This window comes from Garra rufa, chromosome 19 (assembly GCF_049309525.1).
Source record: "Garra rufa chromosome 19, GarRuf1.0, whole genome shotgun sequence".
In the NCBI taxonomy this organism is placed as follows: Eukaryota; Metazoa; Chordata; class Actinopteri; order Cypriniformes; family Cyprinidae; genus Garra; species Garra rufa.
Genome location: NC_133379.1, coordinates 20,087,796 through 20,142,255, shown reverse-complemented (window position 1 = coordinate 20,142,255; position 54,460 = coordinate 20,087,796). Strand labels below are relative to the sequence as shown.

At 39.0% G+C, this 54,460-nt stretch overlaps 4 protein-coding genes across 4 annotated transcripts; 2 read left to right on the top strand and 2 right to left on the bottom strand.

Moving 5' to 3' along the window:
* Window positions 1–4,545: 4,545 nt before the first annotated feature.
* Window positions 4,546–8,438, bottom strand: LOC141293175 (CAAX prenyl protease 2). Its single transcript, XM_073825245.1, has 8 exons — window positions 8,395–8,438; window positions 8,186–8,288; window positions 7,957–8,040; window positions 7,652–7,730; window positions 5,274–5,441; window positions 4,990–5,061; window positions 4,851–4,913; window positions 4,546–4,673 (listed from the first exon to the last, which is right to left on the bottom strand). The coding sequence occupies exons 1-8, from the start codon at window positions 8,436–8,438 to the stop codon at window positions 4,546–4,548; spliced, it is 741 nt and encodes a 246-aa protein (XP_073681346.1).
* Window positions 8,439–10,157: 1,719 nt separating this feature from the next.
* LOC141292280 (adenylosuccinate synthetase isozyme 2-like) lies at window positions 10,158–17,919 on the top strand. Its single transcript, XM_073824285.1, has 13 exons — window positions 10,158–10,393; window positions 10,682–10,784; window positions 10,942–11,010; window positions 13,203–13,253; window positions 13,401–13,467; window positions 13,573–13,680; window positions 13,929–14,010; window positions 14,100–14,226; window positions 14,340–14,494; window positions 14,587–14,711; window positions 15,084–15,181; window positions 15,319–15,468; window positions 17,189–17,919. Exons 1-13 carry the CDS (start codon window positions 10,175–10,177, stop codon window positions 17,239–17,241), a joined length of 1,407 nt encoding a protein of 468 aa, XP_073680386.1. The 5' UTR covers window positions 10,158–10,174; the 3' UTR covers window positions 17,242–17,919.
* Window positions 17,920–23,422: 5,503 nt separating this feature from the next.
* LOC141292439 (syntaxin-5-like) lies at window positions 23,423–38,857 on the top strand. The gene is made up of 10 exons (XM_073824453.1): window positions 23,423–23,632; window positions 24,384–24,454; window positions 27,144–27,199; window positions 27,285–27,355; window positions 27,438–27,554; window positions 27,639–27,695; window positions 27,787–27,868; window positions 27,951–28,048; window positions 28,153–28,274; window positions 37,761–38,857. The coding sequence occupies exons 1-10, from the start codon at window positions 23,423–23,425 to the stop codon at window positions 37,918–37,920; spliced, it is 1,044 nt and encodes a 347-aa protein (XP_073680554.1). The 3' UTR covers window positions 37,921–38,857.
* A 1,948-nt stretch (window positions 38,858–40,805) lies between these two features.
* Window positions 40,806–48,534, bottom strand: LOC141293081 (protein RD3-like). Its single transcript, XM_073825135.1, has 3 exons — window positions 48,314–48,534; window positions 47,880–48,175; window positions 40,806–41,518 (listed from the first exon to the last, which is right to left on the bottom strand). The coding sequence occupies exons 2-3, from the start codon at window positions 48,173–48,175 to the stop codon at window positions 41,188–41,190; spliced, it is 627 nt and encodes a 208-aa protein (XP_073681236.1). The 5' UTR covers window positions 48,314–48,534; the 3' UTR covers window positions 40,806–41,187.
* Between the last annotated feature and the right edge of the window lie 5,926 nt (window positions 48,535–54,460).

Genomic DNA, 54,460 nt, shown 5'->3' with positions numbered 1-54,460 from the left:
AACTGAGAGCATTAGCCGCGTTCCAGGCAACCCGTTACCCGTGTTTTTCCAAACTTCTACCCGTGAAAGTGCACTGGAAAGGCAGTCAAACCCGTGAATTCCCACCCCTGAACTCGTACTAGATCGACGTACTCCCAGTTCCAAGTTCTGACGTTACATAGCCCGTGAAACAACAATAAAGCCTCTGGGGTGCTGTGTTTATGCAAGTGGCACACGGTGGAAAATAGAGTTTAGGACAATATAACGTTGCAATCAAATTATTAATAATATAGCTAAAACTAATAAATGCTTAGCGTGACTTGCCTGGAACGCTACAAAGACCTGAGTCGTGGTTTGAAGACGTGATTTACGAGCTCAAAAACCTGCCTGGAACGCAGCATTAGTGTGTATCCTGTCACAAAATGTGGCGAAAAGTCCTACACAAGGGGAATAGTGTGATTAAGGTGTGTACATGTCTTCCATAATGCGACTAAAATAGGAATACTCCACCTGTCTTAATTCGATTTGTGTTTACTCCGATTATGACTTTAGTCGGATTAAATTAATCAAAAATCTCAGTTTACATGGTTGCTTCTTAATCAGAGTATTATCTTAATCGCGTTAAAATCGGAATATTGTTGTCCATGTAAACGTACTCAATGTCTTGCAAACTCTTCACCTTCATAATAAACACAACGGACAGTTAGAGGAAGCCCAACTGACACTTGCTCATGTGGGAGAAGGGGCAAGGAGATTTTGAGGCAAGCAAAGAGTTTGAGCAGTGTGAAATGGAAAATGAATGAAAAGATGATCAGATATTCCATATTTCGCCTGCTAAATTGCTACAAAAGAGACCAATAAAGAGAAAAACAGTCTGGAATGGGAGAATGAGTCTTGATGTCAAAACTCTCATTATTTCCATGATCTCTGGCTGCCTAGCTGGAGGCTGCAACCCACTGACCTCAACCAGACTCCAATATTCTTACAATCTAATTATTAAAACAATATGTTCTTCCAATGCAAAGGCTTAATATGCTTAACACGTCTGCCATTATTATACTGCATGTTATTGCACCATGAGGTTCAGTTCAGTTCGGAACAGTCAGTCGTTTTTCTTCCTATGTTGGTGGATACTGATAGCTGCTCGAGGTTATTAGAAAAACAGAACATCTTCTATAAAAAATGGCGAATAAATCACCGTTGCACAAAATAAACCAATATTTGGTTTCAGAATACACCAACTAACACCATATTTCACCAGCACTGATGGTTTTGTCATTGACACTGCCAGTGGAAAACCATATATACGCATGAGGCCAATGAAACACATATGTGAATATATAACGGGAGAATGGTGAACGCATTAACAATCGCCACGGGTTCCGGGAGCCAAAATATCCTGGGAATGCTTCAAAGTTTCAAAACACAATGGCTGCCCTCGGAATAGCATTAGGCCTCCAACCGCAAAAAGTCAGCCGGTGCTCCTGAGGGTGACAGTTAATTCATCATGGAAAATCCTAGAGTTGTGGATTTCTGGTGAAGCTTTTCTGTTGAATCACTTTAGAGCCTGACTTTATTTTTTCTGAATATATGAATATATGCTACAACATAACGCTTAAGTAAACTCTCTTGGCTACTGAATTCCTTCAGTCCTTCACACCTGAGGGTCAATGTAGATGAAGCAGAGGTCAACAGTTTTGTTTGGAGAACAGTAATAAAGCTCAGACAGCTCTGCCGCGTCCCTCTGCGCCTCTCTTGTTACGGCTCTCAGATACTCTGCGTTTGCTTTCCACCAGGCCTCAGGAGGACCCTGGAATTAAAGTTTCCTGGAGCCTCAGTCTACCTCAGCAGAGCAGAACAGTTCGGAGCACTCCAAGCACACCGAGGAGAAAAAGAGCTGGCGATTTTCATTGCTCTGCTGACACGTCCTCAAAGTTTCAGATGCAAAATCTGTGTTTGTTTTTTGTGGAAATCCTTTTGCTGAATGTCGAACGGTGTGTTGTATTGATTGGCAATTATTACTGGAAGACTGACAGCTGCTGATGCCCAACACATGGTTTGAAATCAAATACCCTTAAAGCCCAGCATTCCACAGAAATGTGTGTTTGGCAGGAGCTGGCATGTGGAAGATTTCTTTCTTCTTGACCTGACGTTGTATGGCAAAAAACACAAGAGATATTGTTTTTGAACTTGCCGGAAATGTTTTGCACGAGTTCATTTATCATTGGAGATCACTATCATGCCTGTTAGCTGGAAGATGCACATTGCTAATTACTTCCCATAGGTCCAAACTCCAAGGTTATTTTATAGCGCATAAATGAGGAGCGTTCACGGGAGAGCAATGTACTGGGTGTTCCAGGGATTTCCAACTGTTTGTATCTGTTTGTTTAGTTATCTACATGTCTCTGTGGATATGTTCTCCATTGAACTGGTCCTCATCACCATAACTGAACTATGAAAATAGAAACAGAGACAGCAAACCATATAAAGCACACTCATGACAGCATTAATGTTTTATCCATTATATCAGGCTGCATTCACATGATCATCCAAGATGTTCATGTCTTTCTTTCTTTAGTCAAAAAGAAATTAAAGTTTTTGAGGAAAACATTCAAGGATTTTTCTCCGTATAGTGGACTTCAATAGGGATGAAGGTCAAAATTGCAGTTTCAGTGCAGGTTGAAAGGGCTCTACACGATTCCAGCCGAGGAATAAGGGTCTTATTTAGCAACACAATCTGTCATTTTCTAAAAATGTAAAAATGCATAAACTTTTTAACCACAACTGCATTTAAGTCCAATATATGGAGAAAAATCTTGGAATGCTTCCTCAAAAATCTTGGATGACATGGGGTCATCTTTTGTAACATTATAAATGTAAATTTATTTGATAAATTTATTGCATCTTTGCTGAATAAAATTATTACTTTCTTACAGTTGAAGTTAAAAGACACCTGTCCTGAACAGTTAAACTGCCTGCTGTTTTTCAGAAAAATCTTTTAGGTCCCACAAATGCTTTGATTTTTCAGCATTTTTGTGTATTTGAACCCCTTCCAACAGAGACTGTTTTTGAGATCCATCTTTTCACACCGAGGACAACTGAGGGACTCATATGTAACTATTACAGAAGGTTCAAATGCTCACTGATGCCTCAGAAGGAAAAACAATGTATTAAGAGCTGGGGGTGTAAACTTTTAAACAGAATGAAGATGTTCCTTTTTTATTATTTTGCTTAAATATCTTTTTTTTTTTTTCATTTAGTAGTGCCCTTTAGAAGTTACAATTACATGTTTCTCAGAAGACAAAATAAGTAAAAATTAACCCCTGGCTCTTAATTCATCATGTTTCCTTCTGGAGCTTTGGTCAGCGTTTGAAACTTCTGTAATAATTGCATATGAGTCCCTCAGTTGTCCTCAGTGTGAAAAGATGGATCTCAAAATCATACAGTCATTGTTGGAAAGGGTTCAAATACACAAAAATGCTGGAAAACCAAAGAATTTGTGGGACCTGAAGAATTTTTTCAGAAGAACAGCAGGCAGTTTAACTTTTCAGGACAAACTGTAAAAAGTTGTCACCAGTTTCAACTTAAAAACATATGTTCAGCAGCTGCCTTAACATTTCAAGTTAAATCAACATAAAACTACAAGTAATTTCAACTCATAAGTTAAATCAACTTAAAAGTAAAGTCATTTTAACAAATGTTATTGTCGTGAGTTGAAGTAACTTAAAGTTTTAAGTTGATTTAACTTTACATTTTAAGGCAGCTGCTGAACTTAAGTTTTTAAGTTGAAACTAGTGAAATCTTTTTACAGTGAGGGACTTGTGAACGACTATCACTAAACAAAAAAAAAACAGCTGTGGATCATTCAGGTAACAACACAGTATTAAAAATCAAGTGTATGTAAACTCTTTATAAATTCAAGTATTATTTTCTCTTGTGGACTATATGTAAATATATTTTATGTGATATATCTTTTTCAGGTCAGTACTAAAATAATTAATAAAAATAACATGCATTTTGTATGATCCCTCTTATTTTGGTAAAATAATTAACATTTTGCAGATTCCGCAAGGTGTATGTAAACTTTTGACTTCAACTGTAATGCTACCCAAAAATCCTTCATTTTAAAACAAGACAGAGCAAGCTGCTCATCTAATATTAGTATTAAATCTCGCATAGCATCTCATCTGCTGCACACATCAGCATCTGCTTTTAATTTAACAACATGACAGCTGATAACTTTAACTGAATGAAAGAGAAATATGGGGTGTAATGAAAAAATAAAACATTCGAATAAGCCACTGAGCTACACGCCGGTTTGAAAGCTCTTACCACAAAAAGGCAAGGAAATGAAACATGACAGTCATTTACTCATCATCTAGGCTGATGAATGTGCGGGATGTGTCGAGTCTTTTGCATGAAGGTAACATGCTTCATTTACTGTCTTTCATGCTCTTTCCCCAGTCATGTTTTTTTAAGCCTTTGTGGTACATTTCAATCCAGGCACCGTGAAGACGTGTCATGCGCAGGCAGAGCGAGGTGTAAGCAGTAGACTGCAGATGGGTGTCAAGCCATAAAAAGCAGGGTCTGTGAAGGGGAAGAAGAAGATGAGGAAGAGCAGAACACCAAGTCAATGGCAGGAAAACCCATGTGGTTGCAAAATGAGTGGCATAGCACAGGTCCCACCAGATGACCTGGGTCATTGAGGATTGAAATTTTAGGTGAGACACAAAATAGACAACATTGTTTTTTTTTTTTTTTTGCTTTTTTGAACACAATAAAAGTCCACACTAAATTTAAACAATTGACAGTAACAATACTGACTTAATACAATAGACAACATTGTTTTTATAAATGTCAATAATACTCACCTGTCCTTATGAATATGAAGGCTGTGTATGCTCCAAAAATGTAAGTATAAGTAAACTGGAAAGCTGCAAGATAATATTTAATTACATCTTGGCTAAAGTAAGACAACATGCCAGATGTATGACTTTTAAATGCATTTACCTGCACAGATTAGGATCTCAAACACAGTGTCTTGTCCAAAGCGAAGCTGTTCAATGATATGATGAAAATGGGCTGTGTGGGACAGAAAGCACACAGTAAAGTCATCAAAATAAGTCATGGAAAACCAACATTCCCTGACACGCTGAGCTTTAAAACATCTCTGAACAATACCTCTTTAAAAAAAACATACACAGTATTGGCCTATTCACTGCTTATGATCAGAGCTCTACAGCGCCATCTGCTGAAAAGACAACATTATAGCCTAATATTGGACTTTAACATACCCACACCAAAGAAGAATGGGCCGATGAAGATGGCAGCAGTGGGACTGGTGCATGGCACAAATATGGGAATCATGCAAGCACGAAAAACAAACTCCTCTGTTGCTGGAGCCACCACCTGGTTCCTCAACCATCGCAATTCTTTCACACATTTGCTCCAAGATCGAGAATCTGCTCAGTCATTAAGATCACAGTACTACATTGGGATGAAAGGTAATGAACAAATTGGGGCAGCCGTGGCCTAATGGTGAGGGAGTTGGGCTTGTAACCTGAAGGTTGCTGGTTTGATTCCCAGGAATTGATTTGATTCAGGAATTGAAGGTGGATGTGAATGAACAGCGCTCTTTCCACCTTCATGACTGAAGTGCCCTTGAGCAAGGCACTGAACCCCCAGTGGCTGCCCACTGCTCTGGTGTGTGTGTGTGTGTGTGTGTGTGTGTGTTCACTTCTCACTGCTGTGTGTGTGCACTTGTATGGGTTAAATGCAGAGGGCCAATTTCGAGTATGGGTCACCATACTAGACAATACGTCTCAACTTATATATATATATATATATATATATATATATATATATATATGCAGTGCTTTAAGAAAGTAGTATTCAACTTTGCAAATTTATTAAAATAAAAAAACAGAAATAAGTACATTGCATAAATATTAATACCCTTATATCCTATTAATACACCTTTACAGCCTATTTCTTTTTGCAACAAGCTTATCTGAATTGGGCAATTATCTGCCATACTTCTTCTCACCTCTCAAACTCCATCAGCTTGGATGGGGGCCGACAGACATTTTCAGGTTTCTCCAGAAATATTTGATTGGGTTCAAGCCCGGGACATTCACAGAGTTGTCTATAAGCTACTCTTGCTGTGTGCTTAGAGTCATTGTCATGTTGGAAAGTGAACCTTCTGAGCAGTCTGAGGTTGAGAATGCTCTGGCCTGGATTCCTCCAAACATGATGCTTGGAATTGAGGTTCATCAGACCAGAGAGTCTTCTTTCTCACAATCTGAGTTATTTAGGTGCTTTGTTGAAAATTCCAAGTGTGTTTTCATGTGTCTTCCCTGAGTAGAGGATTGAGTTTGGCCATACCGCCATAAAGCCCAGATCGGTGGAGTATTGCAGTGATGTTTGTCCTTCTGTAAGTTTCTTCTGTCTCCACATATGATCATGGAGCTCAACTAAAGTGACCATGAGGTTCTTGGTCACCACTCTAACCATAAATTGCTCAGTTTGGCCAAAAGTCCAGCTCCAGGAAGTGTCCTAGTTGTTCCAAACTAGTTCCTTTATGGATAATGGAGACTACATGCGTCTGGGAACCTTATATTTTTTCTGAACTCTTCCCCAGATGTGTGGCTTGACGCAATCCTGTCTCTGAGCTTTATAGGCAGTCCTTTTGGCCTCAATGCTTGGTTTTGCTATGATATGCATTTTCAGCTGTTAGACCTTTTATTGAAAGGTGTGTGCCTTTCCAAATCATACTCATTCAAATTAATTTGCCACAGGTTAACTTCACTTGAAGTGTAGTAATATCTACAAGCGATATGAAAGCTCCTGAGCTTCAGTTTAAAGTGTCTCAGAAAAGGGCATGAATACTTATGCAATTAAATCATTTAAATTTTTTATTTCTAATAAATTTGCTTAAGTTGTTACAAAGCTGTTTTTCGCTTTGTCATTATGGTGTATGGAGTGTAGATTGATGTGGGGGGGGGGGGGGGTAATTTAAAGCAGTTTGTCATAAGGCTGCAACATAACAAAACGTGAAAAAAGTGAAGGGTTATACATAAATTCGCAAGGCACTATCTGTATATGTGACCCCGGACCACAAAACCAGTCATAAAAAGTCATAAAATTACCTTTTTTTTCGTTATAATTTGAGAGCTTTCCACTGATGTATGGTTTGTTAGGATAGGACAATATTTCGCTAAAATACAACTATTGGATAATCTGCAATCTGAGGGTGCAAAAAAATCTAAATATTGAGAAAATCACATTTAAGTTGTCCAAATGAACATCTTAGCAATGTATATTACTAATCAAAAAATACATTTTAATATATTTATGGTAAGAAATTTACAAAATATCTTCATGGAACATGATCTCCATATAATATCCTAATCCTGATTTTTGGCATGAAATAAAAATCCATAATTTTAACCCATACAATGTATTTTTGGCTATTGCTACAAATATACCCGTGCATCTTACGACTGGTTGGGTGGTCAAGAATCATATACATAAATAAATGTATATATTACACTCCTTCTATTTGAATATATTTAAAAAACATTTATTCCTGTAATGGCAAATCTGAATTTTCAGCATAATTATTCCAGTCTAATATGCTGGTATTGTGAAATACATATTTGTTCATACTAACTCAAGCCTGCTTTGACATCATGAAAAAGTCCTCTTGGGCTCTCAACTGCCAGCTGCGTTAGAGGTCCTAGAAAAAGTACCTGTGCTCAAAAAAAAAAGAGAGCGAGAAAAACTGTTCTGGTTTAATGCTTGCTTAAGGGCACAATTATTATTGGATAGTATTGTTTTGTTTGGACACCTAGTAAAGATAATAAGGTATACATTTAGATTTACAGGCCTGGTTTGTAACCATCAGACTACAGGTTATTGTACATGTTTATCCACAAGAAATAGAGAGGAAAACAAGAGAAGACTGCAAAAACATACCATAGTAAGTGTCAGCGGCAGCAGAGCGGCAGGCACAAAACCCTCTAGACGAATACCCAGTAGTGCCCACAATGGTGGACTTGGCTGTAACAAGTCCAAAGATACATCATATTACATTAAATAAAATGTATATAGATAAATAATAATGTATTAAATAAATAAATACTCTTAAACCTTGATAAAGTATCTGAATGCCTGAAAAGTATACGTGTATGAGGCCCAAACTCACCCTGCCTTTCACTGACTTGGTCCATGTCAACACAACCAGTGGTGAAACAGCTGACACGCACAAAACACTGGTAAAATGCCTTTTTATTGTGTTTGGGTGATCCCTAAAGGACAATTGATACATTATACATTATACACTGCAACTGAACTGTTATCTTACGTTAGATAAATAATAAGCACAGTGCTTTGCAGACACAGCTTCATCACTACCTGGGTAAGTTTCCCCTCCATACATACAAACTCCCAACATACATTCAGGCAAGCAGTAAGCAACACACAACAGATATCCAACACTCATCTTCAAAGGTCTCTGAAAGGGTTTGGACTGATAACATTGTCCGTTATTGCAAAGAAACATGCTGCTGTGTGAAAAGAAGATAATGAGCTTAAGCTGCTTAACGTTACAGTTCATGACGTAGCCTCCGTCGTCAAGCCTGAGCAGTGTATTATTATTCAAGCCAAGCATTGTAAGGTTTTATGTCTAGATTATGTCTTCTCCTGGAAAACTATTCTTTATTTTAATGTTATATGTATGCGATAGGGACAACGCACATCAATAAATGGTCAAATTACCACCTTAAAAAAGTAAAATAATGAATCTATACATAATACATACGTACTCCAAAATTCATATGTGACCTTGGACCACAAAACCATTCTTAAGTAGCACAGGTATATTTGTAGCAATAGTCAAAAATACATTAAACAGGTTGAAATCATAGATTTTTCTTTTATGCTAAAAATGTTCCATGAAGATATTTTGATATTTTCCTACTGTAAATATATACAAACTTAACTTTTAATTAATAACATGCATTGCTAGGAACTTTATTTGGACAGATTTTTGAATAGTTGTATCTTGACCAAATATTGTCCTATCCTAACAAACCATACATCAATGGAAAGATTATTTATTAAACCTCAATTTAAAAAACTGATCTTTATGACTGGTTTCGTGGTTCTGGGTCACATATAAACAACTGAATGATTTAAAAATGCTTTAATAGTTAGTTTAATTGCACTTTTGACTTATTAAATGCACTTCCCCCATGTTTTGAAATTTAGCCTTTAGGCCTATATTTGGCTATTTTAAAGAAGCTTCGAGAGTGAAGGAGTTCACTTTATTTTATTTAAGTAAATATTCAGACTAGATCGCAAAGAGGTTAACAGCTGTTACAGTTGAGCAAAAATGAATGTCAATATTAACAACAATTACATGAACACAGTGTTTACAAGCAAAGGCCAACAGTAGTGAAGTATTTTTACTTTACTCAAGTTTATCAGAGTGTTTTTCTTTGGAAAACTTTACTTCACATTCCAAAGCATAATGTCATACTTTTTACTGCACTACATTTCATAAATAAAAGTTGTTTGTTTTACCTTTAATACTTAAAACATTAAAAATGTAGTGCTTTCTTGTACTCAAGTAAATCTTTGAATTACTTTTACTTGAGTAAAAGTAAGAACATAATAGATTTCTAAAGTAATTAAGTATGAAATGATATTTAATATAAAACGTAATGCCATAAAACGTTGTGAAGTAAAGTTTTCTAAAGAAAAACACACTTGAAAAGTACTTTTACAGCAGAGTAGAAATACTTCACTACGGTCCGCCTCTGTTTACAAGTACTAAAATAAAATAAAATGTTATGAACGCAACAAGACTTTTATTTATATTCACCCACAACATCTACCCGCCAAAATACCCCGGTGAAGTGAGATATAATAAGCGTCTAAAACGGACAAAATCACCTACTTGTGAAAAATATATTTAATTGACCTCCATTTTAACAGTAAGTCTCACTCCCTCCGAATTATTTTTACAAGCATGCATGTTCATTGTGCAGTTTTGACGTCCATGTGTTTGCAAACCCCACCGTCTCTTTTGTTTCTTTTTGGCTGCCGGACTTTTATTTTGGCGGCCGATTTCGCGCGTAACCACGTTGGAGTAGTGTAGCCGCGTTCACGTTGTTCTTCACACACTTTCAGCATGGCTGCGGATAGCACAATGTCTAATGGTCAGGAAACGGCCTCTTTGAACGGTGAGCCCGCGCTCAAGCGCTCCAGGGACAGCGTGGACTCGCTGCGGATCCCGCAGGAGCCCCAGAATAAAGTGACCGTCGTGTTGGGAGCTCAGTGGGGCGATGAGGGGAAGGGGAAAGTGGTCGACCTCTTGGCAATGGACGCCGACATTGTATGCAGATGCCAGGTGGGTATCCAACCGTTCTTCTCGCTTATAATTGTGTGTTTGTGAGAGTTTGCGGAAGCAAATGTCTGTACCGCCAGAGGCTTGCTGTTCGTAGACTCTTGTGTTGAGGTGAATGCGGAAGCAATCACGTGCAGAAGTCGCATCACAAATCTCACAAAGAGGCAAAAACAAAGTTTTCTTTATTCTTTAGTCATCGCCACTTGTTGACAGGACAAGGGATGTAACGTTTCCTGCGGCTAGATTTTTATCTTATCGCGATACTTGCTCATAACAGTTGTGTGTTATCAGGGAGGAAATAACGCGGGACACACAGTGGTGGTGGATTCAGTGGAGTATGACTTTCACCTGCTGCCTAGCGGCGTGCTCAACAAAAAGGCAACATCGTTTATTGGTATGTTTTTATTTGACCATTTCAAAGTATGTATTTATAACTCTTCATTCAAACTGGCAGTCTTTTCTCATTGTATTGATCTCATTGTTTGGTATGGGATGTTCAACCGTTGACATCCTGCTGTGTTTACTGAGCGCCTTTTTGTGCTTCCCTACAGGAAATGGTGTTGTGATACACCTGCCAGGACTTTTTGAGGAGGCTGAGAAGAACTCACAAAAAGGCAATGGTAAGTGATGTGTTTATGGAGTAAAATACAAAATGTTGATGTCAATGTGATATTATTTGTGTAGAATTAGCGTGACCTCTAATATTCATTTAAGATACACTAACGTTACCAGTCAAAAGTTTTTGAAGGGTAAGATTTGTAATGTTTTTAAAGAACTCTGTTTAAATTTTGAATATATTTTAAAATGTAACTTATTTCTGTGATCAAAACTAAATTTTCAGCATCATTACTTGTCTTCAGTGTCACATGATCCTTCAGGAATCATTCTAATATGCTGTTTAAGGTACATTTATTATTATTGTTATTATTATGATGAATATTTAAAACAGTTAAGTATGCCCCCCCCCCCACCAGAGTTCCTTGATGAATAAAAAAAGATCCAACGATAAGCATTTATCTGAAATAAAAAGCTTGTGTAACATTATACACTATAAATCGATCAGAAGTGATGCTAAAGACATTTATAATGTTATAAAAGATTTCTGTGTAGGATAAATGCTGTTCTTCTGAACTTTCTATTTATCAAAGAACCCTGGAAAAATTATACTAATGTAATAATAGTAATGATTTTTGAGCAGCAAATCAGAATATTAGAATTATTTCTAAAGGATCATGTGACTGGAGTAATGATGCTAAAAATTAAGCTTTGAAATCACAGGAATAAATTACATTTGGAAATGTATTCGAATAGAAAGCAGTTGTTTTAAATAATAGAAATATTTCAAAATTGTACAGTTTCTTTTCTGTACTTTTAGGTCAAATAAATGCAGGCTTGGTGAGCAGAAGTCTCAACTAAAACATTAAATTTTTTGGCAATTTTTGATGATGTTCTGTATATTTCTCAATGCATTTTCTTTCAAAAAAATTAAAAAGGTGTGTTTTTTTGTTGACTTGGTCTGGATAAAACAGCTGTTGTAAAGTACATGCAAATCATTTACCGCAAAATCAACACATTTTAAAAAAAAAATAATAATCTAGACTTGGTGAGCACTTTTCTCTACTAAATGAACATATACAGAACATTAAAAAAAACGTATTTTCTTAAAGGTACAACTGTACCAAAATAAAATATGAAAAATATGCAAAAAGAGCATTGTACCTGAAACTCAGACATTCCTTCACATACACTACCAGCTTGATTTCAAAGCTGAATTTTTAGCATTATTACTCCAGTCACATGATCCTTCAGAAATCATTCTAATATTCTGATTTGCTGCTTCAGAAAGATTTATTAATATTATGCTGTAAATAGCAGAGTAGATTTTTTTTTTTTGATGAATAGAAAGTTCATAAGAACAGCATTTGATCTGAACTAAAATCTTTTGTACCATTATAAAAGTCTTCATCATCATTTTTGATCAATTTAAAGCATCCTTGCTAAATAAAAGTTATAATTTTAAAAATTTCCTTTCCCCCAAAAAAGAAAGAAAAATGTACTGACTTCAGGCTTTTATAGTGTATAATGTTAAACAGCTTTTTATTTCAGTTAAATACTGAACTTTGGGTCTTTCTATTGATCAAAGAATCCTGGATATAATAAATACTCAACTCTTAAATATTGATGATGATAATAATAATAATAAAGTGTTTCTTGAACAGCAAATCAGCATATTATTTCTGAAGGATCATGTGACACTGAAGACTGGAGTAATGATGCTTTGATCTCAGAAATAAATTACATTTTAACTATATATTTACATAGAAAACAATTATTTTAAATGGTAAAAATATTTCACAATATTACTGCTTTTGCTGTATTTTGGTCCAAATAAATGCAGGCTTGGTGAGCAGAAGGGATTCTTCAAAACCATTTAAATTTTTAACCCCTGGTTTAACAGACAAGGCTTAAGCCTAGTCCTAGATATATAATGTAAACTGAGCTGTTTCAACTGAAATAACTTTGCACTGACTGATCTTAACATGTATCAGTGCCTTTGTTTTACCTCAAGATGCACACCAGTAATGTTTTTTTTTCTATCTACATTTATAAAAATTGCTTAAATGTTGTAAATAATCTATGTCCTAATCCTGGTTTAGTCTAAACCCTGTCTGTTAAACCGGGCCTTACTGTTAAAAAAACTTTTGACTGATAGTGTATATGAAAACCAATATACATAAATTTATTTCTTTGATACATGAGGTATTTGGGTTTTCTGTTAATGATTTCTTTTGCTTTTGATTGTTTAATTTAGGACTTCAAGGATGGGAGGAACGACTGAAGATATCTGACCGGGCACATATTGGTACGGTTCTGTTTTGACTTCATCAGAGTCATTTTGGTTTATTCCTGATGACATTGACTATGTTTGGCATTGTCTCAGACAAATAAAAATACCAAGAAACTGATATCTATGCCATTGGAATTAGAGCTCTTCTCATTTTCTGTGTAGTGTTCAATTTCCATCAAGCCGTTGATGGGATACAGGAGCAGCTCAGACAGCAGCAGGCAGGGAAGAAGTGAGTTTTCTTTTTTTATACTTACACAAGCTTATTTATAAAAACTTAATTTGTAGATCATGTTCTGGAAGGTTAATTTTGAGTTCACCTTCCTTTGCCTTACAGTTTGGGCACGACTAAGAAGGGCATTGGACCTGCATATTCCTCCAAAGCCGCACGTAATGGACTGAGAGTGTGTGATCTGGTTTCAGACTTTTCAGTCTTTGAGGAAAAGTAAGTATATTTCAGAAAACTACATAAGAAATAAGCATATCTGCTTTTGTTTGAATGTCTTTCTCTGTGAAATTTAAAAATTGCATTTTTATACAATCCTAATTGTTGATTGTTTGCTTTGAGATTGTAACTTTAATTATTAATTTCATTTAATTCACATTATAGTTTCATGTCAACAAATCAATGCCTAAATTATGAGACTGACCTTAATGGCAGAAAATTAAATACATGTAAATATCTCTCCACAGGTTTCGGGTGCTGGCTGGTCATTTTCAGACCACGTATCCTAACCTTAATATTGATGTTGATGCTGAGCTTGAGCAACTGAAGGTGATTAGCATCTTCGCATCTTTCAATATCCTCTGTGAATCTTCTCTTTCATGAACTTGCAAGTAATATTTTGTCCGTTTCACCCTCAGGGTTTTGCTGAGAGGTTACGTCCTTTAGTAACTGATGGGGTTTATTTCATGCACACAGCCCTCAATGGACCAAGCAAGAAGATTCTAGTGGAAGGAGCCAACGCTGCCTTACTGGATATCGATTTCGGTATGAACAGCAATCTTGCATAAAAAGGGAGATCCACTGGTGGTGTGCTTTGGGATTATGGACAGTGGAAATACGTGAATGATACAAATGTCTAATGTTTCCATCTCTCTCAGGGACCTACCCCTTTGTGACCTCATCAAACTGCACTGTCGGAGGCGTTTGCACAGGTCTTGGAGTCCCACCATCTCACGTCGGCCGTGTGTATGGAGTGGTGAAGGCCTACACCACCAGGGTGGGAGTGGGGGCGTTCCCTACTGAGCAAGATAATGTGAGTGTGTCAGTGAGTCAGTTGCAACTAGTGACATTCCCTCACATTTATTATATTTGAAAAGTGTTAATGTTCTTCCTGATGTTTTCTAGGAGACTGGTGATCTGCTTCAGAGCAGAGGGAGGGAATTTGGCGTCACAACAGGCAGGCGGCGTCGCTGTGGATGGCTGGACCTGGTGTTGGTTCGCTATGCCCACATGGTTAATGGTTTTTCAGCGTGAGTTGTTTGACACACTAAAACTTTTTTTTTTTTTTTATTTTTTTTTTTGGAGTGTGAGCATAGCTGCTTTTTTCCCCAAAAAAATCTATATAAAAAAAAGTAAAGTAGAAGAGTAATATTGTAAAATATTTAGTATTTAAATGTTTTAACATGTAAATAACAAATTATAGTAATATGCTGACTTGGTGCTCAAGAATATTTCTTCTTGATGTTGACAGCAGTTGTCAGAGAATTGGAAAATGAGAAAAAAAAGCTCTAATTCCAATGGAATAGATGTCAGTTTTTCAAGTGAATTTTCTGCATTAACATGCTTTTTTGACTACACTATTAGTAAGCTTTTATTAATACTTTTCCTTCTGTTATTTTTAGCATTGCTCTGACCAAGCTGGACATTCTTGACACATTGCCAGAAATCAAGATTGGCATAGCCTACACTGTTGATGAAAAGCCTCTTCCCAGTTTTCCTGGTGAGTTGACTGTATATGTTACATATTTTTGTTAGATTTCTCACACATTACAATGACATTCATGCACAAGTAGTATGGTAACATAGTAAATATAGACCTTTACTGATAATGGAGCGTTATTATATTGTATTTTTCAGCAAACATGGACGTCCTCACAAAGGTTCAAGTGACCTATGAGACATTCCCTGGCTGGTGTTGTAGCACTGAGGGAGTCCGCAGTTTTGATGAGCTGCCTTCACAGGCACAAGCTTACATTCGCTTTATCGAGAATTTCCTGCAGGTGCCAGGTAAAAATACACTTACTGTATAAATCACTTATGTATGCAATAACAAAAATGTAACTTACTGACATGCTTAGACCAAGGTTCATTAAAGGTCATTGAAGTGCTTACAATACTTGAATTTGATGTTTAAAAAAAAATCAACACATTTTTTCCCCTTATTGTAGTTAATGTCATAAAACTAGTAAGCTAATCTAGTAGTAGTACTGATAATGTTATGTAAACATGGCAGAAGATGCAAAAAGAGGATCAGATGAACTGATTTATTCAAACTTGTGACTTTGATCATTTATTTCAAGTGATACACTAGCAAAATCCAGATCAAATTAAAAGCCATTCATTTTCAGATTTCTACATTGTTTGTAATGCTTTTAAAAAGCATATGGGTGAAATTGAGATTTTTGAAACTCCAAATCAGTTAAACCATTGTGTCACAAAATGATTCCCTGTATCGCAAATCATTTGTTTTAAATCGGGACTTCAAATTGTGCATTGCAAATTATTTGATTTAGTTAGGAGTGGGTTCGCAAATCTTTTGCTTTAGATTGGAACTTTAGAGTGTGGATCATGAATCATTTGACATAGAATGGAACATTGAAGTGTGGATTAAGAATCATTTGATTTGGATCGGAACTTCAGAGGCTGGATCAAGAATCATTTGATTCAGATCGGAAATTTGGAGCAGGTTTTGTGAATCTTTCACTTTAGATCAGAACTTCAGAGCATGGATCGAGAATCATTTCATTTCGATCAGAACTTTGGAGCAGGTTTGTGAATCTTTTGCTTTAGATCGGAACTTCAAAGCTTGAATTGTCAATCATTTCATTTAGATCGGAACTTTGGAGCAGGTTCGAAAATTGTTTGCTTTAGATTGGAACTTCAGAGGGTGGATCATGAATCATTTGATTCAGATCGGAACTTTGGAGCAGGTTTGTCAATCTTTTGTTTAAGATTGGAACTTCAGAGCACGGATCGAGGATCATTTCATTTAGATCAGAACTTTGGAACAGGTTTGCCAGTCTTTTACTGTAGATCGGAACTTCGGTGCGTGGATTGTGAATCATATGATTTAGATTGGATTTTCGGAGTGTGGATCCCAACCCATTTCATTTCTAATAGTTCAGAACTTTGGAGCAGGTTTGCAAATCTTTTGCTTTAGGTCAGAACTTCGGAGCACAGATCCTGAATCATTTGATTCAGATCATGACTTTGGTGCGTGTGCGCAAATCATTTTATTCAGTTTAGGCTTCAGAGTAACTTTGGTGAACCATTTGTTTCAGATCAGGATATTGAAGTGATTTCGTCAATCTTTTTTCTAATTTATTTTTTCTTTTTTCCCTAAATCGTAGAAAATATCAAACAAAAGGCAGTACAGTTATAAAAACAAAAAGAAAAAAATACACAAATACAAATCCCTTAAAAAAATTAACCATGGTTTTACTATAGTGAAATTGTAGTATACGTTGTGATACTTGAGTAGTAATACTTCACATGTGCTTCACTTTATTATTGCCATTTTGTTTTAAAAGTATATATTTATTTATCTTTTTTTAGAATTTAAAAGAGAAGACATTTGTTAGATAAGTGAGATCTCAGATTGAAAATAAAAAACAGTAGTGCTTAAAGTCCTTGAAAGTTCTGGAATTTAATTTTACATTATCTGTACAAACCCTTTTGGAAATGTCAAAATGGTAATTAGATTTTTTTTCTCTCTCTCTCTTTTCAGTGAAGTGGGTCGGAGTTGGCAAGTCAAGAGAAAGCATGATAAAGCTGTTCTGATAAGGCCAACGCTAAAGGCTGAACTTGATGGTCTGCCAGAACATCTATCATCATGACCGTTGGAGGACCAGAACTTTCTTTTATGCATCAGCGCTGAGAATAAGACTTAACTGTGGGTTTAGAATCCACTGAATGTCCCACTCAAAGTGAACACCAGCATTGCATATACAGACTCGCTTTCCTGCATTTGTAAATTCTTGCCTCTTACCAACTTGTTCCAAAGCACATCCCAGACCTCCTCAGAACATACCTCTGTCAATCACTAGTAGTTGGCTGAAGTCTGATTAATTGAGGGGGTGGCATTTTACTCTTTCATAAAATCAAACTTTGCACTCAAATTAACCATCTCATTGCTATTAGACGCATAAAACCAAACTGATTTTTAAGATTGTCATGTACTGTTTATTTTTTTTATGTAATCCATTGTGAGGGGGGTGAGAGCTAAATCTTGTCTTTTTAATTAAGTGTTTGTGTATACTCTTAAGACATGGATTAAAATACCAAAAGGGACCGTCAGTTTTTGATATTGGGGAGAGAAAAAAGGCATTATTAATTGTCAGCAATTAGTGCACTCAGACGCAGATCTTGAATCTATGAATGACAGTTACATACATACAGATATACATTGCATTCCACCTAGTGCACAACTCATTTGCTGCTGTTTTTTTTGTTTTGTTTTTTTTTTGTTTTGTTTTTGAAGAATAAAGTGCAAAACAAATGATGGTTTTAAGTGAATGTTTGTGTGAATACGTTTTTTACTATATTATGAATGGTAGGTGGATACAAAATTATTCCTATACACTACCAGAAATCTTTCCTCAAGAGCAAATCAGCATGTTAGAATGATTTCTGAAGGATCATGTGAAGACTAATGGGTAGTAATGATGCTGACATAAATTACATTTTAAAATATAATCAAATAGAAAGCAGTTATTTTAAATAGTAATATTTACTCATTTTAGTTTTGCTCTACCTTAGATCAAATAAATGCAGGCTTGGTGAGCAGAAGAGACTTATTTAAAAATCACGAATTTAGGGGTGATGTCATATTAAGTTCTTAAGTAAAAAGGTGACATAAATTCAGATTGCAAAATATTTTATTTTATTTTGCAATCTGTCATGAGAATACGGTGAGTAACAGTTAAACCGGAAAATAGGATTCAAATGAACAGTGCTATTTGAATTTTCATCAGTCTAACATTTGTCTCTCAAAGCAACAGTTATTCGACAATGATGCAAGTTTTTCTGTGTGTGCTGTGTCTCGTCCTGTACCACCAGGCATTTGGAATGGATATTCAGGTATAATTATTCTTTAACATATATAAATTAGGAACCTATTTGATATATTAATTTCAGTTTGTGCTTTTCCATTGTGACTAAATTCCAACTGACTATGTTTTCTGTTAGCCTAGTTTTTCTTTCTAGTACGGTAATTGTTAAGTGGCAGTAAAACTATTAATACTATTAATAATAGATGCAGTTATGTTATTTCGTTTGTGTAACGTAGTTACGTGTGTAGGCGTTGTAAACATAGAGTACGTGTTTGGGTGAAAGTTATAATGACGTAGGATGATGGAGTACGTGCTCATATCTGTTAGTGTAATTATAACAAGACAGGAGAGATGTAACCTCTCACATCTAATTTACCTGTTGGTTATTCTGAAACTAATGATGTAGCAATAGAAAAACAGTTGAAATTAATGAATCACTAATAAATAAACCTCGAAATTACCCAGATGTCTCTAACCCCACAGAATCCCCACAACCAATATATCGATCAGAAATCTGTTCAAGGTATTCTCTCTCTTTCTTTCTTTCTCTTTTTATGAGTACTATTCACATGAAGCAAGTTGAATAGACTTTACGATAGATATTACGTGTCTTTTTTATATTGTGTTCGTTTTTGTTTTGGTTTTAGCATTTAAGCTCTATGTCAGCACCTTATGCAAACCACGTGAGATTTTAGTTAAAGTTGAGGATGAATTCCCTGAGGTGACACAGAAAGTTGTCCCCTCATGCGTGCCTCTGCAGCGTTGTGGCGGCTGCTGCTCTGATGAGGCTATGCTGTGTGTGAGTGTGAGCACATACACCACTTTGATGCAGGTATGGCAATGGAATTGATTCAGTTCATCATCACATGTTCCTACTGTTATTTTTATTTACTTTATTATTTTTACCCCCAACAAAATTACAGTTCAAGAAGTTCACCACGAATGCGCATGGGGAGGTAGTTCCTGAAATTATTGAACTGCCGTTTGTTGAAGACAGCCAGTGTCAGTGCAGGTAATGCGCAGGTTTATGACTTAAAGGAGTAGTTCACTTTCAGAACAAAAATTTACAGATAATGTACTCACCCCCTTGTCATCCAAGATGTTCATGTCTTTTTTTCTTCAGTCGTAAAGAAATGATGTTTTTTAAGGAAAACATTTCAGGATTTCCCTCCAAACAATGGACTTCTATGGTGCCCTGAGTTTGAACTTCCAAAATGCAGCTTCAAAGGGCTCTAAACGATCACAGCCGAGGAAAAAAGGGTCTTATCTAGCAAAACGATGTTATTTTCTAAAAAATTACAATTTATATACTTTTTAACCTCAAATGCTCATATTGTCTTGCTCGGCAAGACGAGTGTTTGAGATTAAAATGTATATAAGTTGTCAATGTTTTTAGAAAATAACCAATCGTTTTGCTAGATAACACCCATCTTCCTCAGCTTGGATCATTTAGAGCTCTTTGAAGCTGCATTTAAACAGCATTTTTGGAAGTTCAAACTTGGGGGCACAAAAAAAGTTCATTATATGGAGAGAAATCCTGAAATGTTTTCCTAAAAAAAAAAAAAAATTCTTTACGACTGAAGAAAAAAAGACATGCACATCTTGCATGACAAGGGGGTGAGTACATTATCTGTAAATGTTTGTTCTGAAAATGAACTACTCCTTTAAAGGGATAGTTCACCCAAAAATGAAAACGCTGTTACTAATTACTCACCCTCATGTCATTTCAAACCTGTAATGGTGCGTTCACATCGGACGCGAATGTACCGGCAAGCACAAGTGATTTACATGTTACGTCAATGCAAAGACACAAATAGCCATCCTGTGGTGCGAAACCCGCGAATGAGGCGGCACGAAACGCGCGAATAGCGCGAATGAAGCGACGCGAATTGATTGTTTCAAGCGTTTGCCGCACCATTCGCGCGAATCGCGCGAGTTAAAAAATCTGAACTTTGGCGAAAATTCGCGCCGCGTTAACCAATCAGGAGCTTGCTCTAGTAGTGTGAGGTAGTGGAGGACAAAATCACCGTTGCTGTCTGTGGTTGCTCGGAGCTGTACGATACTTCTTTGTACCTTTATAGAAACAGGAATAAAAAGGATCTTGCTTGGAAGAAAGTGAGTGAGGAGGTCGGACAATCTGGTAAGTTTTTTTAAAAAATGCTCTTTACTCAATCTGACCTACATATATATATACATATTGAGACCACAAGCGAGCTAAAGCTGGCGAATTGAGCTCATTCACCTATTTTACAACTGCTTTCCCGCTGAGTGGCAGACCTCCCATGACGTGAATTCGCGTCTGTTGTGAAGTAAATGTCACGCGCGAATTTCACGCGCAAATGAAGCGAGTAAACTTAAATGTTCAAGTGTCCAACTACGCGCGAATAGCGTGATTTATTCGTGCAAGTCGCGTCTGGTGTGAACGCACCATTAGACCTTCACTCTTCTTTGGAATGCAGGGTCAGAAAGCTCTTGGATTTCATCAAAAATATCTTAATTTGTGTTTCAAAGACGAACGAAGGTCTTATGGGTTTGAAACAACATGAGGGTGAGTAATTAATGAGGGACTTTTTATTTTTGGGTGAACTGTCCCTTTAACATTAAAAGCAATGATTGCTTTATAATTTCATAGAACCTTTGTAAATCATATATCTGTATCATTTGTATAATTTACATTTAGATGTGGCCAAGTTAACTTGGTTAACATGGTGTTTAAATAATAATAATACAATTATTATTATTATTCTCTTTGTTCTCCACAGGTACAGAGGCCAACAATGATGCTTTTTTGAAACAGCTCATCCATACCACAGACATTGCAATCTGCTTATTTAACCAGTTATTTTATATTTTATAATGTTATTTAAATGATCTGTCACTAACATCACTGATATATTGAATATAATTATAATAATAATAACAACAACATTACTTTTGTATTTAAGATTATGTCAAACATTTTGAAGAATTTTGTACATTACATTGCTTCTCTTGCCCTTCGACTGAAAATTACAACCAAAAGCCACACAGTGGTCATGGTATCAATATTTTATTTTCCTAGTTGCGTTGTGATAAAAATAGCAACAGGTAGCGACAGTAGCTTACAGAGTGCAACCATTTGACGTCATAATGACGCCCCCATAGTCCAATATATATATAAAACGATGTGGATTTTTTTTCTAGATAACATAAGCCTTTTTATGCATTTTCTACTACATATTTCAGTAAGAGACATCATTTATGTTATATTAAGCCATTACAAGTCTTAATACCCAATAAGAAAATTAAAAAGAAAAGAAGAAAAATGGAAAAGTACACAAATGATGAAAACATAATCAGAATGTAAAACATGGTACATATTTTGGTGCCTATTTTTTGATTGCTTTCTTATTAATAAACGATTTTAATTCAATCATGAGTTTCACTTATTTAACATAATATGTAACATAATGTATATCTTTTACTTTGATGAAAATATTGATATCACTATTTTATCACAGCTCATACATCAAACATAGTTTCACAGCGCCACCTTGTGTTGAAAATAATAATAGCATCTCCTTTAAAGAAGACGTGGCAGTGACGTCGATATTTATGTTAAGACCCGGATGTTATTCACAACCTGCACACAGTTCAACCATCAGACAGGCAGAGTGGTGAGAAATGAATCTTTGTATCTTTCATCTCCCATGTTGTTGTCATCTCCCTTCAGTTCACAAATCAACGCTGCTCTTTTATTCAGACGCTTGTGACGTTTTTCATTATTCGACCGATGGAAACATTATAATCATATATTTAGCCAAAGCTACACATTTAGCTTAACAGCTAACAAGAGCTGGATTTCATAAAAATAGTTTGAAAATGACTGCAAAATAATGAGATACGCAGACTGCGACACGAACGCACTCTTTTGTTTTTAAAAGAGTGACAATACGAAGATGACAACAGTAGAAAAGCAGAAGTTTCTAGACATGTTCTATTCAAAACAGCTGTCTAAATTAAATTGATTAGAAGTGACAGGAAAGACATTTATAATGTTACAGAATACTGTCATTTCTATAAAAAGCTGTTTGTTTCCACACACATATTAAAGGAGTAGTTCACTTTCAGAACAAAAATTGACAGATAATGTACTCAGCCCCTTGTCGTCCAAAATGTTCATGTCTTTGTTTCTTCAGTTGTAAAGAAATGATGTTTTTTCTGAGGAAAACATCTCAGGATTTCTCTCCATATAGTGGACTTCTATGGTGCCCCCAAGTTTGATTCCAAAATGCTGTTTAAATGCAGCTTCAAAGGTCTCTAAATGATACCAGCCGAGAAAGAAGGGTCTTATCTGGCGAAACAATTGGTTCTTTTCTAAAAACATTTACAATGTATATACATTTTTGATCTCTTCACAGAGCTAGACAAGACAAGCATTTGAGGTTAAAAAGTACATATATTGCTTGATGAGACCCTTCTTTCCTCAGCTGTGATTGTTTAGAGCCCTTTGAAGCTGCATTTTGGAAGTTCAAACTCGGGGGCACCATAGATGTCCATTATATGGAGAGAAATCCTGAAATGTTTTCCTCAAAAACCATAATTTCCTTACGACTGAAGAAAGAAAGACATGAACATCTTGGATGACAAGGGGCTGAGTACATTATCTGTCAATTTTTGTTCTGAAAGTGAACTACTCCCTTAAGCAGCACAACTGTTTTCAACATTGATACAAAAAAGTGCAAATTAGCATATTTTTGACATCATGGGTACATTCCCAATACTGCCTAGATATTATTTAATTTGTGACACACATGTGTTGTGTTTTTACTTCGCATTGAAGAATAAAAGTAAAATTGGACTATAGTTTTGCTGTTAACACACTTAAATTTTTCTCTTGCCTCTTTATAAGGTGATGAGTTGGTGCATCCATGAACACACGTCGACGTCACGGTCCTAGAAGCAGTCAGGACGGGGTGTACACTGGGCCGTCTCAGACCCAGTCCCAGCTGGTCCAGCAGCTGGAAACCCCTCTGGCTGTCGCAGCACCCATCGTCCCTGTCATAGACACGTTCAGCATGTCCTGCCGAGACCGTACCAGCGAGTTTCAGTCTGTGTGCAAGTCTCTTCAGGGGAGACAGGTGGGATAACTACTGTTGCATATTGTCCAGTAACCCGCAAGTGTCTAATAGGTTTAATTATGGTGGCATGAGTTGAAAAATACCAAAGAATTGCTTAAAGGAGTAGTTCACTTTCAGAACAAAAATTTACAGATAATGTACTCACCCCCTTGTCATCCAAGATCCAAGAAGTCGTAAGGAAATTATGTTTCCTTTTGAGGAAAACATTTCAGACTTTCTCTCTATATAATGGACTTCTATGGTGCCCCCGAGTTTGAACTTCCAAAATGCAGCTTCAAAGGGCTCTAAACGATCACAGCCGAGGAAAGAAGGGTCTTATCTAGCAAAACGATGGGTTATTTTCTAAAAAAAAACAAAAAACCAATTTATATACTTTTTAACCTCAAATGCTCATCTTGTCTAACTCTGTGTGTACTCTGTTTAGAAATTAAAAGGTATATAAATTGTAAATGTTTTTAGAAAATAACCGATCGTTTCGCTAGATAAGACCTTTCTTCCTCGGCTGGGATCATTTAGAGCCCCTTGAAGCTGCATTGAAACTGCATTTTGGAAGTTCAAACTCGGGGGCACCATAGAACTCCATTACATGGAGAGAAATCCTGAAATGTTTTCCTTTAAAAATATAATTTCCTTACGACTGAAGAAAGAAAGACATGAAAATCTTGGATGACAAAGGGGTGAGTACATTATCTGTAAATTTTTGTTCTGAAAGGGAACTACTCCTTTAAGTTTTGTTCTTGTTCTTTTCCAGAATGGAGCACAACCTGTCAGAGCGGTCAACAGTGCAGTCAGACAGCGGAGTGAATTCACACTCTTGGCTAAGTGAGTTAAACTCTCAATCACTTATATAGAAGTATGTGAATGTTGGGTTTTTACTGGTTTTATGATCATTTTGATTTGATATTTAACTAAGTAGCAGCAATAGACAATATTCCCAGTGCATAGTGGAAAAAGTATGTGAACCCTTGGATTTGATGACAGGTTTACTACTTCTTTTGGTTGTTGTTTTGTTTTTGGGATCACTAACCTCAATAAACCCAATGCTTATTGCAGATCAGAACTCGATGAACAGGAGTAATTTTACACCATTCCTCTTAACAAATCTGTTTAGGTTCTACAATATTCTTGAGATCTTTGGTGTGGTTGGTCATGTCACAGTGTGTCAGATTGAAGGCAGCTTTCCAGCTTCATCCAAGTCAGCAATCCTTAATCTTAGGTGCTGTGAGATCTATTTTGGTCCGCTCATGGTTCACATTAAGCATTGCTTTTTGTCAGTGTCAGTGACATATAAGAATGTATATGAAAAAGAAAAGTTAACATGTTTTCTTTAGAAATGTATTATTTTTAGGTTTAATTAATGCTTTACAACAATAAATTAACATTTGGTTTGATGTTAACAGACATATCAAGATGAGATCAAACAAAAGTATTTCCTACACTCTTATTCTGTTAGAAAATACAATTATGTACACTGCCAAAATTTGGGATCAGTAAGATTTTTTATGTTTTTGTCTCTCAAAATTGTATTTATTTGATCAAAAATACCGAAAAAATAGTGATGTTATGAGACATTATTGCAATTTGTAATATTGGTTTCCTTTTTTAATATACTTTTAAATATAATTTATTTCTGTGACGAAGCGCTGAATTATTATCAGCCTATCAGAAATCTTTCTAATATACTGATTTATTATCATTGTTGAAACTGTTGTGGTGCTTAATTATTTTTTAATTTTTTGGAACCTTTAATCGTTTTTTCTGTAATTGTTTGATAAATAAAACGTTAAGAAGTCCAGCATTTATTCAAAATAGAAATCTTTTCTAACAGTGTAAGTCTTTACTATCACTTTTATTCATTTAACACATCCTTTCTTAATAAAAGTATTAATGTCTTTAAAAAAGAAAGAAAACATTTACTCTCCCCAAACTTTTGAATTCTAGTGTATATTGTAGTACACAATTTGGAATAAATGCTGTTCTTTTTACCTTTATATTTATCAAAGATTCATAAAAAAAAAAGTATCACAGGTCCCAGAAAAATATTAAGCAGCACAAATGTTTCCAACATTGATTATAAATCAGCATATTAGGATGATTTCTGAAGGATCATGTGACGCTAAAGACTGGAATAATGATGCTGAAAATTCAGCTTTGCTTCACAGGAATAAATTATATTTTAAAGTATATTAAAATAGAAAACTGTTATTTTAAATTGCAATAATATGTCACAAAATTATATTTTTTTTCTGTATTTTTGATCGAATAAATGCAGCCTTGATAAACATATAAAACGTTAAAAATCTTACTGATCCCAAACTTTTGAACAGCACTGTATGTTAACACCAAACTATACAACAAAAATAATAAAAATAATAATAAATATTTACACAGCAACAATGAGAAGTTTAACTCCAAAAATGTCATATGGTATAATTAAGTAACAATTAAGAATATTTTAATTACACTCTAAATACATGTTTAAACTATTTTAATATTTAAGTAAAATAATGATTATAAATTACAGATATTGTTAAAAATATTATTAATTCTTAATTAACATTATTCTTTTACAGTGAAAAAATTTTCAAAATTTTGGGGTTAGTATTACTATTATTTTATTAAGGGACAGTATTTAATTTTAAGAAACGAATCATTTCCTATAGCAAGGAAAAGTTACAGTAAAGACATTTAAATGTTACATAAGATTTATATTTTAGATAAATGCTGTTCTTGTGAACTGATGATCACTGAAACAATCTTGAAAAAAATGTATTACAGTTTCCACAACAGTTTTTAACATTAATGATAATAATAAATGTTTCTTGACCAGACAGTCAGCATATTAGAATGATTTCTGAAGGATAATGTAACACTAAAGATTGGAGTAATAATGCTGAAAATGTAGCTTTGCCATCACAGGAATAATTTTTAAAATGTATTTAAATAGAAAAAAAAAATTTGAAATGAAAATAACAATATTTCACAATATGTTTTTAATGTGTTTTTGAGCAAATAATTGCTGCTTTGTGAACATACCGGTAAGAGACTTCTTTGTAAGAATTAATTTTCATTATGTCAGGACAGTGGTATCAGACTGACGTTTTTGACATGAATAAACATACTCAGTATGAAACATTATATATACGTTGCATTTTTAATAAATGAGCATCATGTAATTGACCCAAATGGCAGATTTAAAATTTGTGAAAATGACTTTCATATGGCAGAGTGTCTCATAACTGACTGCACTCCAGGTTACTGCTGTTAGCTTTTGAAGCTTCACATACTTCAGTCAATTGTTTGTTTATTGTTGAAGATCAGATCAAATTTTATGACCAATTTCCTGGAAAATCCAGAGGGTTTACAGACTTTTTCCTGCAACTGTATTTAGTATTGGCACCGAGACACTGCATAGGGCCTATAATTTATTCAGACCTACTTAAGCTTTAATGGTCTGTGTTATTTCATCGACTTGGCCTTATGACAGCTATTGACCGCATCTTATTAACAGGCGAATTGGAAGAGACCTCAGCAACACTTTCGCCAAGTTGGAAAAGCTCACAATCCGTAAGTATCTCATCTCCCTCGCTATCTCACACGTGTAACGCCTTGGACTGTTTCGTCATGTAACTCAATCTGTTTTCACCTGCAGTTGCCAAAAGAAAGTCGCTTTTTGATGACAAAGCAACTGAAATTGATGAACTGACCTACATTGTGAAACAGGTTAGGCTGATTGTTACTTTCCCTTCACTGAGGACACATTGTTCTGTCTGTCTATTTCATATTGTAATCTGATTTCACTCAGGACATTAACAGTCTAAATAAGCAGATAGCCGGCCTGCAGGAACTCGTTCGATCACGGAGCGGACAGAATGGCAGACATCTTCAGACACATTCCAACACCATCGTTGTCTCATTACAGGTATTAACCTCTAGCCTTAGCGCTCAGACACAAAGTAAAAATGTCTAGTGGACTTCCACTTGAAATCTCGTTTTTTGTTTCTAGTCCAAACTGGCATCGATGTCAAGTGACTTCAAATCAGTCCTGGAAGTCAGAACAGAGGTAACTAATCTGCATTTTAGTGTTAGATCCATCATGCTACGCTTTAAAATCATTTTTACAATATTTGAGAGATATTTTCCTCTCTGTTTAGAATCTAAAGCAGCAGAGAAGCAGGCAAGAGCAATTTTCTCAGACTCCTGCCTCATCTTCCGCTTTCCACACCAACAGCTTTAGTAAGATCATCTCAGATCAAAGCAGAGATTGTCCACTGTTAACATTCATGTAGTTATTTTTTCCTTTTGAATCTCTCAACAGATAATTCAGTGCTTATGCAGGACGACACCAAGAAGACAGACATATCTATAGATATGGACCTCAGCTCCAGTCAGCAGATGCAGTTAATCAATGAACGGGTATTGTTTGTTCATCGTTTTTTTTTTTTTTTGCAATGTATATCTGCAGGTTCTTGATTCAAGTATTCAAGTGTTTGAATCTCTGTTGTTATGTGTTTGTTTAGGATTCATACATTCAGAATCGTGCAGACACTATGCAGAATATAGAGTCCACCATTGTGGAGCTCGGCTCCATATTTCAGCAGCTGGCTCATATGGTGAAAGAACAGGAAGAGACAGTACAGAGGTGAGGAAAAAACTTGTCTGGAGGTATTCTATATCCATTTAGATTGATTTTCTGTTCCATAATTTCAGATATACACTACCGGTCAAAAGGTTTTAAAAATGGTTTTTAAAGAAGTCTCTTCTGCTCACCAAGCCTGCATTCATTTGATCCAAAATACAGCAAAAACAGTCCAATTTTGAAATATTTTTACGATTTAAAATAACTGCTATATATTTCAATGTGTTTTAAAATGTGATTTATTTTTGAGCATCATTACTCCAGTCTTCAGTGATCACTGATCCTTCCTGTGAGGTAGACTAGTGTGGATGCTGGTGGAGATTGAGCAGACATAAGTCGTCCGGTCAGAGACGAAGTAAACTTTAATGGTTTGAAGCTTGTAGAGGGTTTACAGTCCTTCAATTTGGTTGAGTGAATGATGTGAGTACAGGTAGTAGAGTATTTAGAATCATACAGAGTAGTTTGAACTGTAGCATAGTATGAGTGGTTCTAAAACAAACAGAAAATAGTAATACTCAATTAGTAATGATCTGAAATAACAAATATGAGTTCACACTGTCACTTTTACATAATATATACTTATACATAACAGCGATATACAGTATAATAACAAAATGGCGATCGATTCAGGCATACAAGGATTAGATTAGCGCTCATGAAAATGCCATCACGTTCTCTGACACGTGAGCTCGGGAGATTCGATATATGTGGCTTAAATATCGCAACAATGTCAATTATACAGAAATTAAGAATATAAACGAACTCAAAGTGACTAACAGTCTACAATAAAACGCACCAACAACGCTATTTCTCTGTCTCATATGCATTCACTAGCACCGTTCATGGATGATGCAATACACAATGCGTGTGGCGCACATACCTGAATATAACTAGCGAATAACGATAACACAACTTATGCATTTGAATAACGACTGTTTAAAGATACTAAATAGCATAAACACCATCACTCACTTGTATATGAACGCACTCTGTAGAAACAACAACAACAGCGTCACTCTAAGATTCTCCGTGCTCTGAACTGCGTACAGTATATACGCTTAAAGGGATTCTTAAAGGGAAGTGCTGAGTAGTCAGCGTGATACCTCTTAAAGACACAAGGGGGCACTAATGTCTCTATATACATAGCAAGCCTTTTCTACAGCCGCCCCCACATTTGCTGTGTAAATGTGTAATTTAGAAAAGGCACTAAGGTTAAGTACGGGATAGTACTAAGGGGCACTCAATCTGGTAACGCTGGGAGGCTGATGAGCCGGGCGATTGGACGAAGATAGGTTTTCTTTTTGACTTCCACTTCTGCAGTCCGGACTCTCCCGTCTTCTCCTGGAAAGACTTTTGTTACTTGTCCAACTGGCCATAGGGCTCGGGGTAACTGATGATCAACGATCATGACAATTGTGCCTGGCTGCAAGTTCTCTACCTCTTTGTGCCACTTCTGGCGGACTTGCAGTTCTGGGAGATAGTTACGAAGGAAACGTCTCCAAAATTGGTCGGCTAGAAGCTGACTGTGTCTCCATCTCCGTTTGCTCAGCATTTCTGATTCGGGGTATATTACTTGCGGCAAGGATGAATCTGGCCGCCCCATGAGCAGCATGTTAGGAGTGACCGGGTCAGGGTCTGCTACGTCTGAGGATGTGTATCCGAGTGGCTTCGCATTGAGAATGCCTTCAATCTCAACAAGTACAGTACGCAGTACTTCCTCGGTCACAATTTGATCCCCTAGAATAGAACACAGAGCTGATTTTAGGGATCTTATCTCTCTTTCCCAACAGCCTCCGAAGTGTGAAGCACCTGGGGGGTTGAACTTAAAACTAATCTGGTGGCTGGCTAATTGCTCCTGGAGGGAAGGATAGAGCGCAGCAAAGTCTTCTTGTAGTGCTCTCTCGCCACCTCTGAAGTTTGTACCATGGTCGGAGATGATCTCGAATGGCTTGCCTCTGCGGGAGATGAATCTTCGGAGGGCCATTAAGAATGAATCTGTGTCCATTTGATGGAGTAAGTCCAGGTATACAGCCCTTGTTGTCAGACACTTAAATATGATACCCCATCGTTTCTCATGCCTGCGCCCAATCTTGATGAGGTAAGGGCCGAAACAATCCACTCCCGTGGAGTAGAAGGCTGGTTGAAGAAAGCGCAATCTTGAAGGAGGTAGGTCGGCCATCCTAGGAATGCTAGGCTGGCCTCTCCACTGTTTACAGCCTAAGCATGTTCTCTGGTGCTGCCGAATAGCCTCTCGGCCTCTCAATATCCAGTATTTACGACGTACTTCGGCAAACACTCTCTCTGCTCCTGGATGGAGTAGACTTTCATCGAAGTCCTGGATAATGAGTCTGCTGAGGGGATGCTTAGGGTCCAGCACTACAGGGTGAATGGCGGATTCATCCAGCTGCTCTGTCCGTCTGAGACGACCACCAACTCTGATGAGGTGGGTAGTGTTGTCATACTCTGGAGCAAGACACAGGAGACGACTACTCATTGGTAGAGGTTTACTGGACTTAAGATGAGCCATCTCTACTGGAAAACTTTGGCTTTGTGCTTGATGAAGGAGGGCTAGTTCGGCTTCTCGATAATCCTCAGCTGTTAGCACTTCCGTAGGGGTAGCCGCCCCATGTAAGATTCTAGCTGTAGCTGTTAGTAGTTCCTTATAAGACCCAAACTGGTTGCAATCAGGCAAGGTTGGGTTGGTAACCGGAACTGTTAATCCACAAAATGTTACTTGTTTCAGCTCTGCCTCCTCAATAGGTAGCGATTGGAGAGGACTCTGAGGCCACTGATCGGGGGGCAGGAGGAGGAATGATGGGCCTTGACTCCATCGACTTGGCTTGGCTAACTCAGCTAATGCTTTTCCCCTCGTAATGTCATCGGCAGGATTAGACTTGGAATCAACATAACGCCAGTCCTTGGGATCTGTCAACTCCTGTATCTCGGCTACTCTCGTTCCGACGAAGACTTTAAATCGGCACGAGTCAGCTTGAATCCATGCCAACACAGTGGTGGAATCTGACCAAAGTGTGACCTGTCGTATGGGAACACTGAGCTCTGACTTCAATAATTTGGCCAGTTGTGCTCCTGTCAGAGCAGCGCACAATTCGAGACGGGGTACGGACTGTTGTTTCTTTGGAGAAACTCTGGAACGGGCAGTCAAGAAAGCTATCTCTTGGTCTCCTTGAGGACTGAGTGTCTGGATATAAGCGACTGAGCCGTAGGCTTGCTCTGAGGCGTCGCAGAAGATGTGTATGTCTCTGATAGTCTGAGGGTTATCTAAATCTAAAGTGACATAACATCTGGGGATGGAGATGCGCTGAATGTCTGGTAACTCTTGCTCCCATGTTCGCCAGGCTTGAAGCAGCTCATCGGGAAGTTGAGGGTCATCCCATTCTCTTTTCTTGTCCCACAGACGCTGGACGAGGACTTTAGCTCTCGTGGTGTAGGGAACGATGTACCCCAGGGGGTCATACTGACTGGCTAGAACCCTGTAGATATGACGCATGGTAGGGGCAGAGCATTCAATAGGACGATACTTGTATGACAGTGTGTCGGAGGTACAGTGCCAGAGTAGTCCAAGTGCGGACTCTTGCGCATCAGGTTGCTCTTGGGTCAGCCACAATACCAGGCTACTAGACTTGGCTTCGGGTGGGATGTGGTCAAGTACTTTAGGGAGGTTGCTGGCCCACTGTCTCAGATCAAACCCTCCTGTGGCTAGGAGGTCTTGCAACTTGGCAGCATGTGCACTGGCTTCTTCCTCTGAACTGAAACTCTGAAGGAAGTTGTCCACATAGAAGTTCCTCTCGATACTTTCTCTGACATCTTCACCTGGGTGACTATGGTCGATGACATGCTTTTGGAGGGCAAAAGTTGCACAGCAAGGGCTGCATGTTGTCCCAAATGGGAGAACTTGCCACTCGTAAACTTGGGGGGACTGATCTCGGTTGAGGTCCCTCCAGAGGAATCTTAGCAGTGGGCGGTCCATTGGTAGCAGTCGCACTTGATGGAACATGCCTCTAATATCACTACTCAAGGCAATAGTGTGTTCACGGAACCTCAGGAGTACAGACGTCAGGGAGGAGCCCAGTGTGGGACCAGGGAGGAGCAGCTGGTTAAGATTTTTCCCTCCGTATTGGTATGAACAGTTGAAGACAACTCTGTTCTTGTTATTATGTTGTGTCATATGATGGGGGATGTACCACGACTCCTGAGCTTGATCCACTTGGTCGGGAGGTATCACTTGTGCATATCCTGCCTCCTTTAACTTGTTCATCTCCCCCCGGTAGGCTGATGCTTGGACTGGATCTCTGGTTAATCGCCTCTCTATTCCTCGGAGACAAGGCAGCGTGGCATTTGGGGAGGCTCGCAGGAGAGGCATATCTTTCACTCGTAATAAGGGCGTGGCATATCTGGCTACTCCATCCACGACAACTCTGGTAGTTTTGGACTCGAGCAGCATGAGGGCCTCTTGATCTTGCTTTGAGCGAGTGATGAGTTTCTCACTGCGGTATGGGAGCACGTCTAGTTGCCACAATTTCTCAACTTGCCTGTATAGGTCAGTGTACGAGCCTGAGGTAGCTGTGAAGAGGCACTGCTGGCTGGGAAGACTATGCTTGATCTCCTGAGTGGGACCCTGCAGGGTCCAGCCAAGTCTGGTCTTGATAGCGGCAGGACCGTTGGGCGGGCCTAGACGAACTGGCTCTACTGGAGTAATGAGATGAGGGTAATCCGACCCTATAAGGAGGAGTGGTTGGACAGATTCAACGGGTGGCAACTGTAGACCTTGCAGATGGCTGTACCTACGTTGTAACTCATCTACTGGATAGGTATGCTCAGCTAATCCCAATGTCTCTGCTGTAAAGGCTTGACGAATCTTGAATGAAGTCTTGGGTTGGGATGCTGGTGACACTGTAAAGGTTACTGAAGCACCATGTAGGATGTGAAGGTCTTGGCGGACTGTACGCAGAACAAGTTCTTCAGGTCGACCTATTAATCCGAGCTGCTTGGCCGCTGAATGAAGGAGGATGGTGCGTTCTGACCCGTCATCCAAGAGGGCGTAGGTCTCTAAGCACTGACTGCCATTTCTCAGGAGTACTTTACAGATCTTGAGTAGGACACGCCGACTCTCGGTGGGTCGATCAAGATACAGTGTCTCTGTGGCCGAGTTCACCAAACAACTTTCAGAAGGTCCGACCTTGGGTGTCTCAGGCATCTTCACGAATGATCGATCATTAACCTCATGGAGGATGTATAGGTGGCGGCGATTACAACTCTTGCAGGGTGTCTTAAGGTTACATTGTGCAGCTTGATGAGCTCTTCCACAACGCCAACATCTCTTGTTTGATTGTATCCACTGCACTTTCTGATCTCGGTTAAGTCTCTGGAAACTGGCACACCCATTCAAGTAGTGATCTTGAGCGTCACAATAAGGGCAAAACTTCTTCCTATCTCTGGGATCAGGTTCAGGCGCTTTAGCTGGCATGTCACTGCTGTCTTTCTCTGTACCGAGGAAGATACTTGTGGCTTTCTGATGTCCTTTCCTGTGTATGGGGACTGACTTACTTGCTGGAGGATAGAACCTAGTACTGTCTTCTTGAACTTGCAGCTCAAACTCTAACCACACTGAGAGATCAAGCAAGGTAGGGATGGGAACTTGTTGGGGATGGACGGACCGTCTAAAACTAGTCTGCATATCGTATGGAAGCTTACACAACAACCTTGATACATGGGAACCGCACTCTAACTCCATGTAGCCTTTATTCCCCAGTTGTTGAAGCATACTCACTAAAGAGCGAACTTTCAGTGCAAACATTCGGAAGGCTCTCACATCCCCTTGGCCAACATTCGGACTATCCATAAGCTCAGCTATTCGCTGAAGGGCCAACTGGTGAGGCTGTCCATACTGTTGGTTAAGCGCTTGCATAGTGTTTGAGAAAGGGTATAATGAGTTGCAGTAGGAGTCTGCAATTAACAGAGCTTCCTCGAACTTCAGGTGATCGACGAGAATCTGATACTTAAATCTCTCTGTAGCGTCCACTGGAAGAATGTTCTCCAGAGCAATCCGCAGACGGGAAAACTCTCTCGGATCTGGCCTTACGAAGTTCGGGATGGTGGGAGCTGGTCCCCTATATGTGCTCTCTTGACTGGGAGGAGCATGTAACTGTGTCGGCCTGTAGCTACCTCTGCCATCATCGACTCTGTCATAAGATCTTTGGGGGAAGGACTGGTGCAAGGAGGGGCGAGCATGATTTGGCGGTGATATCATCTCAAGCTGCCTAAGTCTCTGTTCGAGGTCATGCAGGCGATCTTGTCTGAATGACTCTGCTGCACTATCACTCGGTCTCTGAGGTAGCTTGGATCTAGGCAGAGGGATTGGCCTGGCATCTGTAGTGGCCGGCGGAGTATGGAAGCGGGGTTGCGGAACAGGGGAAAATGTGCTCTGTGGATGATGACTTGATCGATCACTCACTGCGAGTAGGCTCAACTGTGTTTCCAAGGCCTCATTCCTCTCCGTCAGTTTCCTTATCTGCTCATAAGAATGACGTCGCAGTTCCTCAGTCTCCCTCCGCAACTGCTGGAACTCTGCTAAAACTACTGATGACTGTTCAGGTAGGGTTGAAGTATGTGCTCGCTGTTGTTCAAACTCTCTACTGGGACTCCACTCTGACAGAGGCTGCCTTTGCCCCATACTTGTTCCATACTCGGAGAAGGTGTCAGCATGTATGGGTGCAGCCGCTCCTCTCAATTCTAAATTGTCACTCATCTCTGAAGTATCTACTCTCTGTATTGACTGCAACCTCTGTTGATGATCAGTGAGCTCGAAATCTGACAGATAACTAGGGAGCCGCACCACTCGTCTGGGTCTGACTGTGGGCTCAGGAAAGTCAGGTCTGGGATCTGGATCACTCTGATGCATCGTTCTTATGACAGCTCTTCAATCCGGCTCGAAGGACCATTTGTGAGGTAGACTAGTGTGGATGCTGGTGGAGATTGAGCAGACATAAGTCGTCCGGTCAGAGACGAAGTAAACTTTAATGGTTTGAAGCTTGTAGAGGGTTTACAGTCCTTCAATTTGGTTGAGTGAATGATGTGAGTACAGGTAGTAGAGTATTTAGAATCATACAGAGTAGTTTGAACTGTAGCATAGTATGAGTGGTTCTAAAACAAACAGAAAATAGTAATACTCAATTAGTAATGATCTGAAATAACAAATATGAGTTCACACTGTCACTTTTACATAATATATACTTATACATAACAGCGATATACAGTATAATAACAAAATGGCGATCGATTCAGGCATACAAGGATTAGATTAGCGCTCATGAAAATGCCATCACGTTCTCTGACACGTGAGCTCGGGAGATTCGATATATGTGGCTTAAATATCGCAACAATGTCAATTATACAGAAATTAAGAATATAAACGAACTCAAAGTGACTAACAGTCTACAATAAAACGCACCAACAACGCTATTTCTCTGTCTCATATGCATTCACTAGCACCGTTCATGGATGATGCAATACACAATGCGTGTGGCGCACATACCTGAATATAACTAGCGAATAACGATAACACAACTTATGCATTTGAATAACGACTGTTTAAAGATACTAAATAGCATAAACACCATCACTCACTTGTATATGAACGCACTCTGTAGAAACAACAACAACAGCGTCACTCTAAGATTCTCCGTGCTCTGAACTGCGTACAGTATATACGCTTAAAGGGATTCTTAAAGGGAAGTGCTGAGTAGTCAGCGTGATACCTCTTAAAGACACAAGGGGGCACTAATGTCTCTATATACATAGCAAGCCTTTTCTACACTTCCGAATTCATTCCATAATGCTGATTTGCTGTTCAAGAAACATTTAAATTTTTTTATCAATATTTAAAACAGTTGAGTACATTTTTTCAGGATTCTTTGATGAATAAAAAAACAATGATCAGAATTTTTTTTAATAAAAAGCTTTAGTAACATACACTTTAATATTTAAAAGCTTGGAGTTTTTATGGAAATTGATATTTTCATTTAGCAAGGCTGCTTTAAATTGATAAAGTGAAAAATAATGATAAAGACATTTATAATGTTACAAAAGATTCTTATTTCAGATAAATTCTGTTCTTCTGAACTTTCTATTCATCAAAGAAACCTAAAAAAAAATGTACTTAACATAATATGAATGTACTTTTCAACATAATAATGTTTTTTGAGTCGCAAATTAGAATATCGGAATCATTTCTGAAGGATCATGTGACACTAAAGACTACAGTAATGCTAAAAATTCAGCTTTGAAATCACAGGAATAAATTACAATTTAAAATATATTCAAATAGAAAATAGTTATTTTAAATAGTAAAAATATTTCAGATTTTTACTGTTTTTGCTGTACTTTGGATCAAATAAATACAGGCTTGGTAAAAAACATTTCAAATCTTACTGTTCAAAAATTGACTGGTAGTGTAACTGTTACTGTTAACTAAAACTATTACAAATCTTTTTAGATATTTAAAATAAAATATGAGTCAAATATAATTGAAAAGCTTAAACTTTACTTGCTAAGCTAACATTTCTCAATTTTAAATTGAAATTTTAAATAAAAATATTGAAATTATATAAATAAATTGAGCACATAATGGCATTACTAAATAAAAATTTAATAATATCAGAAAATATAAACATGAAAGATAACCAAAACTATTAATAAATAATAAATACTAGTAAGTAAATAATATGGCTAACATGCTCAGAAATGTAAGTCAGATTCAAGCACCATTCTTTATTTTCTTTCTAATTCAGTTTCACTGTCTAATCAATAAGCAAGTGTGTTTTTCCCCATTAGCTTCCATTTGTGGTTTGGTCATCACTGTGTATGACCATAATGAAAAGCTCTTTGCCATTGTAATCGACCCTTTTACTGCCAAAATGGTTAGCCGGCAGTGCTTTCAATAGTAAATAGTACCAGTATCATACAAAAATGTTTTCTAAATTGATTTGGCAGAATAATTATTCTGGTTGCTTTGAATAGGCCAGCATCTAGACTCCAGTTAAACATCTTGAGATCTAAGATTTTTTTTTTGATTAATACTTATAATTTAATCAAAAGTAACAGCAAATACATATAATGTTACAAAAGGTTTCTATATCAAATAAATGCTGTTTTAAATTTCTATTCGATGGATTGCAGTTTCTACAAAATAAAAGAAATCTTAAAGATCAAAGCAGCGATTCAGATTTCTGAAGGAGTCATGATGCTGAAAATTTGGCTTTGCCATCAAAAGAAAAAGTTACATTCTAAAAATCCTTTTATTATTCTAAATTATAACAGTATTTTACAATATTACTGTTTTATAAATACAGCCATGGTGAGCATAAGAGCAAAAGACTGACAAAAATCTTACTGACCCCCAACTTAGTGTTATTTGCACTATGTTTGAACTAACGCTTATTCTTTCCATTGACCTTTTCTTTTCCCTGACAGAATTGATGCTAATGTGGAGGACACTCAGCTGAACGTGGAGTTAGCGCACACAGAGATACTCAAATATTTCCAGTCTGTGACCAACAACCGCTGGCTGCTCATCAAGATGTTCCTAATCCTCGTCATTTTTTTCATTGTCTTTGTGGTTTTCATGACCTGACATCCACTCTTAAGACTTAAAGAATTGGGGGATTCTCAGTATTTGAGGAATGAAAGAGGCCATTGTCTCCGTCTCTTTCTTTCTTTTCTTTGCTGTTTCAATGCTCACTGGCTGCCAAGCTGTCTTTTAGTGATCTTTTTCCTCAAAATGGATGGAATTTATATTGGTGGAGCATTCGTCAGGTTGTAGTCGATTTAAAACAGCTTGTCCATTGAAATTTCAATCTGATTTGTTTCTGTATCTGTAAAGAAAACTCTTAAAATTATGTTCTGATATTTTGGTTTCCTTAATCACGGAAATTACGGATTACGGAGATATCCCTGAGTAAAGCCACCAATTGTCTCATGGATAAACAACCACCATTTTAACAGATTCTAGTTCACTCTTGACTGGTATTAATCATTTTACACATCTTCAGCCATCATGTGTTCTGAGACCTTTTTTCTCTCTGTTGTCTAAATCTTTCTTTAGGGAAGACGTTTGTAACAGAATCAGTAAATCACCAAGCCATCTCAAATGATGTTAATGCTTCTATGCTTTTATGGTGACTCTGCCTAAAGGTTTTATTTTGTATTCTTTGTATTTTTGATTACCACTTGCATTTGTGAATACAGCTGATTCAGCAGTTGGGAAATCAGTATTTGGAGTTAGTGAACTTTTCTAAATTGTGGCAGTCAATCATGAAAGTTAAACACAATATTTTTTAACATCCTTCACAAGCTTGTTTGTACACTACCATACCGCTTGTCAAAATTTCCCTTTGGGAAATGAGAATACTGCTTTCCAGATCTCAACATAAATGGTGTTTTCTAGAATATACACTCATTAGTGTTTAACTGGACATTGAGATTGGGGAAATGCCCCACCCCGCTATTTGTGAAATGCATACTGTATAAACGAAGAAAAAATTTAAATACAAATGTATGCTTTGTTGTAATGTCTGTTCCTATTTGTCATTTTACACTAGCATGTGTAGTAAATGATTACTTAAAATTCATGAGATTATTAATAAAGTTAATCAAAGCTTTTTAAATAAAGGACAAAAGTGGCATTTTTAAACTATAATGTTTAATTCTTGCACTTGGTAAATATGCCACATTTGATGGAAGGGTCACATGATGATCAATCAGCTTATCAATATCTATTAGCGTCAAAATAATGGGGGCTTGACAAATCATAAAGTTCAGGAAATCCCTGGACCACAATGATGAGCTGCTCCTCCCTGTTTCTGCTGTGGTTTCAATGTAACGGAAAAACGTGAGGAAGCTGATTGGTTAGTTCATGTCACATGACCTGCGGTGCGCTTGCGACATTCTGAAAAGTTGAGATGTTTTTAAATCGATGCGGCGCGGACGCGCCTGGAAGGCTTTCGGTAAGTTGTACACTTTCTTTTAACATTCCTTTGTAAATTTATTCATTTTATTTAGGGCTGAAACTGGCATTAAAGCGGAGGAGACGATTAACTGCCGCTTCTCTTTAACTGAGGCACTACAGTGATTGTCACTCCACATTAAACGGCGTCAAAACTAGCCTAGAAATCTAGACGCACCCTAGCGGCAGCAAAAATTATTTTGCAGCCAGGTGGGTCTAGACACTCAATAGACCTTCTAGCTGCAAAACCCAAATTGGGTCAGGCCAATCACAACGCGTATAGAGTAGGCGGGGCGGGCTTAACATATGACGACAGAGTTGCGACGGCTGCCACTTGAAAAACAAAGAATGGCGGCTGCAGCTGTCGAACAGCGGTCTTTCGAATCGGCTTTGGCCGCGACTCTGGAGGACTTGGAGTTAAGTTTTTCTTTAAGAAACGAGCAAAGAACGGCACTTAAGTCATTTTTAAAAAAGGAAGATGTGTTTGGAGTTTTGCCGACTGGATACGGAAAAAGCTTAATATACCAATTAGCTCCGCTGGTGGGAAAACGCATGGGACTCAGCCACAACCCGCTTGTGATTGTTGTTTCACCATTGATAGCGCTTATAGAGGTCCAGTTAAAGGAGGCTACAAAATTTGGACAAAATTTCGTTGCTCTGATTGGTTGAAGCGCTATCCTATTGCATGCATAGGGATTTTGAGAGACAACCGTCCCGCGGAGTAATGGTGCGTTCACACCTCCCCAACCGTCATGCGTCAGTTGCGGCAAGATTACATGTAAAGTCAATGGTTGAGTCCGTCAGCGGTCCGTCAGGGGCTCTGCGTTGCATGGGTCCGTTGGATCCGTCGACTTTTCAAGCGTTACCTGCGTTTCAAGCGTCAACGCAGCCAACGCAAGCAACGCAGAAGTTCAGCTAGTTGAACTTTTGACGGACTTAACGCACTTGACGCAGTGCGTCAACCAATCAGAGCGTCTCACTGTAGCGACGTCACCACACGTATCTTGAATGAAGCGGGAGCAGAAAAAAATATCGTTTTCAACAATGGAAGACAAGCTTATTGTAGCCGTCTGCAATCGCAGAGAACTGTATGATCCGTCCTCGTTTTTGTATAAAGACAGGAATGTCTATTTAATAAATAAAGCCAAGCCACTCTCTCGATACGATCCGCCATAGTTCAGAAAGTCCAGCGAGGAAGCCCCTACCACGTGATCTTTTTTGCTCAACGCACATGCGTTGCCGGACGTGTGTGGTGTGAACGCACCAAAAAGCAAGCGTTGCAATCTTCAACGTACATGCGTCAAACTAGATGCGTTAGGACCGTTGCCTGACGCAGACAAAGTGTGCGGTGTGAACGCACCATAAGCCGCGTCTATGGAGAGTTTCCAGACTAAACATCTTGATGTAAGTCTGGCTCGCCAGGCTACATCAAAACGGCATGTATTGTTTGAATACTGTAATAAAATGGATGTAATTTTAAATCTAAGACAAATTACGACAAATTAACAAAGCACGAAGCTTAGTCCGATTTATTGGATGGGAGGTGTGGTACAATGTTTCGTTCATTAACTGATAAACTTTAAGAGGTACTACTAACCTTAACATTTAGGGGTAAATAGGGGTGTACCTTTTAGCTTTTGTAGTTTACCAGCTTTGTACCTGAGCACATAAGGTTCTTCATAGTGGAAAAGGGTTCTTTAGATTATTAAAATATTCTTTACACTAATAAAAACTGAAAGGTTCTTTGTTGTCCCAATCTTCACTAAAAAACCCTCTTTGCAACTTATTTTTAAGAGTGTACTGCCAGTTAAGTTTAACTGGGGAACAAGCAATGCTTTAAAGTAATCTGCTTTTTGCCCCTATCATAAAGAGTTCCCTACTCCAGACATAGCTTGTTCAAGTCAGCGCTCTTTCTTCCACTACACTGATATCAGGCATACTTCTGATCCTCCTGTTTATGCAGATATTGTCTTCATCCTCATATTCTCCCTCGGCTTGGTCCTCAGCGTCATGACTGACTGTGACTCTATTCCACATTGGGTTGACACGAAGCCGTGAGCGCAGGTTTATGACAGACATGCTCTTACTGCGGTTGGCCCGAGGCTTCAGTGCTCTATCCCTGGCTTCTCCCTCCTCCACCTCGTCCAGGAAGTTACACAGAACGGAACGGAACAGACGAGACACCTCAGTCACCTCTGGCTCTACTTCTGTCATCACTTTCCTCAGCCTAAACAGAACATAAAAGCAGATTAATGTTTAAAGACCTGTTCCTCTTGGCCCAAGTTGTTTTAAACATAAATTCGTTGAAAATCATTGTCCATACAAGTTACCCCAAAGTAGTAAGATATATAATACAAGTTTTGCCTTAAAGAGGTCATGACATGAGAAATCAAATTTGCCTTGATCTTTTGGCATATAAGAGGTCTTTGTACCATTAAAATGTCCTGCAAATTTGATAGTTTAAAACCTAACAAAGCATTTATTTAATCAAGCTCCAAAAACGGCTCGTTTGGATTTGAGATGCCAGGGTGATGTGACCCAGGTGCAGTCGTTTGCATATTTGCATAAATTACAATCACTGCCACCATCTTGTCTTGTTCTGACAGTCCACGAGCTTGAGTCTGTCTTCAATTGGACAAATGAAGTAAAAGTTTGTTCACATTGACGTGTTTGGTTGAAACGGCTCGTTCCTGACTTTGTAAAGATATCAGAAGGATCCCAGCATAAGAAACGAGTGGATATTTTTAATGGCATCCCAGATCGTGTGAGGATTGATAGACATTTTGTTTTGCAAATGCACAGTGTCATGGAGAGTGTCATCACCCAGTGGCACAGTGTCATCTGACTGCAGCTGCATCACAAACTGTAAGTAAATTATTTCATAAGGGTTTGTCTTGAAAGGACCTTTTTATTTTGTTATATATTTATACGTTAGCCAATGTGGCTGATTACTGAAAACATGCCCTGAGATCTAATACGGTCAAAATGAGGTTTAAGAAAACATCTTTTGTTCATGCCATAATGTAATTTAAAATACTTTCGAGGAAATAAAAGTTAAAAATGTTTTCAGCACAACACTTTTGTTTTGTTTCAAGCCAATATCAGTGCTGGATACAAGTTAATAACAAAAATTGTAGATAGTAATGTAAAGAATTACATTACACATCTTAGGTAATATAATCAGACTACTTTTGGATTACTTTTAGATTACTTTTGAATTAACTTGTTCATCACACCGATTTAAATAGGAAAATCTTGTACCATATTAATATAAAAATACCAAGATTCTGTATTTAAGTGCTATGTTCAGGTCCCCACTGTGTTTTCACAAGTGATAACTGTCACAAGGACGGACTGAGACGTGCGGATCCATTTGCAGCATTTATTCAGGCAAACAAACACAAAGCGGCAGGCAGAAATCGTAGTCAAAACACAGGCAGAAGGTCGGGGCTGGCAGCGAGAATCAAACACGGGAGGGAGTCCAGGAATCAAAACACAGGAAATCAAACACGGAAAGAAACGCTCAGAAATGCAGCCGGGGCAATACAAGACTTCGCGAAGAAGCTGTGTGTGTGAGTGGCATATAAGCTGTCCGTGTGATGAGCTGCAGGTGTGTGTGTGTGTGAATGAGCTGCAGGTGTGAGCAGTGATCAGTGCAGTGAGAAACAGGGAGCAGGTGAATGCAGTGATTAGTGCAGTGATTAGCTTCCAGACGCTCTAACCACCTAATGAAACCGGAGGGTGGTGGAGCGGAGGCGGAACAGGGGGAGGGATGGAGAGCCAGGTCCATGTGGGGGTAATGGAGCTATGGACTGAGGCGGAGCCGACAGAGGGAGAAGCCATGGTGGAGGAAGGGTTGGCTCCTCCATGGGGCCGACCGACGGAGGTGGAGCCGGTGGTGCCCGAGGCAGAACCGGAGAGTCGATGGTCCTGGGTGACAGAGGAGAACCGGAGGGCCAAGGCGGAACCCAAGGCTCTGGCGACCAAGGCGGAGTCGGAGGGACGATGGAGCCCGGTGGAGCTGGTGGACCGACGGCCGACAGCGGAGACGAGGGAGCAGAGAGCCGGGGTGGAGCCGCAGGGTCGGAGGGCCGAGGTGAAGTCCAGGACTCAGAGGCTGGAGGCGATGGTGAGGGATCCTCTAGCCAGGGAACCGATGGAGACTGGCAGTCCCACGGCAAGTCCTCTGCACCACAGGTGGGTTGAGGATGAGCAGAGGGACTGTCAGGAGACAGAGGTGGTGGGACTGGAGCAGTAGGGAGGGTGGGTGGGAAACTCAACAGTCCATAAATGGCCTCCGTGGCCTGAACCGGGCAGACAGGAATCTCAGGATGACTGGACGGAACCAGCGGAGGCTCTGGAAGACTGGGGGGAACCAGCGGAGGCTCTGGAAGGCTGGGCTGAACCAGCGTAGGCTCTGGAAGGCTGGGCTGAACCAGCGGAGGCTCTGGAAGGCTGGGCTGAACCAGCGGAGGCTCTGGAAGGCTGGCCGGAACCAGCGGAGGCTCTGGAAGGCTGGGCGGAACCAGCGGAGGCTCTGGAAGACTGGGCTGAACCAGCGGAGGCTCTGGAAGGCTGGGCGGAACCAGCGGAGGCTCTGGAAGGCTGGCCGGAACCAGCGGAGGCTCTGGAAGGCTGGGCGGAACCAGCGGAGGCTCTGGAAGGCTGGGCGGAACCAGCGGAGGCTCTGGAAGGCTGGGCGGAATCAGCGGAGGCTCTGGAAGACTGGGCTGAACCAGCGGAGGCTCTGGAAGGCTGGGCGGAACCAGCGGAGGCTCTGGAAGGCTGGGCGGAACCAGCGGAGGCTCTGGAAGACTGGGCTGAACCAGCGGAGGCTCTGGAAGGCCGGGCGGGACCAGCGGAGACTCTGGAAGGCCGGGCGGGACCAGCGGAGACTCTGGAAAGGCGGCCATCTTGCGAACAGGCTCTGGAAGGGCGGCCATCTTGCGAACAGACTCTAGAAGGGAGGCCATCTTGTGAACAGACTCTAGAAGGGAGGCCATCTTGCGTGAAGACTCTGGAAAGGCGGCCATCTTGTGAACTGACTCAGGAAGGGCGGCCATCTTGTGAACAGGCTCTGGAGTGGCAGCCATCTTGCGTAGTGGCTCTAAGCTGGAGTTTACTGTGGGAACATTGTTGTCCTCTTCTTTGATTCCCTCAGTAAAAGGAGAGCCACTTAGTTGCAGTGCAATGTCCATGTAATATTGCAAAGTCCAGCCAGGTTCAAACATGGGCATGAGGGAAGCCAATGGCTCTAAGAGTCCTCCACGGAAGAAAATCATCAGGCATTGATCATCCATAGAAGACAGATTTGCCAATTCAATAAAGTCCATAGCATAATCCTCAATAGTCCGCTCACCCTGCTTGAGACGCATGATCTGTACAGTGGGGTTCGTGCTGGAACCGGATGACACCATACTAGCTGCTGGATCCTTGTAGCGGCGAAGTCTTCTGTCACAAGGACGGACTGAGACGTGCGGATCCATTTGCAGCATTTATTCAGGCAAACAAACACAAAGGGGCAGGCAGAAATCGTAGTCAAAACACAGGCAGAAGGTCGGGGCTGGCAGCGAGAATCAAACACGGGAGGGAGTCCAGGAATCAAAAAACAGGAAATCAAACACGGAAAGAAACGCTCAGAAATGCAGCCGGGGCAATACAAGACTTTGCGAAGAAGCTGTGTGTGTGAGTGGCATATAAGCTGTCCGTGTGATGAGCTGCAGGTGTGTGTGTGTGTGTGTGTGTGTTTGAATGAGCTGCAGGTGTGAGCAGTGATCAGTGCAGTGAGAAACAGGGAGCAGGTGAATGTAGTGATTAGTGCAGTGGCTTGTGGGGAATGAAGTCCATGTAGTGCAAGACTTAATGACAGGACGACTCAATTCGTGACAGAGCCCCCCCCCCCCCCCCCCAAGGAGCGGCTTCCAGACGCTCTAACCACCTAATGAAACCGGAGGGTGGTGGAGCGGAGGCGGAACAGGGGGAGGGATGGAGGGCCAGGTCCATGTGAAGGTAATGGAGCTATGGACTGAGGCGGAGCCGACAGAGGGAGAAGCCATGGTGGAGGAAGGGTTGGCTCCTCCATGGGGCCGACCGACGGAGGTGGAGCCGGTGGTGTCCGAGGCAGAACCGGAGAGTCGATGGTCCTGGGTGACAGAGGAGAACCGGAGGGCCAAGGCGGAACCCAAGGCTCTGGCGACCAAGGCGGAGTCGGAGGGACGATGGAGCCCGGTGGAGCTGGTGGACCGACGGCCGACAGCGGAGACGAGGGAGCAGAGAGCCGGGGTGGAGCCGCAGGGTCGGAGGGCCGAGGTGAAGTCCAGGACTCAGAGGCTGGAGGCGATGGTGAGGGATCCTCTAGCCAGGGAACCGATGGAGACTGGCAGTCCCACGGCAAGTCCTCTGCACCACAGGTGGGTTGAGGATGAGCAGAGGGACTGTCAGGAGACAGAGGTGGTGGGACTGGAGCAGTAGGGAGGGTGGGTGGGAAACTCAACAGTCCATAAATGGCCTCCGTGGCCTGAACCGGGCAGACAGGAATCTCAGGATGACTGGACGGAACCAGCGGAGGCTCTGGAAGACTGGGGGGAACCAGCGGAGGCTCTGGAAGGCTGGGCTGAACCAGCGGAGGCTCTGGAAGGCTGGGCTGAACCAGCGGAGGCTCTGGAAGGCTGGGCGGAACCAGCGGAGGCTCTGGAAGGCTGGGCGGAACCAGCGGAGGCTCTGGAAGGATGGGCGGAACCAGCGGAGGCTCTGGAAGGCTGGGCGGAATCTGGAAGCCCGGGCGGGACCAGCGGAGACTCTGGAAGGCCGGGCGGGACCAGCGGAGACTCTGGAAAGGCGGCCATCTTGCGAACAGGCTCTGGAAGGGCGGCCATCTTGCGAACAGACTCTAGAAGGGAGGCCATCTTGTGAACAGACTCTAGAAGGGAGGCCATCTTGCGTGAAGACTCTGGAAAGGCGGCCATCTTGTGAACTGACTCAGGAAGGGCGGCCATCTTGTGAACAGGCTCTGGAGTGGCAGCCATCTTGCGTAGTGGCTCTAAGCTGGAGTTTACTGTGGGAACATTGTTGTCCTCTTCTTTGATTCCCACAGTAAAAGGAGAGCCACTTAGTTGCAGTGCAATGTCCATGTAATATTGCAAAGTCCAGCCAGGTTCAAACATGGGCATGAGGGAAGCCAATGGCTCTAAGAGTCCTCCACGGAAGAAAATCATCAGGCATTGATCATCCATAGAAGACAGATTTGCCAATTCAATAAAGTCCATAGCATAATCCTCAATAGTCCGCTCACCCTGCTTGAGACGCATGATCTGTACAGTGGGGTTCGTGCTGGAACCGGATGACACCATACTAGCTGCTGGATCCTTGTAGCGGCGAAGTCTTCTGTCACAAGGACGGACTGAGACGTGCGGATCCATTTGCAGCATTTATTCAGGCAAACAAACACAAAGGGGCAGGCAGAAATCGTAGTCAAAACACAGGCAGAAGGTCGGGGCTGGCAGCAAGAATCAAACACGGGAGGGAGTCCAGGAATCAAAACACAGGAAATCAAACACGGAAAGAAACGCTCAGAAATGCAGCCGGGGCAATACAAGACTTCGCGAAGAAGCTGTGTGTGTGAGTGGCATATAAGCTGTCCGTGTGATGAGCTGCAGGTGTGTGTGTGTGTGTGTGTGTGTGTGTGTGTGTGTGTGTGTGTGTGTGTGTGTGTGTGTGTGTGTGTGTGTGTGTGTGTGAATGAGCTGCAGGTGTGAGCAGTGATCAGTGCAGTGAGAAACAGGGAGCAGGTGAATGCAGTGATTAGTGCAGTGGCTTGTGGGGAATGAAGTCCATGTAGTGCCAGACTTAATGACAGGACGACTCAATTCGTGACAATAACGGTGTACCAGTTCTAACGCCATGGCAAAAGTTTGAGCAAAGCGTTCTAACTGTTATGTCGTTGGCTGCACAGACAAGCACAGAACACTATTTAGAGTCCCAGCAAGAGAGCAGTGGCTTTAATGGTTTATTTACTGTATATTGTGCTGCTGCCACACAGATCTAATATAAACATGTAATTTCTTTCCAAGCTGTATAACTTCACAGACATAACCAACTTTTTTTGTAACACATTTGTGTTTTTAACATAAACATGTATGTATTTGACAGTTCAAGCGTAATAAGACATGAAAGAGAACTTAGTTCAGTACTCACATGCCGTGTGACAGCCGCTTTCTGTGCATTTACTGGTGTGGCTTTAAAACACATGATTTCAGCATGATAGACATGATAATCAAAACCAAACAAATGTTTTTTTTGTCAGAGTATCTGAGGTAGGCACAGCTCTATTATAGAAAATGGGACAGGGAGCAGCAGCATTTAAAGGGACATGCACAAAGAACAGCGTGTTTCTGTTTCCACTCAAATAATGCATTTTCAAAATGATATAAAAAATATCTATGGGGTATTTTGAGGTGAAACGTCACAGACATATTCTGGGAACACTGGAGACTTATATTACATATTGTAAAACAGGGCATAATAGATCTACTTTAAAGTAATCGATGCATGTTGCTGTTTGAGGTCTAGCATCGTTCACTAAAGTCTACCTGAGAATAAGGGGACCGCAGTGGGAGGGAGAAACCTTGGCACAAAGATCCTGAAGCTCCAGTATCTCCCCAGCTGGAATCTCATAGGCGGGCTTTTGTGGAGGTGCGGCCAGCCAGCTATAATCCACAGAGGAGCTGCGTCTGCGGTTCTCCGTCGCCCTCTCCTGGCGGAGGCGCTCAGTGCGCTTCAGCAAATAGCCCAGCTCGGTCATCAGCATGTTAGTTACCAGTTCCTCAGGCGAGCGCTGACCAGGAACCTGGGGTTCCTTAGAGAACACAGATGACCAGAGGAACATCTGAAATGGTAAAGAATGATTATTTGTGCACCAAAGCCCTCTGAGGACATAAAAGGCCTACTCTAGTCCCAAAATATGTCATGAATAATAAAAGGCACATAAAAGACATTCTCCAAATATGGTTCAAGAAGCACTTACCTTCTCTTAGATGAGCAAAGGGTTGGTTATACTCTCACTGGAGCTTTCCATCAACGTAGTCTGAAATATTTACACTGGAGCGCACATGTCTTTACCACATGGCAGGTAGTTCAGTCACTCTCCACAGCAGATAAAGGGCTGAACATAATCCCTTATGATTATAATCTACAGTAAAGCCACATTTCAGTGATTCATCACTGGTGAAGGAAAAAACAACTTAGTTTAAGTACACTATATTTTCAAACATACAAACCAATTTGAACACAAACTGCGTCGGTGGAGCTTAGTCATTCCAATGAAATACTCTGTATTAATAGGATTATTCCTTTTAAGAGTTACACAACACGGAATTAGATCCCAATCCTGTCTTAATAAACACCGCTGTCCTTTTGTAGGCGAACAAAAAGATACGAAATCAGATTAGTAACAGAGAAATACAAACGCTTTGCAGTTCTCATGTTTCCGACAGTCTGAAATCTCGCTCATCCCATTTCCCCCTTGAAGAAACTGAAGATGCAGAGTATGACATAATACTAATATTTGACAGAACTTGACTTTCAAACAGAAGAAGCTGGAGATCAAAGTTAAAAATTGATTTAATTTCTTGTCTTGTTATGATGCTAATACCACTGAACTTCTCACTTTTATTCTTTGGCCTCCTGCTTCTCACTCTTGTTAAAAGCTCTGGGAAATTGCTGGGATTAGATTAATGTGTAATGTAAGAGTTCTTAAGTACTGGTGTTCAGGGAAGAGCTGCCACTCCGCGTGTGTCTGTAGGAATGAGGAAAAAGCCAACTCAGCTCTATTTTTTCCACTGATTTCGAACTTCCTGTCATATCTGAACAAGTCCAGGAATGTGTGTTTTTAATGGATAATAAATGGAGACCTTCTAAATTATTCATGGTTTTATAAAAAAAGGTATTTTTAATGGTTTTTGTACATTTGTTTATTTAAAATGTGTATATTGCAGTGGTTTTTGTTTGCTTGGCTGCTCACAAATCATTTGAAAAACCACAATGAAAATTTTTTTTATTATTGAAAAGCTTTTCTAAATGGGATGCAGGATTCAATCCGCATTTCCTTCTTCATTCTCGTCTGCTTTTTTTCACACCCACTTCCATCTCTGCAAATTCAGTTCCTGCTAAAATACCCTTCCATTAGATTTTCAATCAATTTTGCCGTTCTAAACCAGTGATTCCTCTTTCATCCGTTCTTTGAACCCTCTGTTAAGCACTATCACATTGCTTTCTACAATTACAGCTGCTGTACAGATCTTTCATACTTTTTTTTAATGTTTCAGTGTGGACTTCAATGTGAAAATGATATCTTACACATTACTGAGGAAAAGGAAGCTGAAAGTGGTGACTTCAACCCAAACAAAAAAAAACAAAAAGAAAGTGGCATTTTTAAGGCATGGATTTCCTCACAGCTGACAGGAAGCAACTGTGTGTTCAAGAATGAATCTGTCATGAAATGAGTGAAAGATTTTATTTGGAGGGAAGTAATTTAAGTAAAAAACATTTTTTTTAACAGATCAAAATTATTTGCGTTACATTTATTTTCTCTGTAATTCAAAGGGTTATTATAGAAATTATAAAATAAGAAACTTGGATTTCATGTATACTTTTATGTGGTTACAGATATATATTTCTCCACATTATTATTTTTATTATTCAAGTGAAATAGACTTCACCATCACTGTAACAAGTGTTTTTAATATTACTAATAATATTAATATTACTAATGATTATTATGACTATTATTTTTATTATCCACTTATTCTAAACTGCTTGTCACAGTGATAGTGGAGTCTATTTCAGTCCAATTATAATATTAATATAAATAATTTGATTACTATTATCCACCCATTTAAAAAAACATTTTAGTTCAATAATAATAATAATTTTATTATAAAAATAATATTTTATTTATTATTATTATTATTATTATTATTATCATCCACCCAGTCTAAAAAACGCTTGTCCCAGTGATGGTGGATTCTATTTCAGTCCAATAATAATAATAATAATAATAATAATAATAATAATAATTGTTATTATTATTATTATTATTTATATATTTATTTCAGTCCCATAATAATAATAATCTGATAATAATAATAATAATAATAATAATAATTATTATTATTATTATTGTTGTTGTTGTTGTTGTTGTTGTTGTTATTATCCAGCCATTCTAAAAATTTTATTGTTATTGTTATTATTATTATTATTATTATTATTATTATTATTATTATTATTATTATTATTATTATTATTATTAATATTATATCCACCCATTCTAAAAAATGCTTTTCACAGTAATGGTGGATTCTATTTCAGTCCAAAATTAATAATAATATTAATAATAATAATAATAATAATTATGGGACAGGGAGCAGCAGCATTTAAAGGGATATGCACAAATAACAATGAATTATTATTATTATTCACCGATTAAAAAAATGCTTGTCACAGTGATAGTGTTTTTTTTCAGTCCAATAATAATAATAATTATTATTGTTGTTGTTATTATTATTATTATTATTACTACCATTATTATTATTATTATCATCCACCCATTCAAAAAATGCTTGTCACAGTGATGGTGGAGTCTATTTTAGTTTTATTATTATTATTATTATTATTATTAGATTATGATAATTATTGTTGTTGTTGCATTCTGCATTGCAATGTTACACCTTTATAACTTGGTACTTATTTAAATTGTTACAAAAACAATGCTTTTTCTTATTTATATGTGCGCTGCTTTAGATAATTGTGTCTGCTTATTGATAAATGTTTATTGTAACTAATGTAAAGTGAATTTAAAATATTAAAATGAGTAATTATCAAAAAAAAAGACACATATACTAAATTAAATACAAATCGTAGTTATTTATTCAGTTGTTCATTTATTCACATTCCTTTGAACTTTTCCCACATAACCATATCGTTGTCTCCATCAGACTCCATAACAAACAAACAAACACCCCTCCCTTCCGGATCAGTTTTTATATTTGTCCCCAGTATGTTGTCGCCATAAATCTCCCATATGCATCTGCTCAGGATGTGGTTCTGATTTATCCCGGCTTGCCTTTGAGCAATAAAAGTCCTCCACTGCTTGTGGAGCCCAGCCAAGAATTTGAGGAGGTGATACAGAACCTCTCACACAAATTACTCTGAGGGATCAAAGTGGGTATAAAAGTCTATTTAGAGAGTGCAAAATGAATCAAAGTCCCGGTGTAGATGTGTCAGATGGCATATGAGGTCTCTATCTATGTACGCTGTTTGCGAAGCAGAAGTTAAGACTTGATAGAGCGGCAGAGTGACTGATATAGAGTTGCACATTTGCTGTTACCTACAGTGGCAAAAATCATTCTCCAATGAGGCAGAGAATGACAAAAAGGCCTTATGTTCTTTGCTGAAGCATGGCTTTTGTATCGGAGTCCAAGTCTTGTTAAAATGAGTAAAAGCCAAGTGTATTTCATCTTCAGCACAGATGGCACCCAGCCCAGTGTAAACAGCAGCACTACATCAGTTAATTGCAAACTTTGTGCTGACAAAGAGAAGACACAAGGGACAAAACATTACTACTTCATTTTAATTCGAAACCTTTTGAGACAGACTAAATCCAGAAGAACTGTGGCAATGTCTCCAAGTTGATTCAAGAGACCTACCTGCAAAGCTTCCTGAAAAACTAAGTTTAAAGCGTAAAGCATCTATAACTTAAAGACGTTGTCACAGTTCTTCTGAATTTAGTCTGTCTCTGTTTGTTCTGTTTCTTCATGTTATTCCAGACAGACTGGATGATGATGAGATCAGATCTCTGTGTGGAGCACTGGCTGTTGTCAGACTCCTTGTGCAAATATTATAACAATCTCACTGGATTATTACAATAAATGGGAAAGTGAATGTTTAGAAAAGTAAACTGGTATTTCCAACTGACACACTACAGCAAAAGATAGAAATAGCTGGTAAAAAAATACCGGCGGTCTAATAATTTGAGCCACCACTGTATATATACAGTGGTGTGATAAAGTGTTGGAAAAAGTGCTGATTTTTTATTATTATTTTTTTTATGTTTTTTTTTTTTTTTTTTTTTTTGCAAAAAGAACATAAAGACTCATCTCAGTTTTGCCAGAACACATCTTGATGATCCCCAAGACTTTTGGGAAAATAAAAATTGGGACTGACGAGACAAAAGTTGAACTTTTTGGAAGGTGTGTGTCCCATTACATCTGGCGTAAAAGTAACACAGCATTTCAAAAAAAGAACATCATACCAACAGTAAAATATGGTGGTGGTAGTGTGATGGTCTGGGGCTGTTATGCTGCTTCTGGACCTGGAAGATGATTTGGGCCACCACTGTATATATACAGTGGTGTGATAAAGTGTTGGAAAAAGTGCTGATTTTTTTTTTTTTTTTTTTTTTTTTTTTGCATGTTTGTCACACTTTAATGTTTCAGATCAAACAAATTTAAATATTAATCAAATATAGCACAAGTAAACACAACACGCAGTTTTTAAATGAATTTTTTTATGAAGGTAAAAAAAATCCAAACCCGCATGGCCCTGTGTGAAAAAGTGCTTGCTTCCCCCCCACCCCACCCCACATAAGTAGACCAAAAAATCCTCAAAAGCTACACATCATGTTGAGATCCAAAGAAATTCAGGAACAAATGAGAAAGAAAGTAATTGAGATCTTTTAGCCTGGAAAAGGTTATAAAGCCATTACTAAAGCTTTGGGACTCCAGCGAACCACAGTGAGAGCCATTGGCCACTGATGGCGAAACATGGAACATGGGTGAACCTTCCCAGGAGTGGCTGGCTGACCAAAACTACCCCAAGAGCGCAGCGATGACTCATCAAAGAGGTCACAAAAGACCCCACAACAACATCTAAAGAACTGCAGGCCTCTCTTGCCTCAGTTAAGGTCAGTGTTCATGACTCCACCATAAGAAAGAAACTGGACAAAAATGGCCTGCATGGCAGAGTTCCAAGACGAATACTGCTGCTGAGCAAAAAGAACATAAAGGCTCATCTCAGTTTTGCCAGAACACATCTTGATGATCCCCAAAACTTTTGGGAAAACACTCTGTGGACTGACGAGACAAAAGTTGAACTTTTTGGAAGGTGTGTGTCCCATTACATCTGGCGTAAAAGTAACACAGCATTTCAGAAAAAGCACATCATACCAACATTAAAATATAATGGTGGTAGTGTGATGGTCTGGGGCTGTTTTGCTGCTTCTGGACCTGGACAACTTGCTGTGATAAATTGAACCATGAATTCTGCTGTCTACCAAAAAATCCTGAAGGACAATGTCTGGCCATCTGTTCGTGACCTCAAGCTGAAGCGAACTTGGGTTCTGCAGCAGGACAATGATCCAAAACACAACAGCAAATCCACCTCTAAATGGCTGAAGAAAACCAAAATGAAAACTTTGGAGTGGCCAAATCAAAGTCCTGACATGAATCCTATTGAGATGCTGTGGCATGACATTAAAAAGGTGGTTCATGCTCAAAAACGATAATAAGAGGATGTACAAGAGGATGTACAAGAGGAATCATTGTGGAAAAAATTATTACTTATCTTTTATTTGAACAAAAAGAGGCATGTTCAAAATGATTCATACCCTTCTCCATAATCAATAGAAAAGCTTTTATTGGCTATTACAGCAATCAAACGCTTCTTATAATTGCTGACCAGTATTTTTGCTCATTCATCTTTAGCGATGAGCTCCAACTCTTTCAGGTTGAAGGGGTCTCCTTGGCATCACCCTGATCTTTAGCTCCCTCCACAGATTCTCAATTTTTGCACGTTAAAAAATAAATATGACCTCACGTCGTGTCAATCACATTTACACACTGCCTCCAAAACTCCAAAAAAATGGACCATGTTAAATTTTTGCATTTTTCACATATACAAATTTTCTTGTACACTGAGTCTGAAATTCTTGTTCAAACTTTCCGCATGTTAATAAATAAATACGACCTCATGTTGTCAATCACGTTTACACACTGCCTCCAAAACTTTCATCCATGATAAAGAAAAAAATTCCAATTGATTTCAATGTTCTGTGTTTTTTTATCTTTTTGCATCTGTAGGAAGCATTAAAAAAAAAAAAACGCCTACAAAAAATTAG

What these genes read in the sequence shown, in the direction of transcription:
- LOC141293175 (XM_073825245.1), bottom strand. Translation starts at nt 8,438, where the DNA reads ATGTATGTTGGGAGTTTGTATGTATGGAGGGGAAACTTACCCAG. An exon ending in TGATGTCAAAGCAGGCTTGA is followed by an intron (nt 5,442 to 7,651) that starts GTTAGTATGAAC and finishes ATGACTGAGCAG; the next exon opens with ATTCTCGATCTTGGAGCAAA. An exon ending in TGAGATCCTAATCTGTGCAG is followed by an intron (nt 4,914 to 4,989) that starts GTAAATGCATTT and finishes ATTATCTTGCAG; the next exon opens with CTTTCCAGTTTACTTATACT.
- LOC141292280 (XM_073824285.1), top strand. Translation starts at nt 10,175, where the DNA reads ATGGCTGCGGATAGCACAATGTCTAATGGTCAGGAAACGGCCTCTTTG. An exon ending in ATCTGACCGGGCACATATTG is followed by an intron (nt 13,254 to 13,400) that starts GTACGGTTCTGT and finishes TTTTCTGTGTAG; the next exon opens with TGTTCAATTTCCATCAAGCC. An exon ending in CTTACTGGATATCGATTTCG is followed by an intron (nt 14,227 to 14,339) that starts GTATGAACAGCA and finishes CATCTCTCTCAG; the next exon opens with GGACCTACCCCTTTGTGACC.
- LOC141292439 (XM_073824453.1), top strand. Translation starts at nt 23,423, where the DNA reads ATGAACACACGTCGACGTCACGGTCCTAGAAGCAGTCAGGACGGGGTG. An exon ending in TTTCCACACCAACAGCTTTA is followed by an intron (nt 27,869 to 27,950) that starts GTAAGATCATCT and finishes ATCTCTCAACAG; the next exon opens with ATAATTCAGTGCTTATGCAG. An exon ending in CAGGAAGAGACAGTACAGAG is followed by an intron (nt 28,275 to 37,760) that starts GTGAGGAAAAAA and finishes TTTCCCTGACAG; the next exon opens with AATTGATGCTAATGTGGAGG.
- LOC141293081 (XM_073825135.1), bottom strand. Translation starts at nt 48,175, where the DNA reads ATGTTCCTCTGGTCATCTGTGTTCTCTAAGGAACCCCAGGTTCCTGGT. An exon ending in TGCGGTCCCCTTATTCTCAG is followed by an intron (nt 41,519 to 47,879) that starts GTAGACTTTAGT and finishes TGTTCTGTTTAG; the next exon opens with GCTGAGGAAAGTGATGACAG.